The sequence below is a fragment of the Urocitellus parryii genome, chromosome 12 (genome assembly GCF_045843805.1).
Source record: "Urocitellus parryii isolate mUroPar1 chromosome 12, mUroPar1.hap1, whole genome shotgun sequence".
Classification (NCBI taxonomy): Eukaryota; Metazoa; Chordata; class Mammalia; order Rodentia; family Sciuridae; genus Urocitellus; species Urocitellus parryii.
In genome coordinates, this window is record NC_135542.1 from 55,292,841 (window position 1) to 55,353,788 (window position 60,948).

The 60,948-nt window shown below is 45.9% G+C and overlaps 1 protein-coding gene across 1 annotated transcript; it reads left to right on the forward strand.

Moving 5' to 3' along the window:
• Positions 1 to 29,767: 29,767 nt before the first annotated feature.
• Positions 29,768 to 59,630, forward strand: Ehd3 (EH domain containing 3). The gene is made up of 6 exons (XM_026412466.2): positions 29,768 to 30,489; positions 41,224 to 41,400; positions 45,274 to 45,371; positions 55,240 to 55,652; positions 56,193 to 56,357; positions 59,013 to 59,630. The coding sequence occupies exons 1-6, from the start codon at positions 30,263 to 30,265 to the stop codon at positions 59,538 to 59,540; spliced, it is 1,608 nt and encodes a 535-aa protein (XP_026268251.1). The 5' UTR covers positions 29,768 to 30,262; the 3' UTR covers positions 59,541 to 59,630.
• The last annotated feature ends 1,318 nt before the right edge of the window (positions 59,631 to 60,948 follow it).

The window sequence follows — 60,948 nt, forward strand, 5'->3', positions numbered from 1 at the left end:
TCAATAGAGCATCACCAAGCAAGACTTCTGCAGGTATACTCAGCCCGCAGTGCAATTCCTGTCTCCCAGTTCCCGAGTGCAGGAGCGGTTTTCTCATCTCTCTGACAATGCTCTGTCTACTTGACATGTTAGCGTTTATGGTACAGGTAACTGGGGAAAACTCTGGTTACACTTTTTTGTTAAAATTTACCTCTTGGGGTTGAGCTCAGTGGTATTTCAGTTGCTGGTATGTACAGGACCATAAGCCAGTTTTGCATCTCTTTCCAAGGCTGCTTTCAGGGGTGTTATATTAGTAGTTTGTAACTGGCCACAATGAGGGTATTTTTACCCAGAATTGGCAAATTGGAGCTACTTTGCTTTTGAAAAAAAAAATATTTGAGAGCTGTTTGTTACCAATACAACACTGGTGAAGCTTAGGAGAGTAGATGGCCTGCTCCTGTGAGCCTGGCCTCTGAGCATTTCCCTGAGCCCCAGGAACAGAGAGAGTCCACAGCCTTATGGTGAGAATCCTGGAAGGGTTTACTGATGGTGGTGTCTCAATGCTCTTGGGAGGGAGGGGTCAACCTCTGTCAAGGTGGACAGAGGTAATTATATCCCTACTGTGTAATGTTTAGTCAGACTATAGGTCTTTATATATCCATCCTAAAGATTTTAAATACAGAATAACTTCTCACTTTGCAATGAGATTTTTTTCCAAAACACAAATATGTATTGTAGGAACATTAGGAGAAAAATACAAAATAAAATTATCCATATTTCTACTACTCAGAGATAGCCATGACTAACATTTTAACTTTTAGAAAAATGTTTTCTATGCTTAATTATACATTTTTAAAGTGAGATAATATTATACATTTTGTGGTACACCTTTTTTTAAACTTGACACTATCTAATGGACAATTTCTTTTGTCAAGAAATTAAATATATTAAATATATTTCATTCTAGCCAAGTTCTGCATACCATAGGTCAATGAAAATTTACTTTTAAAATCAACTATTTTTGGAATTTCATGTTTTTGCCAGTTTTCAATTGCCCTATACAGTACCAGAATTACTACCTCTTAACTATGTAGTTGAGCATATCTTTAATTATTCTCCTAGGACAAATTAGAAATGCAGTGAAATTTCTTTATCCTTGTTATAGTATGTGCATGTATGTATCATAATATTGACTCTGGATAATGTGACTCCCTGAGGTTTTATTTTTCTCTGTTGTATTTTTAAAATATTTCTGAACTCTGCAATTAGCATGAATTGCTTTTATCATTAGGGGAAAATGGGCTTAACAAAAACACAATAATATAATATAGATGCAGAACTGACTGGGCAGAGGTACAGGGGAACTTTCAGGGTAGTGGAAATGTTCTATATTGTTTGTGGTGAAGGTTGAACAGGGATATACAGGTTAAAATTCATCAAGTCATACACAACATACTTAAAAACCCACAGTACAATTAATTATACATAATTATAAAATAAAGTTAATTGGAATTGAAATTTTTAAAGCTAATATAGAAAAAACAAGGAATCAGTTTTCCATTGTAGAAGAATGAGACTAGATTCTTATGTCTCATCCACATAAACGTCAACTCAAAATAGATCAAAGACCTAAGAATTAGACCAGAAATTATGCAACTCCTTGAAGTACATGTAGAGGTCCACACTCCAACATATAGACACAGGCAATGATTTTCTCAATACAGGACCCCTAAAGCTCAGGAAATAATGCCAAGTGTTATTAAATGGGACAGCATCAAATTAAAAAGCTTCTGCACAGCAAAGAAAACAATTAAAAATGTGAAGAGAGAACCCACAGAATGGGAGAAAAATCTTTGCTAGCTAGTCTTCTGACAGAGGATTAACACCAAGAATATTTAAGAGCTCAAAAAACACAAATAGCCCAACTAATAAATGGGCAAATGAATTAAGCAGACATTTTTCAAGAAAGAGATACAAACAGCCCACCAATATATTTTTTAAAAGTTAAGCATCTTTAGTAATTAGGAAAATGCAAATCAAAACTACACTGAGATTTCATCCCACTTCATTCAGAATGGCAGTCATCAAGAATATAAACAATAATCAATGCTGGAGAAAATGTGGAGAGAAAAAAACACTTTTACCCTGTTGGTGGGATTACAAATTAATATAAGCACTATGGAAATAAGTATAAAGTTTCCTCAAAAGATTAGGCATGGAACCACCATATACCCCAGCTATACTACTCCTCAGTATTTATTAGAAGTGAAGTCATCATACACGCATACCCGTGTTTATAGAGGCACTTTGCACAGTAGTCAAACTGTGGAATCAGCCTATGTGTCCATCAATGGATGAATGGATAGAGAAATGAGGTATATATGCACAATGGAGTTGCATTCAGTTGTAAGGAAAAACGGAATTTTGTTGTTTGCATGAAAATGGATGGAAGTTAAGAAGATGTTATTAAGTGAAATAAGCCAAACTCAGAAAGTCAAGGGTCATATGTTTTCTCTCATTCATATGTAGAAGCTAGGGAGGAATGGGGTGGGAAGGTGGTAGTGATGGGGGGGAGGGGAAAATCTCATAAAAACTGAAGGTAGATCAGTGGAGCAGAGGAAGGGGGTCAGGGGAGAGAGCAGAGGAGGGAAAGAGGAATTACTGGAGAATAACATTGGCCAAATTATATTGTTATATTGTGTGAATGTAGGAATATGTAATAACAAATCCCACCATTAAGGACAACCATAATCCACAAATTTAAAAAATATGGGAAACAAAAAAAAAAAGGAATCATTTTGACACCTGTTCCATCGCCATCATTTTGGTAAACAATTGTCTTAATTTTGATTAAGAACATCTGACATTTGTTTGTGGTGGCTACTTGTACCTCTGAAGCATTTGAGAATTGTGAGCTCCATTTTAAATCTGGGGAAACTGAGACTCAAAGAAATAGAAACAAATTTCCCCAAATCTCAACAGAGTAAAAAAATAAATAAAAGATAAATCCCCGGAATGTAGCCCATGTTTGGAGTCCCTGTGCTGATGATCAATTTATTTGGATGTTAACGAAACACCTACTATGTGCTAGATATTGTGCTCTAGGCTGAGCATCAACATAGGCCCTTGTTTCACCTCTAAGGGTAAAGCTAGGTCACTGGAATGGGAAAAAAAAAGAGATAAGTACCACACCTTTTCCTCCCAGGTACTGTGACCTATAGAGTCCTCCTAGGGGATGATGGATTTCTAAAGAAGTCTGGCATCTTGCCCCAACACACTGCATTGTCGAAGGTGAAATTGGAATAGAAATCCAAGCTCCTTGCACAGTGCCTCTGTCTGCATGATAAAAAGGCTCTAGATTGGAAAAAATGATTAATTCCCTGCTCTTGAGAGTTGGAACAAAAGAACAAGACTAACTATACGCTCCGACTGATTTATCTTGAGTGGGGACTGTGTTTCTTCTGTTATAAGCAGTACACAGCAGTCACAGAGGGCGAGGTTTGGAATTAGAAAACCCAGGAGGCAGCCGGGTTTTCTACTTACTTACCTTGCAAACGTGAGCCCCCCCCCTCTGAGCCTGTGTCCTCACCAGTAATTACGGGGTGCGGCTGACCGCGTCTACTCTGAGAACTCAGAAGAGATAATGTATGAAGGGGCTTAATAAAACTCTGAAGCCGGAGTCGACAAATTGGGCCAAATCTGGCAGCAGTGCGTCTTGTAAATGAAGTTTTGTGAAACAGAGCCACATCTGCCTGTTTAAGATGGTCTGTGGCTGTGTTTGGATAACAACTACAGCAGTGAGTAGATGCCACCAGGATCTTATGGCCAGCAAGATTAAAACCCAGCACTTCGCAAATGTAGCAGATCCCTCCTTTAAAGCACTGTCAACCCCTGGGCCGACTGCACAGGGTGACGCGCAGAGGCAGGCTGCAGGGAGAAGCTCAGGATCAAATGTGGTTGGTAGAATTCATCGCCAAGAATTTATCTTAGTGAAGCAGAATTTTATCTGTCATTGATTCATTGACTTTTTAGACTTTTAACATTTACAGTTACATTCATGTCTCAAAACACTTGAAGGTGTGGCCCGCTATTTCTGTAAAGCTTGTCTTTAACCCATTTTTTTTTTACCTGCAGTGACTACATCTGGGCAGTTTCCAGATGGTTCTGTACTTACTCATTATAAACAGGAAAACTCACATTTCTACATCCACATCATCACCTGTGCATAGAAGGGGAAATGGTTTGAAACGCCTCCATTTTATTTATTTATTTATTTATTTATTTATTTATACTATTTACACATCTGTCAGAGTTTAGACTGAGTTTCTATTTTTTTAAATATTTTTTAGTAGATGGACACAATACCTTTTTTTAAATTTTGATGTGGTGCTGAGGATCGAATCCAGTGTCTCACACGTACTAGGCAAGCGCTCTACTACTGAGCTACAGCCCCAGCCCTAGACTGAGTTTCTAACAGAAGACCCCAAAAGCATTCTTCATTAATTAGAGCAGACATTTGCCTTTCAGGAAACCCTGAAGAATGTGGCCTAGGAACTCCAGAAGGCAAGCATGGTGATTCTTGGGGCGATGCACACAGCCTGGCGTCGTATCATGAACACATAGATGCTTGCCGCTGGCCAGCTGAATGCATGGATGTTTCCTCGTTGGTAAAACATCAAGAGACATCAAGCCTTCCCTGCCCTGCCTGCCCTGCCCTGTGCTGCCCTGCCCGCCCTGCCCTCCTATGGTGAAGCTGAAATGAGACAGAGGATGTGTAAAGTTTTGTGGACTGTTAGCCCTTTGGCTCCTCTTCTCAGAGACCACATCTCTGAGAACTGATCCAGGCCAAGGGCCTCCTTTGCCCTCTAGGTTTACCTTAAGGACTCCTTGTCGTGGGGAGGGGAGATCCAGAGCAAGGCACCCCGAGGAAGTATAATCAAAGTCAACCCGAGTCCAGAGTCATTTCCTATTCTTAGTTCTCCATCATCTCCCACATTTTGGGGTCCAACCCTATCCTTTTCACCCTTCTAACCATGTGAAAATGCAATTGGACAGGAAAGAGTTTTAACAGATGTAAATTAATACTTCTTGTCTGACAGGGGTATTTGTGCCTTAAATGAGTCATGGAATTTGAGCTGCATTATGTGGTCAGATATAATGGGGTAGCTATTCTCCCCACCCTAATCTGGCAGTCTCCACCTGACTGACCTCTCATTACTCCCCTCAGAACCACACAGCCCACGGGGCCAGCCTCCCTTTCTGTGTAAACAGCTTCCAGGAACTCACCCTCTGCCTGTCCAGACACCTGAAAACACATTTGGACAATGAAGAGTTTAACCTATAAAGTGTTTCTTCCTTCTTAGCCTCTGTCCTTGGTCATGCATCCTTCAAAGCTCAGCATATATTTCCGCTCCAGGGAACCTTCTCCGGCTACTTCTTACCTTCTCCTCATGGTGAATTCCTCACGACTACCCAGATGTTTTCACAGAAAAGGTATTGTGAGGACTAGTGAGCTCATGTGATATTTGGGGGTCTGATGTAAAAGGAGCCGCCAGGAAGAAAGAGCCCTGTATCTGCTGTGAGCATGAGCAGGTCCCCTGAGCCAGCTCATGGACTGCAGAGGGGGCTGCCAGGTAAGGGCATGCCCCACTCTGAGGCTCGCTCCTGGGCTGGAGACATCCATGGCCTCTCATTTTAACCTATGATGTATACTACCCCAGAATACCAAGCCATGCGGCTAGAAACGAAGTTAATCAGAAACATCTTTTAGGAGAAATGGCAGTAAAGACTAAAGCTAACCATAGGTATACCCTGTGACACAGGAACTCCATTCCTGGATATTGACCCACAGAAGTGCTTGAATTTATGCACAAAAAGACATGTAGAAGAATATTCAAAATAGAACTATTCAAAATAGCTCTGGCCTGGAAACTACCCAAGTCCTCACGAACAGGAATATACAATTTTGAGGTACATTCACACAATAGAATGATACACTGAATCAAGAATGAACAGACAAGAACTAGACACTACAAAAGCAATCAGATTCACAAAATAATACCGAGTGGGAGGGTGGGGGAAATAGAGACAAACCTATAATTCCATTTACGAAACTTCCAAAAACAGGCTAAACCAATGTATGTGTTACAAATCAGCTTAGTGGTTACCTTTGAAGTAGAGTGATTTATCACCAAACCAATTATACCACTAATTGTTAAATCAGTTCTATAATTTTCTATTGATTGTTTTGATGATCAGGAGAGATATTCATAAGGGAATTTGAAAAATGGTAGATTCTATTGATTTAATCAAAGGTTTATGGGTACCTCCCTCTCCGCAACCAGGGGCTGTCCTAGATGGGAAGGGTGCAGGATGATTTAGACAGAGCTTCTAGACTCAGGGAAGTCACCGTCCAGTGCTGGGCTCCCACATTAGAGATGTCCCTCTTTCTTCACTCTGTATAATGACCAATACCCAACTTACTCAAGAATCTTAAAAATCCAGAAAGCCAAAGATACCCTCATCCTGTCAGACCTGGAAGGTGTCCCCCAGTCTGAAAAGCCTAGGTTCACTTCTCTGGCTCAAGCTAGGATTCACAGCTAGGCTTCTAGCCACGAGCACCTGTAGATGGGATTTGACATTTCTGAAACACAAAGGTCTAACCCAAGCCCAGGCTGCATCCCACACCAGCATCGTTACCTCCTGCCTCCCTAAGAGAGAGAGTCAGAAGCACACCTGAGACCTGGCTGCCATGCTCCATAGTAATATCCAATGTCCAGAGACCAGCAAAGGGCTCAGACAATGGCAATTTCTAGTTGAGGTGAAGGCAGCCCCCAGTACTACACTGAAAACTGTCCTGCCAGGAATACTTCACTCTTACAGAATGTGGTCATCGTCCTCAGCATCTTCATCTTGTCTCATTAAAGAACTCAAGCTAGGCTTGCTTCCCTACAAAATGAACCAGAGAGCAGCCTGTACCCTTGACCTTGGAAATCCTACAAGACCATGGGCAGGAGTTAGCCACCTCCAGATCATTCCCAACTAGGAGCTCACAGAAATCTGCTGGAACGGTCTAGGACTGGAAAATGACGACACCTAGCAGCATCAGCAACTCTACAAAGTAGCATCAACAGAAATCACAGCTCAAGGGACCTCAGAGATAGGCACAAAGATACCCCTACTTTTTTTTTTTACCTTTTAAGAACAGACTGAAACCAAAGGACTGAAGTTTATTCCTTAGGATCATATTAATATATAAGCTGAGCCCAAAATTTGGATCCCCATAATCTGCAGCTCTTTCCATGTACACTCTGACCAGCAAAGTTCAAACCAGGAGAACAAAGACCTTCCCTTCACCTTCTGAACCCAGACTTTGTGGAGGCCCACAGGGGCTCTGGGACCCAATAGACACATACTTGGAACTAAGGAAATTTACCTGCACAAGAGATCTTGCTTCTTTAAGCAACGGCCAGGATACAATCCTGAGGCAGCCAGAAGCCTGCTTCCTGACACCTCCTCTTATATGTGGGTCCTTTCCACGTGGGTGCTTGGCAGAGATCTCACCTAGAGCCTTGGCTCCTCCCACTGGAAGTTCTCTGGAAGGGAGGGGAGCATCAGGGCTTTGTAGAGTTATGATACAAACCCATTTCTTCACAACTCTACAAATAGAATTTCTTTCAGTAATGCCTTGATGAGAGAGACAGAGAATCAGTCATCCTCTCATTTACAATCCTAGGGAGGGCATCAGGAAATGGGACTTAGAGCGTTATTTGGTTGCAGGAGGACATCACCCCACTTGCTCATGTTCTCACTTACAGGCTGCCAAAAAGCAAAGACGGAGATTCCAAAGTATTCCTGTGTTTAGAGTAGACACCGGCAGAAGACAGGCAAGCATCAGCAAGGGGAAACTCTGGGTTTTCTTTTGCGATCTTCCGAGTCTGATGTATCTGTCACTCGGGGAAGTTTCCCTAAGGAGGGTTTTTGTGACTCTTTTGGGCTGTTAAGAGATCTCCTTCTTCCTTCTCTCACCGGCCTCTTCTAAATCCCTCCGTTTGGGCTAATTTTATCTTCATGTCTTTTGGCCACTCAGCTAGAAACAAGGACCCTTCTTGATTGTGTCCTCACATTTCATCCTGAGTTAAGTTGCTTCAATCTGATGATTTTCCCCTCATAACACCTTGCATTCGGGTGCCACTCTAGTGTGACGACCTCTCGATACTTCCAGGATTCTTCTCCTAGTCTCCACCACCACATTATCGTTACGGCAATTAAGTCAGTTCTAGCTTGCCTGCCTCCATGACTACACACTTTGGATCCAGAACTTAGAGCCACCCTTGATCCAGTAGGTGCTCCATCCACATCCGTGGAGTCAGAGTCCTTACCCCTGGAACTCCTCCATTCACTCCCTCCCCACCCGCTCCTCTGCCTTTTCTGTTTCTGATCTCTCTTGCCTTGATCTTTTTGTATGACTGACACTTCACTCATTTTCATAGTACTACCAATAAGTGATATTGATGAAGTAACCAACATCTATTAAACTCTTATAACATGCCAGGTACAGAGTGGAGCATACGTGTGAGAAACAAGCTCACTGCTCAAACCCAAAGACAGGACTAAGAGAGACACAGAAGGTAAAGCAAAAAGCAAGGTTTTTAATGATGGTTTTGCAGGATCAGGTGTGTGAAGAGCAGGCACATTCAGGGCAGTCACAAGCAGCATTTTGTCAGCAGACAGTTCCTCCCTGATTTCTCATTGGCTGAGTACTATGGGGTGTACGATCTTCCCAACATCGCCTAGGTTATTCTGTCTCTGATCGGGTTATTTAAAGAAATGTGCTTTAGTTATCCCCATCTCTCTTCTTTGTTCTCTTGTGGTGGAAAGGCCTTCTTGGGTTGTGGGTGCATTTTTGGCACATACTTTTTATTTCTCTTTCTTACAACATGCATGCTGTATCTCGTTGAATCTTTTCAACTTTGAGAGGTGGTCCCATTATTATCTCCATTTAATAGAAAGGAAACTAAGGTATTGAATATCACTTGCTCAAGATAATCACAGCTAACAAATGGCAGAAATGGGACCAAGCCCCAAGCATATCTTGTTCCATGAATTTTTGGTCAAGAAACTAAGTCTTTCTATCACAAAGTCAAATCCAAAGCATTCCTCCAAAGTCCAAAGCTCTTGGATCCTTGTCCCTACCTCTCCTTGTGTTGTTTTGTTTCGGAAAATTATGGCAATGGAAAGAGACAAATGACACTTAGGGATGCCTAAAAGCAAGGTTTACGCAGCACTGGTGTGGGCTCAGCGGAGTCTTTTCCAAAGACTGAGCACCGCCTTTTGGTCTCAGTGTCTTTTATTTAGTACAGAATTAACCCTGACCCCTTCCCCTTTCCCCAGGCAGCTCTGGTTCCTGCCTCAGCTGCTGAGTAAGCAAGATTACCGAGGCAGAAGCTAGCAGGCTGTAGCTGTTAACAGGGATAAAAAGAAACATCTTAGAAAGGAGTTGCCACTTCATTTTGTCTACAGTGGTGTGGGGATACCATAAGCCAATTTGAGAATCAAGAGACTAAGAGTAAAAATCTGCTTAGTTTAGCAAGTTTCACACTTTCTTTTCTGAAGAACTGGAATAATAATTCACCTCTAACTTGAGGCTCACATCAAGTCACGAATGTGAAAGCATTCTATAAAAACTCGAACAAAGCTGTCTACACCCAGGTAAGGCTCATTGTTGTTATTGATCTCTGTCTCATGGACATAAGGTTCTCATTTTCATCTTCTCATCTTGACATTTCATTATCTTCCTTCTGTTCTTTATTATGTCTGAAACTCTTGGTGGTGGGAAGGGCTGCATCTTGTTCCTTGGGATACCACCCCACACCTAAGGCGGGGCTGGGATGCACTCTGTGTCTGAGTCATTTGCATTGTGGTCATCATTGGGTTTACCCTGGGTTGTCCCAAGGATCCGCAGAGCCCAAGGTTCATTTCCTCCCATGACAACTCTTGGAATGATTGTCCAGGGTGACAGGAAACAGGTGGTTAGGGAGGCTCACTGGCCTCTGACACCAGCCCTGTGAACTTTTAACATTTCAGAAATCATCCAACCCCTCCCCAGGCTTCCATTTCTCACCCAGGACAGACTGGTATTCCTGAGATGAAGTAAGTCCACATGGGAGCAGCCTTCTCTCTCCGTAGACAGAGGCAGTCTCCAACCCACCGGTGGGCTGTGGAACAAAAGTGGATTGAAAGTTTGTGATTTATAACCAAGAATTCACTTCCTGTGGAAACAAGCCAAGAGGAGTGGTGAAGTTCCCAGGAGTGCTGAGGGCCATTGCCAAGTAGGAATGACGCATCGAAATTTCCTGTGCTATAGATATTAAAGATTGGGGTTTTTTTATTCCAATTCATCCCGAGGATAGTCCACGTTTTGCATTTACTATCCCTGCATTAAATCATGAAGGTCCTGATCAGAGATATGAATGGAAAGTACTCCCTCAAGGGATGGCTAACAGTCCAACTATGTGTCAAATCTATGTTAATAAAGCAATCCAGCCACTTAGAAATCAAAATCCTGAACTACAAATATTTCACTATATGGATGATGTATTATTAGCACATAAAGATAAAAACACATTGCTGGAATGTTATGCCACACTTACAAACTTATTAAAAAATTATAATTTAGAGATAGGAATAGATAAAGTACAATTAAATTTTCCAATTAATTATTTAGGAGTTCTATTATCCTCAACCATGGTCCGTCCACCTAAAATTCAAATACGAGTAGATCAACTCAAATCACTTAACGACTTTCAAAAGTTATTGGGAGACATAAATTGGATAAGGCCTTATGTAGGCATACCAACAGGAGAGTTGGGACCTTTATTTGATATTCTAAAAGGTCCATCAGATCCAAATTCACCCCGAATGTTAACTCCTAAAGCTAGAAAGGCATTAAAAATTATTGAAACATATATGGAAAATATGCATCTGGATAGAATTGATATAAGTTTGCCTTTATTATTTATTGTACTACCAACAAAAAATATTCCTACAGGAGTATTTTGGCAAGAAGGTCCATTATTGTGGATACATTTATCTTATTCTCCTAACACTATTCTTACTAGGTATCCTGAGGCTGTAGGACAATTAATACTCAAAGGAATAAGAGCAGCAAAGGGAGTGTTTGGAATTTCTCCCAATAAAATTATTACTCCATATACTATGGATCAAATTGATGAGTTAGCTAATGAGTTAAATACTTGGGCAATAATCATGTGTAAATCTAATGTTTCATTTGATAATCATTTACCATCTAATCCTTTGTTGTCTTTTTGGTCTAAGCATCCTGTAGTTTTTCCTAAAATGACAAGAAAAACACCTATCATGAATGCTCCAAATATATTCACTGATGGGTCTAATAATGATACAGCAGCAGTAGTTACCCCTGATCAAACTTTTACATTTTTAGTACCCAAACAATCAGCTCAAAAGGTAGAGCTTAATGCAGTTTTACAAGCTTTTGTGATGTTCAAAGATTCTGTATTTAATTTATTTTCTGATAGTCAATATATAGTTAATGCTATTACATCCCTTGAAGATGCTGGTAGGATTTCCCCTTCTTCTACTGTTTTCTCTTTGTTTTCCACTATACAAAGTCTAATCTGGGACAGAAAAGATCCATTCTTTATAGGACATATTAGGGCACATACAGGATTGCCTGGAGCCCTTAGTTTGGACAATGATTTAGCAGATAAAACTACACATGATGTACATATTTTCTCTACACTAGAAGAAGCTACAAATTTTCATAAAAGGTTTCATGTTAATGCTAATACTTTACAAAAGTGTTTTAAAATAACTAAGGAACAAGCCAGACATATAATAAAACAATGTCAAAATTGTGTGACCTTTTTACCACAAGTTAATCTTGGAGTCAATCCTAGAGGACTGATACCTAACCATATTTGGCAGATGGACGTCACACACTTGCCAGAATTTGGAAAATTAAAATATTTACATGTTACAGTTGATACTTCTTCTGGATTTTTGATGGGCTCCCTTCATGCCAGAGAAAAAACTAAAGATGTCATAGCTCATTGCTTACAAAATTTTGCCACTGTGGGCGTTCCTAAACAGTTAAAAACAGATAATGGTCCTTGTTATACTTCTACCTCTTTTAAACAATTTTGCTCATCTTTTGGTATTACTCATATAACAGGAATCCCATACAATCCACAGGGACAAGGCATAGTTGAAAGAGCTCATCAAACTATTAAAACATACTTATTAAAGCAAAAAGAGGGAATTGGAAAGGGGTATATATATCCCCCAAAGATAAACTTAAAATAACCCTTTTTACTCTAAACTTTTTAAATTTGGATCCATCAGGACTTAGTGCTGCGGAAAGACATATGTATCCAAAAAATGTACATAAGCCTAAGGTACTTTGGAAAGATATTCTAACAGGACAATGGAACGGTCCTGACCCAGTGATTTTCTGGAGTCGGGGTTGTGTTTTTGTGTTTCCACAGGGAGAACAGCAGCTGATTTGGATTCCAGAGAGATTAACTAAAGCAATTTCTACAGAAAAAGAAGATGATTTGACTCAAATCCATAACAGCTGATATCCAGAGCTCCAGCTTGGCTATTCTTACATCTGCGACAGTGATTAACCAGGGTGCTTTTTTCAATATCTATTTTATTATTGCATTTTTCCCCACATCATAAAGTTCTATTTTATTTTTTGAGCTCATACAAACCTAGGTTAATGTTTTTCTGATCAGTTTTATTTTTTGACTGTGGAGTTTTTAAACATTGCAATGGAGATTTCACCTAGGTAAAGCTACAAGGCCTTTATTGTCTTATGTGTTGTATGTTATGTGTGCACACTTCTGTTTTGTGTTGTATGTCTATATGTGTGTATGTCCATATTTCCTATATGAGGAGCGCTCATGAAAAAATGGATCCAAATTTTTTTTATTCACGTGATTTAAATGGTTTAATTTAAATTAGGTAAACAGCTGTTAAGGATTGGTTAACAGATCTGTTTGTTTACTAATTTAAATTAGGTAAACAAGCTATTAAGGATTGTTTTTAAAGGAGGTTAACAGATCTGTTTGTTTACTTTCACCTTTCCTTTTCATTATATTTAATAATTCTGTTCAGGATAATGTCTCTTTAGCATCATTGCCAGAATTTCCATCTCCATCCCAGTGCTGGTGAAGACAGAGATAAAACCAAACTACAGCTTCTATGATAGCTATCACAGTAAACTGTATAAACTGATGCATCAATGAATATAACTCAACAAGTAATGCTCAATCAAGGACTCGATTTACTTTGGGAGGAAATGGACATATTGATAGACTCCTCCGATTTGAACTGCTTGCAGAACTTGCCTGGACTATACATCAGTTGTATGCATTGTGAACTATCGTCTGGTGCAGTGAATTGTGGTACTGCTGGCATATCTTTGCTGATGGTGTCACCAGTGATGCAATTTCCTTGCCAGCTCACCCCATGTTAATTGTGGTAGTGCTGGCATATCTTTGCTGATGGTGTCACCAGTGATGCAATTTTTCCAAAGGAGCCATCAATTGGCTTGGTGTCGTGGCATTTCTGTATCCTCCTCCCTTCTACTAGTGATGGTCTAAAATTTGGGGGCCAACAGAGGTGAGGCAAGAACCTCACCCCCCCCCCCACTGGTGCATAGGCCTATCCACAAGTATGGCTGAATGCTGGACCGGTAGTCAGTGACGGGTTGATCCGATTGCAGTGGTATCAACCTAAGACAGGAGGCTGACGCCTAGAGGTCAGTTTTCCCATGACGGATAAGAACCATATGTTGAATTGGACAACCTACCAGGCACGGTCCTTAAGCCACATTGCTTGTTGTTTAATTATTCAGAAGGGGGGAGATGCTGAGGGCCATTGCCAAGTAGGAATGACGCACCGAAATTTCCTTGCCAGCGTACCCCATGTTAAATGGACTTGCCTTGGAAATTCGCTGTGACATTGCATGTGTGTTTGAGAAAGGTGACCCTGCTCAAGGACGAGGGTGGATCCAGGTTTAGGGTGTATCCTGCAGGTTTTAGGAAGTATCCCAGTTTAGGGTAATTTGGGTTTAGGCGTTCCTGGTTTAGGACAATCTGGATTTAAGGCAGTTCCAGGTTTAAGGTTATTGCTGCTGGGAATAGGGCGTACCCTGCTGCCTGAGTTCCCGTTGAGTTCTCGTGGAATTGAGAAAGTATTTTGGGACATGAATTGTGCGGCAGAACTCGGATTTCCCCAGAACGTGTTTGTAGAGGCCGGTGTGAGTTCGGGAATAAAGAATTGCTGTTTGAATCTACAAGGTGTGAGTGGCTCGTGATCTTGTGCCCAGCCAGACTGTGGCACAGGAGGGCTCCAGTAGTCTGCATGAGCTCTGGGGAAGCTTGCTGGGCTCTGGATCCTGGGGCAGGGCAGAGGGAGAAAGGATATAACTTCTCAGCAGGGTGGTGCAGCAGAGGTTTGAAGAAAGAGCATTGGATCAGGGTCAAGAAATAGGAATTCGGGTCCACAGACTACAGGAGGTAGGCAAGCCATCCTCTTTCTGGACCTCAATGGAATAGGGAAGTTGTGTTCATCATCTCCGAACTTTCTATTATGACTTTCTGTTTGGGGACCAGTCTTGTGCAAATATTCAAAAAAGGTCATGAGTATCAGGAATTGAGCTCATGAATCCTCAACCACTGAGCCACATCCCCAGCCCTATTTTGTTTTATTCAGAGACAGGGTCTCACTGAGTTGCTTAGTGCCTCACTTTTGCTGAGGCTGACTTTGAACTCTCTAACCTCCTATTTCCCATTTCCAGATACTTCTTCTCCAGGAGAGTCTAAGTGCCCTAAACAACTAGCCCTCCCACCAACTAGGTGCACACTCCCAGGTGTCTCCTTCTGTTCCTCTAATATAAATTCCCGTTCCTTCCAAGCACTGGAAAGCAATCTATTTAAACTCGTTCTCATCGGTGTGTGAGTGGCTCACAAGTGCTTTACCAGAAGTTTGCACTTAAAAATAATCCCTCAGGGGCTGGGGTTGTGGATTAGTGGTAGAGCACTTGCCTGGTATGTGCAAGGCCCTGAGTTTGATCCCCAGCACCAAATAAAAATAAATTAAATAAAGGTAATGTGTCACACTACAACTAAAAAAAAAAAAATTAAAAAAATCCCTGATTGTTGGAATTTCAGCAGTGAAATAAGGAATCAAAACTTCTAGTTGAGGAATAAATTAAAGTATCTGGTATAATAAGTAATAATCACTCAAAGGTATTCATTCATGCTTACATAGTCCTTTATGTCATTTTATTAGATTCATAATAAAAGTCAAGTAAAACACTTATGTGCCCAACACAACTGTAAATGGGAAATCTATTGACATACTTATGCCTGAGCTCTAAACACTAAATCTCCTCGTTTTGCAGAGATAAGAATAAAGCATCAAAGCTGTGGGATATCACTGCTCTACAAAGGGTCACTTTGTGCAGTGCTGTCGGTGGATTTCAGGCTCTGGTGAAATTCCACAGCACCAGAACTTCATAAGATCAACTGACAAGTTTTATTCTTTCTTTTTCTTTTTTTTTTTTTTGTTGGGAAGGAGTATCAGGGATTAAAGTCATGAACCCCCAACCACTGAGCCACATCCCCAGCCCTATTTTGTGTTTTATTTAGAGACAGGGTCTCACTGAGTTGCTTAGTGCCTCACTTTTGCTGAGGCTGACTTTGAACTCTCCATCCTCCTGCCTCAGCCTCCTGAGCCCCTGGGATTATAAGCATGTATCACCACGCTGGGCAAGTTTTACTATTTTTTGATGTTGTTTCTCACTTGATTTTTTTGTTCGTTTGTATACATATATTTTCTACCTGGAATCTGACAAGGAAAAGAGAGGGGCTTTGATTTATGAGTATGAGAAAGGATAATAAGAAGTTTAGAAGACTGAAAGGAATAATTGGTGGTTCCATGTATACCTTTCAAGTGTTACGAATTTATCCACAAACTAAGATAATAAAAAGAGACTTTGTAGGCGAGCTCATAAATTAGAAGTCATCTTCAAGGTTCCAAAATACATTCTAAGACCCAAGTTATTAATTCCTTCATACTCCCAATGTTTTCAGAATGTCAGGAAAATATTTTTTTAAGAAATTCATTGTGAAATTTGGAAAGAAAAACAGATGAGCTATTTTCTCAATCAGAGGAGTGTTTTTCTAAATTATAAGAGAGTTTATTTGAATTTTGAGAACACATTTTTTTATAATCCATAACCTAATTGAAATCAAAATGAGCACATGTATTCTTTATGGGAAGGGTGTAGGACCACACCATGCCCCAGCAAGGCAAGGCAGGCACAGGGTGCCATCTGAGCATCAGCAAAGAGCAAGAGGGTCTGAGGCAGGTTCAGGCAAGAAGATGCAAATACACCAAGGTCAAGCTCTAGACATGCAACAACATCAGATAGCGTCCAAATCAGCTGTGGCAGCTGGCCATGGAACACAGCTGGATTCTTAGAAAGGCAGCTGAGGCAAGACTGACCTCAGTTACTGGAAAAGGGGGCACTAGGCAGAGAGCCCTGAGTAGCATCAGCATGCTAGGCAGCTGCTTGATCATAAGAAATCTAACAAGTAAAGAGCAAAATTATTGAAACAAGGTCTCAAGGAACCTTCAGGATACCTAGATGAGCCTTAGATATTTACCCAGGCTTGGACCAGAATTGGCCACTAAATCTTGAGTAGATAGAGGTTAAATGGAGAAAGGCAGGGGCCTCCCTCTGTCACCCTCTATTTGGGTTATTGTTTTTTCCTACCCTATCTTCTCTGCTCTAACATTGGTCCAGGGAGGCAGGTTTACGCAGCACTCCGAGTTCTACTTGAGATTTATGTATACAACAGGCACATAACATTTCAGTTAGATGGCTGGTGCACTTTGGCACTTGTCCAACATGCTCATGAAACTGGCATTCATCCAGCACTCTGGTCTTTGGTTTTGTTTTGAGCATGCTCTCTTCCATGACCTTTGGAAAGAATCTGATAACTAATTCACCAAAAGATGCTCATAATTCCTAATAGTTTCATTGGCAAAGGCCAATAAAAGACCAAAGTTTTTTTAAAAAATAGACCTGGAACTGTATCCATCAACAATAAGGCACAGAGAGAGATGCTTCCAGAATGATGGACCTTCCTAGTATGGCGGGAAGTCACACAATCGCATGGTGATGGCCTCTTCTCCCAATAAAGGCTGTCCAAAGAGAGAAAACAGAAAACACTTTGCAGTGTGGTCTGTTTTTTCATTTCCTTCTACGTCCTAGTCCAGCTCCCTGCCAGATTCAAGTTTTGTCTAGGCTTGTTTTTTTCAGCCTCCTCTCTTATTTTCGGCCTTGATTCCTAATTGTGAATTTGGCATTGTCAAACATATGCAGATCGATATGCTGCTACAAAGGAACACGTTTCGAACTCTTCTTCCTGTTCCTGACATCATTTTCCCCAAGTGTCTTACAATTCTGCTTCTGCTTACCCTTTCTTTGGTTTGTTGATTTTTTTTTTTTAATACTTATGACCTGGCATATCTTTCTTGGCAGGAGAAGGTAGCTGCGGTTATAACACCCACGACGGGGAAGTTCCATTGCAGGAATGGCTTCTGCATTTCCTCCCATGAGGTGTCGGCGGAATTTCTGGTTCATGTCATTGGAAATACAGTTAGGATAGAAGCCCTGATGATAAATGAAGCGTCACCGTTCTCAAGGGTGCAAGAGTGAGTGGGACACTGTGCATGTTGCCCAGAAGATGCAAGAAAGGAAGCACAAAGAGTCCTGAGATCCACAGCAGCCCAGCCAAAGTGGTGAGTTCAGTGATGAGTGATGAGGCCTTTATGAAACTCTGTGTGCTACAATTTTCAAAAGGGATTTATGGCAGGGATTTATGTTGAAATGTGTTTTCTACCAACGACAGTTCCCTGGAAAGGTTTGGCTTTGCCTTTCATAGCATAAAAGACCAAACACCCCTTTAACTGAAAAGCATAATCTCTGATAATCCTTTGATTCTTGGCTCTCTGGAATGAGGAAGCAGCTCTGAAAACATTAGTCAGCTGGGTGGACTCAGACCTGGACTCCCCAACCCGAGGTGTGTTCCATCTTGATTTGCCCTTTCTAGAATTGTGGAGTCCACACCCTACAAAGAGATTATGGAACCAGATAAACCTGGGATTTGACCCTGATTTAATCTCTTACCAGCTGGACAGCCTCTGGCCACTAATTCACCTCTGAAGTCACCAGTTTTATTATCTAAAAAATGAGAGTAATAGATACTTTGACGTTTTGGTGGAAAAATTCGGTTTTTCATTTTGTAGCGAATATAGAGCATTTGGCCCAAAGGCTGGTACATGATAAAAACTTAATACATTTTTTAAAAATAATTATGATGGGGGGGGCTGGGGTTGTGGCTCAGCGGTAGAGCACTCACCTAGCATGTGCAAGGCCCTGGGTTCGATCCTCAGCACCACATAAAAACAAACAAAAATAATTATGGTCATTCCTTAATGACTGGATTTTGTGCTTACTGAGAGGTTTTGGGGAGCCTTTAACCACTGGGACTGAGTGTGATTTGCTTAAAGGTCTTCCAAGATGCTATGGACTTGTTCCACCCGACTCATCTGCAATATTCATATGTGGAAATCTTAACTCCAATGTGATGGTACTTGGCAATGAGGTAGGCCTTTCAGAAGGTGAGTAGGGTGGAGTACTTATGAACAGAACCCCAGACCACTCTCCTGCCTACTTTCTGCCAGGTGAGGATACAAGAAATCGGCAGTCTGCAATCAGAAAGAGGGCCCTCGCCAGAGCCCAACTCTCAGACTTCCACCCTCCAGAACTGTGAGAAATAAATGTCTCCTTACAGACCACCCAATCTATGGGGCTTTGTGACAGCAGCTCAGGCTGACCAAGACAGAAGAGAAGACAGAGGCTGGAGATGCACAAGAATATTCAAGATTGTCAGCATGCAGACAGTCATTGGAATCTGGCAAGTGGGTGATGTCACCTGGTAGGTGAACTGTTCTTGGCTCACCCTCTACCCAGTATTTGCCCTCCCTGGTGACAGCTCTTCAAAGAGCACTGTTTTAAAATTTTAGCTCCTTCTATTAGTTACAACACAGTTTAGTGACCTGCTCCTTCACTGTCAAACATGCCACCACAGACCCCATCTGCAGCATCTCGGTCAGCTCTGTACCCCATGCTGTGTCCAGAAAACTAGCACCTCCCTGCTCTGCCTTGGTCTAGGTCCCAAGCTTCCATTTCTTTTGGGGGGAAGCATAGTGACATATGTGAGCAAGAAATGAAGTTCTGTGTGAGAACACCTCACACAACGGTTGACATGGAGCAGGCTTTCCATCGGCATCAATAGTTGTTTTTTCAAACTAGGTTTGTGTTCATGCGGCTAGAACCTTATAAACAGTCTGGCAACTACATCTCAGTGTTGATGCATATGGAGTTTTCTGTCAGTTAATCTGATGCCCCTTTAACATGTGACTATCATTTTCATCCTGCAAATGAAAAACCCGTTGAGAAGATGCCAGGACAGAGCTTCAACCCTGAGGCTCTCAGTAGACAACTCCTCAGACCTCCTGCCTCCTTACATTTTCAGGTCCTAGGGATAGAGTCACCAGCTACACTGACTTCCAAGAACACCCCATCACGTGCGTATGTACTGAAGTATGCAGGATTCCACATATACACAAACACATATGGCTGTTAAATTTGAGAAGATGCTATGTGCCAGATGCTTTCTTTTGGTGAAATATTTTTTTACCAACCAAAAGGAAAAAAAAATAATTGTTGGAAGAGATCATAACTCACAAGTCAAGTGGTGCAAAAGAAAAAAAGAATCCAGATAGGCACCAGAAAAATCACTGAAATCAGGAGTAAAACAAGAATGTGCACTTCCCTTTTATTTTCAAACTGTTCTTAAAATTCTAACCAAAATATGAATGTAAATTATAGAGCAAAATGGTGGTAATAAAGAGAAAAAACACAAGCTGATGATCCCATGTAACTGGAAAACTTAAGAGTGAACTAAACAATTATGTAAGATAACAAGTAATGAGTAAAATAACTATATCCAAGATAAATATTTTTTAAATTAGTGGTATTCCTAAATATGATAATAAATGAGTTGCCATAATAGAATATATCTCATTTACAGCCATAATGAAATATAAAATAACTGGGAGTAATCTTAAAAATGTTCTTAATGTATTTGAGGTAAACTACAAAAAGTTTATATGGAATTAAAAGATGTTTTAAAAAATAGAGAGTCATGCCATGTTTCTAGGTGGAAAGATTATTAATAAGATGCCACTCCTCCTAAAATTAATTTATAATTTTAATGAGATTCTGATAAGAAATTCTAATGATAATGCTTTGTGGGGAAGAGAAGACACAAAGGGAAGGTAATTGGCAAAAATTCTTTAAGATTGACCTCGATTAAAAACAGACAAAAGGTCAATGTCCTTATGATAAAAATAAGGAGTTCTTTCAAAACAATAAAGAAAACATTAAATGTTTTTAGAGAAATGAGATCAAAGTAGACAATTGGAAGAAATATAAATTATTAATAAATAAAAATCAACAAACTTTCTGTAATGAAATATATAAAATTTTAAAAATAATCTATCATTTCTTATTTTCCAAAGAGGTAAATATTTTAAAATAATAATGTTTAGATTATTAAATAAAATGAATTAATAAATTTTTATAAAATAAAAATAATTTCAACCAATAATATATAGTGCCAGAATAGGAAAAAAAAAAAAGAAAGAAAGAAAGAAAAGAGAAAACTAAGAGCTCCAATATCATTGTGGTAAAGATATAAACTGATGTACTTCCTCTGGAAAACAATTTGTTGATAAATATGAAAAGCATTAATGTTGTCCCTACTAATTCCCTTTATAAAACATATACCAATAAGGAGAAACTTTAGTGAAATTTATGTACAGAAATGTTTGTCTTTCAATGATGATCACAAAACTGAAAGGAAAACTCTGAAATAGAGCTTTTATTATTGTTAACAATAATTTTTCAAACGATTTAGATGTCCATCATTGAGTGTGCTAAATTAAATTAAGGAATTTCCATATAGTTGATATTAACATTCCCTCCAAATTAATTGTGTAATTTTTTTCAAGATATGTGAAAATATCTTTGGTATGTTGTTGACTGGGAGAAAAAAAGCAGATAGCAAGTAAATATATATGCACAGAATGAAGCAAAATTATCCCCAAATTTTCATAACTACTTTTTTTTTTTCCCTTGGGTACCAGGGATTGAACCCAGGGTCACTTAACCACTAAGCCACCTCCCGTGTGAAGCTCAGGGAAGGGCTGATGCAGGCACCAAACTTGACTCCATTGTTAAGCAAACAGGAAGACTAGAAATGTGAATTGCTTGTGGTTGACCAATGACTATAAAACAATAGGCTGTGACCATTATAAAAATGCTTATGAGCACAGAGAATCTGATAAATGTAGAAGATAGGATCCTGTGGATTATTTAAACATACAAAAGGGGTGGGGTTGGAGTGCTTGCAGCCTGTGGCCTTGAAGCCACCCATATCTTTAAAAAGCCTGCTACTCAGCAGCCACCTCTCACTTTTTTTCTATTAATTTTTACATTATTTTGTCTGTCTTCTCTGGGAGGTCTCTCTAGCTCCCCCTAGCTGGGAGACAGACTCAGTAACCACACACCACCCAAGAAAGAAACATGTTCAGAAATTTGTATTAGTTCTGGATCATTCCACTCCAGATTTTTGTGCCTCTGGTGTTTCTTAAAATCAAGATCTTGCCTGTGGGACAGACTTATACATCTGGGCTTAGGACCAAGAACTTGTTTCTGGTTTTGCTTTGAACAAGAATCTTGCTCCAAGACAAAATGTGAAACTCATCTCTGGGGAGGACACTTGTTCTCTTGTTCTCGTCCCCACCTCCCTCTCTGAACATTGTATGTGCCACCTACCTTTCCATGGCACTCATAGCTGATGGGTCCAGGGTTAACTAATGTATTTATTTATTTTAGAATTCCATGGATTTGAGCACACTGCCTCAGACCTTTCCCAGGTTGAGGGAGGAAGTAGGCAGATGACAGATCGCTTAATAAAGGATGCCTGTGTGGACAAAGTTCTCAGCCTCTTGGGGCTTGAGTTTCCCTCTGAGAAACATCCCTCCCTTTCCCTTCAGCATCACCATGAGAACTGACATTGCAATAACAATGCTATCCTGCAGAAATAACACATGCCACAAACACAGAAACGGACATTAAGGTGATAAGCAGGGAGTTTTCTAATCAGAGATCACATTTTGTAGGATACAAATATCCTCTCTTTGAGAGTTGAGATTCTTGTAAAGAAACATGAACTCATCAAACAGGCATTTTAATAAAACCAGACATACACCCTCTACACAGCCTCCTGTAATGTGGGCCCTTCTCATTGAAATGGAGGGTTTCTCAAGAGAGCACTGCTCTGCTGCACCTGGGGATGAAGGTAGGAGACAGCCATGCCCCTGCAATTAAGTACAGGTGGTAACATGGCATGAATGGAGAATGCTATTCCTGGACAGTTGGACAACTACCCAACCTTTTTTCTTGATCTCTTTTCCACTGTATAAACTTTCTAAGCACAATTTCCCCATGTCCTTGTTTTTATTCCAGATCTTCTTTCCCTTGTGCACATTCAGTATTCATTTATTTGGGAGGGATGTGAATTATTATTTATTGAAGACTGTTTTAGTCAGTGTTTTTGCTGCTGTGACTAAAGGACCCAACCAGAACAACTGTAGAGAAGGAAAAGTTTATTTGAAGGCTCACGGTTTCAGAGGTCTTAGTCTGTAGACAGCAGGCTTCATTCCTTGGGGCTTGAGGTGAGGCTGAACATCATGGTGGAGTGTGTTGTAGAGGGAAGCAACTCATATGGTGATCAGAAAGCAGAGAGAGAGTCTTCACTCGCCAGATACAGTATATAACCCAAAGCCCCAATTCCCATCTTCTCCAGCCACACCCCACCACTTCACTTACCACTCAGTTAATCCCAATTAGGGGATTAATTCGATGATGGGGTTAAGACTATTACAACCCAGTTGTTTCTCCTCTGAACCTTCGTGCACTGTCTCACATGTGAGCTTCTGAGGACACCTCACATTCAAACCATAACAAGGACATACTACATGAAGATACATGAAAATCAGGTCCTTGACCTACTTATTTTATTTTGTCCTCTCTAGCTCTCCCTAGCTGGGAGACAGACTCGGATATCACACACCACCCAAGAAAGATGTTCAGGAATTGGTACTGGTTCTGAATTATTCCACTCCAGACTTCTTGCCTCTGGTGTTTCTCTTACAATCCAGATCTTGTTTGTGGGACAGACTGATACACCTGGGCTTGGGACCAAGAACTTGTTTCTGGTTTTGTTTTGAAGGAGAATTCTGCTCAGAGCCAAATGTGACGCTCACCTCTAAGGAGGTGGTTTCACCTATGAATACATTTTCATGAAAATAGGTTAAATAATTCCTGTGGCTTGAATATGTACCCCCAAAAGTAGGTGTTGAAAACTTAATCTCCAATGTGAAGTGTTTGGGAGGTGAGGCATCATGGGAAGTGTTTAGGGAGTGAGGATTTCACCCTTGTGATGCTGATTATAAAGGGCTGAGGTTGTACGTTTTATCTCCTGCTCTCTCACCTTCTCTTTGCCCTTCTGCCATGAGATGATGCAGCAGGAAGGCCCTTGCCAAATGGCTGCCCCTCAGTCTTGGACTTGCCAGCTCCAGAACTGTAAGTTAATACACTTCTCTTCATTATGAATTATCCAGTCTCCAGTATTCTGTTATGGCAGCACAAAACAGACCAAGACAATAATTCAGCCTGATTCTCAGCAGTAGAAATTGGCCTGGCTGAGGTACCTTCCTCTCCAACTGAGTAAATGAGTCAGAAAATACAGTGTCATACTGAGGACAAGCACTATCTAGTTGGGAGGCAAATAATTTCGCCATATAATTATAGTAAATTCAGTAAGAGGTTTGTTGAGGGGGCGTGTTGGAAGTGGAGAGAAGGGAGCAGCTTACTCAGCTCTTGGGAAGGGAGAGCCACACAGTGAGTCTCAAGGGATAGGTGGGCTCAAGTTTTATTCCAGGTTGCCTCATCCCTTCCTTCTACCCAGGCTTTGATGGTCATAGTGAGAAACGGGTGAAAAGAGGGAAGAGAAGAAAAGTCCCCTGTTTGGTGGTGATATCCCCAAAGAGCTATGGCAAATGCCACAGATCCTACTATTGGCCACTAGATTCAAGTCAGTGAGCCATCCTCAATTAAGATACAAATGAACCAAGAGAAGCTACTCATTAACTTATTAGGCACTGGCTTATTAAGTAGCTTATTAAATATTAAAATTATTAAGTATTAACCTTACTCAATAGCCCACTAAATAGCTTACTAAATAAGATGAAGGCAGCAGCATGTAGTGAACAAAAGTAATAGTGATTTTAATATTAAGAGTCAACAATATATATTGAATACCCTCAGCGGGCCAGGCCCTGTGCTAAGTGCGCTACATACATTGCCTCTTTTAATTTGGAAAAACAAAATTTGTCATCTTACAGAGACCAGGAAGCTGAGGTTTGAGAGTGAAGCTGCTTCCCCGCCAAGTCACAGAGGTGAAGACATGGGGGAACAAGGACTCCATCTACTGTGGGTCGCCTGATTGGAAGCACACACCCGCCCCCCCCACTCCAGCCTGTGCAGTCAGGTGGAAGAGCAGAGGTGCCATGCTGGGTTGGGAGAGGCACCTGGCAGGAACAAGGCTCAGAGGGGGCAAAATGTTGAGTGGGAGAGAAGTGGATTTCCAGGGAACCACATGCCACAGGATATGCTTTTTATAAAATCCCAACACAAACTTCGACAAAATGTTCTTCAGGCTTGCAAATGTATATATATGTGATAACAGAATTTTAAAACAAGACAACAATACACTCTAAATTCAGGGAGGGTTTTCCTCCAGGAATGGAGAATGGGCAGGGAACAGGATAGGAGAGGAACTCATAGATAGATATAAATTGTCACTAATTTTTCTAGTCCTCGGATTGGATGATGGGTTCACCAGTGTTCATTATATCATTTTAGAATTTATTTTTTAAAGAAAAAAAATACAAGAAAAAAAGCCAGGCACATTTTGTCTTAAACCAATAATTATGGGGAAAAAACCCTTGAATTTTGTGCATTTAAGGACCAGATTTGTTTGGGAAATAAAGGATAGGGAGAATAATAAGTGAACAGCCAATTTCCCATTTTCAAATTTTAGGAAAAAAAAACACTGCAACTATAGTCAAATCTGTGGACCCATTTTTAATTCCTTTTACCTTTTTTGTCCCCAAAGGACATTACACTCCTTAATAGCATTTTATATTCCCTTGTTTCTCTTTTAAAAATCTTCCATACATACCTGTGCATCCATGAACAACAGATAGTAAGATGCACATGATTTTCAAATGTAAAGAAATGGCCTTGTGCCGTGTCTAAGAGCCTTCTTCTGACTTTATTCACTTAGGACTGCTTGGCATTGGTAGTTCTAGTTCCCTCAACTTTTTATCTGTATAGTATGTATTTTATTATGTGAATATGTCACAGTTTGTCCACTTGCTCAGTGAGAGACATTTGGTTGTTTATAACATTTTGCTTCTCAGATAATGCTGTCGTCCACATTCTTATGCTTATCTCCCTTTGCACATGTGTGAGAGTTTCTCTAGATAATGCCTTGCAATGGAATTGCAGGACATAGGACGTGTACATCTTCAGCTTCACTAAACAATGCCAAATTCTTTCCCAAAGCAGTTGGGCCAATCTGTGTTTCCACCAGAGTCCAATGAGAGCCACCATTGTTATGCATCCTCACTGACAGTTGGTATGGTCCTGCCTTTTTAGGTTTTTCCATTTTGGTGAGCACAAAGTACTTTTGTGGTTTGGCATTTCTCTAATTATTAATGAGCCCCACCATCTTTTTCTTAATATTTATAGGACATCTGTGTGGCTTCTTTTGTATCTTTTATCAATCTTATTTCTAGTGGATTGTCTACCTTGATGATCAAAGTATAGGTATTTATTATATTTTTTCGGATATGCTTTTGTTAGGTGTGTGTATTGTAAATATCTTTTCACTCTCCTTTGTTATCTATAGTTGAGCAAAAAGTTCTTAATTTTAACATTGCCAAACTTCTGAATGCTTTTCCTTTGCATTTTGTACTTTGGGTATCTTATTTAAGGGTTTCTTCCCAGCCTTGCTGTAATATATGTGTGTTCTCTATTGCAATTTCTGCATCTACCAGTTTCCATGCTTGCTGGCCTTTTTACTGCATCATGTTCTGTTTGTCTACGTCCATACTAAAACCACCCCATCTTAACTTCCGCATCTTTGTAATGATACCCACCAGGGCAAGTTCACTTCCCTGAGTTATTCTATTGCTCTCATTGTTTTCTTCTCCTTCTCTTCCTCCCGCACCTTCCCATCTTTCTTATGATAGCATATATAGGCTATTTGTGAACCATTGTTCTATATACATTTTAGAATCACCTTGTTAATTTCCATAGAAAACACTGTTTGGCTATTGATTTAAATTATACCTATTAATTATTGAATCTATCAATCACAAACAAGACTGACAATATTTGGGGTGATCCTAACTTAATCTTCTTAAAACTCCTAACAATGACTTTGTCTTTGCTTGTATAGTCAGGTAAAATTTTTCTGTATGACTAATTCTAGCCAACACTTTTTCTAAACACCAGTAAATTCCAGAACAGAGTGGCAGATCTAAGAAAACTTTATATGTAGTCCTATCTAATATAGTAATTTTATAAGGTCACCTGAAGAAGCAAGATAGTCATGACAGTAAAAAAGAAGGAATGTACACATTAGGAGAAAAGTGTGTGAAAAATATCAATAATTTATTGACATAAATATAGCAAGCTTATGCCTTAGAAATCAAATATATATATATATATATATATATATATATATATATTGATTTTATGCATATTTGTCTTTTATCCTTTCTTCTTTCTCTATGAGTTTTGTTCTTTCTTTCTTTGTCCATTCTCTTCTATAATACTGATAAAGTAGTCTAAAAAACTAACCTCAAATGTCCAAAAATCAGTATTCTGATATATATCCTAAAATTTAAAGAAATAAAATTCTTTAGGGAGACAACATATAAGAAAACATACATTATTACCTATTCGGAAAATATCCATGTTTATCATGTCTCATAAAATTGTTCCATGATGGAATGTGGCATGTCTCTCCAACTTAGTTAGGACTTCTATAATTTTTTTCCATAAATTTTTATTATCATCCACATATTATGTCTAACACATCTTTTGTTAGATTTATCCCTAGGTTTTTGTTCCTTTGAAAATAGTATCCTTTGTAACATTCTCTATTATAACTCCTTTTTGCTAGTGTTTAGAAACAAGATATTTTTAAAAACAAGATACATTTCTAACTATTCAGAGTTGATGTGTCAGCAGGCTCTGGGTAAATTAGATATTCAGAGCTGGCATTCAGTGGTACACAATAGCAGGGCTGCCTGAACACAATATTGAAACTTTCCCTCATTGGAGTTCCTCACACTCCCTGCTGCCACCCTGAACACATCTGGCACAACACAGGGCTTCTGGCTTTGCTCACCTGGGAAGGCCAGTCTGTTCTGACGGTTCAATTCCCATGCCATGTGAGTTGTTGAATATCTGTAATGTTACCTCCTAGGCTTATATGTTGGGTAGAATATGAATCTGAGTGGCTTCTCGGGGATACAGAGATCAGAAAGAGATGATCAGCTTTGGGATTCAAGGGAGTCAGGAGACCTAAGCTATAATAAGGAAATTCCATTTATCACTTGCCTCTCAAAATCCCCACAGAAGTCCCCACATCTTCAGCACACTCCTCCACCTGTTGTTCGAGCAGGCATTTCAAATGCAACACGCTTCAGCCAGAACCTGTCATCTATCTGCTAAATCTGCTCTCTTCCTAACTTTCCTGATTAGTGGAAGAGCTTCTCCAACTGTTTTGTCCCCTGCAGTAGAAAATTAGGAATCAGCTTAGGCTTTGTTTCATTCTGATTTCCTCTTACTGCTTACCAAGATCTGCCCATTCTATGCCATAAAAAAATCTCTTGAATCTGACCTCTTTCCCATTCCTATTGCTGCTGTCCTCTAGTTGCGATTATTTTCCTGACCTGTCTCTTGGCCTCCAGCCTTTTGCTCCTCTAGTTCCTGTGCTGCTTCCAGTATCATCAATCCCACCTGGTCCATGAGCTCTTTTTTTTTTTTTTTTTTTTTGGTGGGGGGGTACTAGGAATTGAACTCAGCAGTATTAAACCACTAAGCCACATCCCCAGCCCTAATTTTGCATTTTATGTAGAGACAGGGTCTCACTCAGTTGCTTAGTGCCTCACCATTGCTGAGGCTGGTTTTGAATTCACAGTCCTCCTGTCTCAGTATCCCGAGCCGCTGGGATTACAGATGTGCACCACCACTCCCGGCAGTCCAGGAGCTCTTTATCTCCTCTTCTGCTGAAGGGAGGACAGTGGGAACCCTCTGCTTTGTCAGGGAGTAGTGGTTTAGCATCACACAATTTAGGTGGTGATAATATAAAGCAGATGAGACTTTGAGTCGGTTTATTATTGCATTTAAATTCTTTACAAAAAATGCACCCCTTTTTGCCTAACATGGCTGTTGCTCCCACCCACTGTCCTTGGTTAGATGCTAGAGATAATATGCTCTACTGCACAAGAGTTATTATGAAAGTTAGAAGAAGCAATGCTTGCTGTAGATCTTAGCCGAGGGACCTGCACATGGTGAACATTTTGTTAATTTAATGATTATTATTAATAATATTGTTATGGGTTCCCCATTCTTTTCTTGGTTTCTGCCTTGGCATGCACAGCCTCTCTTGCCTGGCCTCACTTACCTCTTCCATCTTCCTGAATCCTACATTCCAGCTATGCCAAACTGTTTACGCTGCCCTGCACACACCAAGTTTTTCCAAATTCCAGGCCTTTGCAAATGCTCTTTACTTGGCTTGGAATGGCTTCCTTTCTTCTTGGTTCAGCATTGAATATCCATCTCTCGATCCTACCTCCTCAAATTATCCACACACAAGTAAGAACTCCCCCCATTGCTTCCATGGCCCTCTGCTCTTCTCTCCTCTGTAAGGTCTGCCTTGATTGCAGTTTCTGGAAGAGAGACTCCATATAGTGTTCACCTTTGTATCCACAGTTGTCAAAATTATGTCTGGCTTAGAATATGGGCTCAATATGCATAGAATTTTGCTTGTTTGCTTGTTTTGTTTTATTGGAAGGAATGAATGGGAACAGTTTTGACTTCACCCCAAACCCAGTAAAAACTTTAATGACAGTTTGGGTATTTTATGCAGCCTAATACTGGACCCTTCTTTCCGTGCCCCAGGAAAAATATTCCCTAATACTAGAGTGCCTGCGTTCTTTGGGAATTAACCTCATGACTAAAGGAACAGGGGATATCAAAGAAGGGAGAGCAAGAGTAGGTCAATGCCATCTTCACAGCAGTCCCTGAGAGGGCGCTGTTCCCAAATCAAACCCCCAGAGGCGGGGACTGAAACGCCAGCGCTTTCCCACGGGACCGGCCAGCATCCTTTCCCAGGCAGTGGCCTCCCGGCCGCAGAGCGCCTGCCCACAGACATGGCGGCGCCCTGCTCGGCTTCGCGTCGCGGGGACCGTGGGTCCGGGCAGGCCGTGCCAGTACTCAGGGACTTCCTCCACGCACCGGCTTCCTGCACCGTTGGCATTTAAACGCGCGCCTGGGGCTGAGGGATGCTGCCACGGATGCGGAGCTGTCCTCCGGCTGTGGCGCGCTGACACCTCCCCCGAGCGGTCTCCACCAGGCAGGAGCAGAACCCAAGCATCCCCTAGCCGAGGGCCGGGCAGAGCAGGCGAGGGCTGGGGGAGATAGGAGACCCCCGCACAGTCCCAGCATCTGGCAGTTCGTCACAAGTCGGGCTCAAGGTTGCAACCCTCTCCCGCAGCCCAGATCATTTTCCGGGGCTGCCGGATGAAGCGGGGGCTGGGCTGGGTCCCAGTCCCCCGGGCCATGGTGCGGCTGAGCCCCGCGCTCCGGTGAGGCGGCGGCGCGGCTCGAGCCCGGCGGGGCGCCTTCCCCAGGAGCCTTCCCCGCGGAGCCTTCCAGGGGGCCGCGATGTTCAGCTGGCTGGGTACCGACGACCGCCGGAGGAAGGACCCCGAGGTCTTCCAGACGGTCAGCGAGGGGCTCAAGAAACTCTACAAGAGCAAGCTGCTGCCGCTGGAAGAGTATTACCGCTTCCACGAGTTCCACTCGCCTGCCCTGGAGGATGCCGATTTTGACAACAAGCCCATGGTCCTGCTGGTGGGCCAGTACTCCACGGGGAAGACCACCTTCATCAGGTGAGCAGCCCCAGGGCCTGGCAGCCCATCCCGTGTCCCTGCGCTGAGTCCTCAGGTCTCTGGCCTGGGGATAAACTGGAAGTCTTCACTTAAGGGCTCTGACTAAAGCCTTGTGTGTGGTCTCAAAGGCGACCCCCACAATTTCCCTACTGGTCCCCCCTCTGCTTACTACACAGGGCTTCTCGACTGTCCTTAGCCCTTGGTTCAGGTGGTGGATTTTAAGTGTTCAAGTTTAGGACCATCCCAGTTCTCCCCATTTTCTCAATGATGAAACCAAGGCCTAGGAAGAAAAAAATGGCAGAGCGCTTGGTCTCACTTTTTAGGGACCTATCCTTCAGGGCCAGGATCACTTTCCTTGCCTTTTAAATGGCTCAGCACTCACTTGGAGGCCTTATGGCTGCAGCGAGGAGTTCTGATGACCGCAGGCCTGGAAATGAAGGTGGTGCCAGGTAGTGCTACTTGTCCTGTTATTTTCTTTCTCTGGGGTAGTGCTCTTAGGTATATCTCTTGGTGACAAAACAGATGCAGAGTTGAGAAGCGGGATGCTTTTAATCTCTTTTCTTCTTTGACCTTAATGGCTCAATAATGATTTTAAAGACTTTTGGAAGTGGTAGGGATACTACAGCATCTCATCCGGTCCCCTGACTTTGCAAGTAAGATAACTGAGGCAATAGAGAAATTAAATGAATTGTCCAAAGTCATTTAATGGGCGGCCGCAAACCTGGGATACAAATCTTGAGGAGATGGTTGGCTAAATGCCTATAACTTTGAGGGTGAGTCATCCATTCCCTTGAATGACAGAATCCTTGGGCTGGAAGTTTGTCCAGTCTGCATTGATAGAGGTCTGTATGTTGTCGACCAGAGTAATGAGCATCCTTCCTGTCTTCAGAGAACAAGCTCTGCTTCAGTGGTAAATGCAGCCTATAAAGTCAGGCTGCTTTTCCTGGCCTCATTTGAAGACATGCCAAACTGTTGAGGAGTTAAGAGTCAGTGTGGGGATGGGGTTTGGTTGGTACCCCTCCCAGGTCAAGCGTACTTATCTTCTGCAGAGGGTTTGAAGCAGGAGTCCTCTCATTTCCATTCATTGGCTATTTGAGTATCTGAAGAAAGCAAAGCCTTGCTTGTTTGGTGATGAAAGCAGAAAAACTGACAGTCTAGTTACTAATTTTCTAGGTACTAATTTTCTCTAATGCTTAGCTTATACTAGGCTTATAACACACCTCCTGAGAGCAGGATGTGCACCAAGCTAGCATGTCATGTCTGAACAGAACACCAGATCAAGTTTGTTTTTAAGCCGTGGACAGCCTTGAGCTCAGGAGCTTTGAGAGTTCAAATGATTTCTGAATCATTTGGGGTCTAGGGCTGATGTTTTGTTGACTCTTACATATGTTATATTGTTAGAACTTCAGGATCCCTGAGAGATTAATCCAATCATTGCTTCTTAACTTTTTAAAAGGTCAGAACTTCCTTTGAAAATCTAATAAAAGCTGTGGGCCTACTCTTTAGAAAAATGCACATGTATCCTAAATTTACATTTAATGCTGGGGGTCTAAGAGCCACCCTTGGACCTTAAGGTAAGAACCCTGATCCATTCCCAGTCCCTCATTTTATTAAAATCGCTGCCGAGGCACTGCAGAGATACTTGGATTGTGCACAAGGTTTCCTTTGTGATTTCTGCCCACCTGTCCTGGACTCACCTCACAGGAAGCACAGGCCATTTGCAGGCTGCTCCTGTGCGGCACAGCCTTCCCTGGCTCTCTGGACATTATTGGAACTTCTCCGCCCAAGGCACAAGTTCTTACAAGGCAGAATCAGTGTCTTAGCCTCTCCCAGGTCTCAGCTACAGGAGATGTGCAGTACTTGTTTTGAATAGGAGGGAAGATGAAGAAGGTGAGAGTCCCTAGGGTCTCTGAGTAGCAGACAGGTTTAAGTGCTTTTGTCTGAGAGGCCCTCTTGGCTTTGTCTGAGTCATCGCTGGCTGTTATGGGTCTGAGAAAGTGACAGAGTGCATTGCCCCAGATTATTCCTTATCTGAGGGAGACAGAAGACAGGGAGAGGCAGACCTCTTTTCTTTTTTATCCTCCAAAGTCCAAGAGTTCCCCTCCCAACTCAGACCAGTAACTGAATTTAGCCCATTCATCAAAAGCTGTTTCCCCTTAAGGGAGAGTCAACCAACAGACTAGGCCATTTGTAGCCCAAGGAGCCCTCTTGAACCAAATTATGTATTTTTCTTTCTTCTCATTAAATCCAGCAGTTTATTTCTAATGGAAAAATGCAGACATGAATAAATTTGAAGAAATAAAATCATCCCTAATCCCATAACTCGGGGGAAAACATTTTAAATAACATGCATATTTTTCTTTCTAGTATTTTTAACTATTTTATACCACAGTTGAGATTATGCCATATATATACAAATATATTATATATAATATATTTATATATAATTATATATGTACAAATATATATATATATATATATATATATATATATATATATATATATATATATAATTTTGTAGGCTGGAATTTTTTTTTACTTATAAGCATTCCCATGAAATTATTATTCTTAACAGCTATATAATATTTTACTTCACATGGATGCAATCATTCTCCTAACCAGCTACTTCTTTGGAATGTTTCAGGTTTCTTCTCATTTGTTTGTCATTGTAGGATCACCCTGAAGGTCCCTGCTCATAACATTTTCCCACATATTGGGCTCTTTCCCCACAGATTCCCAGAATACAACTATCAGGCCAAAGGTTACACAGCATTTTTTTCATTTTTTAATATCTTTATTTTTTTTTTTTTGTATTGAGTCCTATTTCACAGTTGTTTTCCAAAAGGGCAAGTGGGCACATTACCCCTTCCCCACAGTGAGCAAAGGTCCCCGGGGTGGGCAAGCCCACCCCTGCCTGGCTCTCTGCACTTCTTGCCTTGATTCTCCTCTCTGGCTCAGGCCTGAACCTGCAAGGGACCTTTCCCTCCAAAACAAAGGCTTGCCTCCTCATTCCCCCAGTGCTTGGCTCTTTGCCTCCAGACTGTGCATCTACTTTCAGTTCTATGTGCCTGCCACGGGGCCTATTCCTTGTCTCAGGAAGAACACACAGAAAGGACATTCTTCTAATAACTAATTAATGCTCTATGATCTTTGCCTGAAATAACTTCCCTGGCCTGAGGCCCAGCAACCCAGAGTAATAAAATAAACAATAAACGGGGCAGGCGGCCGCTCTCTCCAACACAGCCTGCCTCTTTGGAGTACAGTAGCTCTGTGTCCCCCCAGCCCTGGCAACCTTTTCTCCTGCCTCTGCTATTTTTCTCTCTTTGCAGCCTCAAACTCCTCTTCCTCTGGGCCAGTTGGCCCCCTGGCCACCCCTCTTGCTGCCCACTTTCTGTGGCTCCTCTGTTTGTGGGTAGTGAAGGTGATCAGAGGAAGGCCGGTGTGCTCCTGTGGGTTGTAAGGGAGGCCCTCTGGACTGCAGTTGGGCTGAAGTAGAGGACCCTGGGGACTGGGGAGGGGCTTGAGATGGCAGAGCCAATCTGCCTGAGCCCCTGCAGGAAGGTCTGGGCTGGTCTCCAGGCTGGCATGGCCCTTCTTTAGTGTGACTTGGCCTCTGAGGCCTGAGCACAAGGCAGGCCAGCTGAGGCAAGGCCTAGTCAGCTGGCCAGTTCCACCTTCTGCACTTCTGGGACTCTGCATCCTTCCCCAAAGGTGTCTACCTCCATTTGCCCAAAGCTGTTCCATCTCGTATCGCCCACCCCAGGCCTCACTCTGGGATTTACAGCATTACTACCTGGAAAGATGACTCTCTGGGAAGCCAAAGGGTTAGAGAAAGGAGGCCGCCATCCTAGGGAGACCCACTGACTTCTGCAGAGCCTGTCCTACCAGCCGTGGTCCCTGTGCTGCTCAGCCCCCTCCCACCCTCTGAGATCAGGGGATGCCCTTTTATTGCTAGGGATCCCATCTGCTGGTGCCAAAGCAGGACCACGTGAAAATTAACCTGCTTCTTCCAAGGTCTGACTGTTATTCGAGGAAGCAGAAGACCCTAGGCCAGAGAAACTGTATCTGTCTGCCTCAGGTCCAGCTTAGGATCTGCCTTGAAAGTCAGGTGTTTGGAAACCATTGCAAAAGGCATATACTGGAAGAAAGATACCTCTGGAGAAGGTCTGCATCCCGTTCCCGTTGAACCTGGACTAGGTCAGCAGAACCCAGGCTCCATCACTTCCTAGCCAAGAGACCAAATTAGGAAGACTACCAAAGGCCAGGCCTCCCAGCCTTTCCGACCCAGCCCTCAGTTTCTTTATCTATTCAATGTGTGTAGACCATCTCAAAGGGTCACTATCAGGTTTAGAAGAGAACAGACCCAAGTTAGTACCTTGAGTTTCAGGCACTATACTTGGGGCTTGATCATTCCCTTCCTCTTTGTACCTTGATTTGCTACCAGGAGATTTAGAGGCAGACCCTCAGGAGGGGGAGGCAGCCTCTCTTTGGCACCACCACAGTCAAGATGGAGAGAGACCCTGCCTCTCCACACCTCTGACGCTTGAAGGAGGAGCATGGTGCCAGGCTGTGTGGACAGACAGTAGTGCCCTAGGCAGGCTGGCCTGTTGCAAAGTGAGGCCAGGCAAGGGGAGCTAGATAGTTAGCCACTAACTTCTCCTTCATGCTGGAATAGCTTCTTCCCATGGATAAGGGTACTGTGTCCCAGAGACTATGGCAGGTGCTATAGGGAACACTGAGCCAACTCATCCCATCTTGTCCAAGAGTCTCCCACCTCACTTTGTGTCTGTGGGCCACATTACAGTCTCCCTAAAGCCCTGTGAGGTTGATGAGGCAAATACTGTTACCCTGACCTCATATTAAAGCTGACGAACCTATGTCTTAGGGACCCAAAGTTACTGATATATAACATGAATACCTATGATATAGGCAGAGAGTGACATGCACTTTTAGAGTGTACCTAAAAAATATGCAAAGTAAGAACTGTGAGACTCTCAGGGAAGAATGAACACATCAGGCTTAGGTGAGGGGGTAATGAATCAGTTGAAGCTGCACGGGGAGGCATTAGAACTGGGTTTGGACACTGGGTAGGAATGTGCTGAGCACCCACTGGCAACATGGAGGGCTTCATTTTCTCTAATTATTGTCTCCGCCAATGTGGGCCAATGTCAGCAGTAGCATTTGCTTTTCCTGAACCCTTGTATATTACCTCAAAAACTTTCACTTTCTGAGTTTGTTAGAAACCAAGTATTTTCTCCATTTTAAAAAACAGGGAGACCAGTATTGTTGGGCTTTTGGGCCGTTGTCCACAGTTATGTTGGTGATGGAAGTATCCTCCCTAGAGGGTGTATTCTTTCTTCATCTGAGCTGGGGCACCTGTCTCAGCCCAAAGCCTCCAGAAGCAGATCCCCAACCTCTGTTTCTCTCCCCTGCACTTGGTTCCAGCAGCAACCCAAAGTCTGGGCTCCCCTATTACAGAAATGGGTAGTTAGAAACAGCTAGGTTAAGATCCTTGGCTCCACACCTTACCCTGGGTACTTAGGTCACAGTAAAATAGGCCACATACTAAGATCGCCATCTAAGCAGTGCATAAAAAATGAAAACAATGTGGAGCTGGGCGTGGTAGTGCACACCCCAGCAGCTCAGAAGGCTGAGGCAGGAAGATCAAGAGTTCAAAGCCAGCCTCAGCAAAAGCGAGGTGCTAAGCAACTCAGTGAGACCCTGTCTCTGAATAAAATACAAAATAGGGCTTGGGGATGTGGCTTATGGTTGAGTGTCCTGAGTACCCTACTCCAACAAAAAAAAAAAAAAAAAAAAAAAAAGAAAGAAAGAAAAAGAAAAAGAAAAGAAAAAAAGAAATGTAGAGAAAAGTAATCTCATGAGAAAAATCAGAATTGCGTTGGCCTTTCCCACACCTATTTTATGATTTAGCATTTATTTATTTTGCATTAGATGGCAAGGGAAAAGGGCCCACGCTTATCTTTTTAGCTCTTAAGACCTCTAAATATGTTAACTTGGCTCTGAACTTGGGTACTTCATACCTCAAGTACTCAATGGTAAAACTGAGATGATGCTACCTTGCCACAGAGCCCACGGGGCTGATTAGTAGAGTAATACAGTGCTGGCGGCACAGGGGAAGCTTAGCCCAATCTGTTCCTCCTTATCCTGTGTGTCCCCATCTCAGCTGATCCCACCCAGGCTTGAATTAACTTTTCTTTTTTTACACTGCTGTGGGAATGTTTTCACCCGGGAACAGAGGCCATCTGTCTTGCCTCCCATAAAGAGGCAGTGCATGAGATTCCTCAATAGATTTTCCTTTCTGGACACAGTGGTAGCTTTGTTAGAGGGGCACTGGATGCCTCAAGCCATACCCAAATGTCTCTGAGAATTTACCCAGCCCCAGGCTCTCTGCATGACCTGACTGTGCCCCGTGGACTTGCTGTTGGCCTCCTTAGACTCTGTGCTTCCCCAGGTCCACAGCGGTCAGCAAGTTTGGGGTCATGTGAGCTCCGCACGACAGCAGATCCTACCCAAGGCCCTTTTTTTGTGGCCATCTCAGGTAGCACTCTGTGACTTCCCAGGAAGCCATCCTGTTAAACCAGGCAGCGTAGCCCTTTGTCTGCTGGGTACATCCTACCTCTCAGGGAGGAATTTGAGAAGCCTGTGTAAGAAGGATCCCTCTTCACTGTTGATTGGCCCTGTTCATTTCAGACATTTTGGAAGCTGCCTCAGAATGGTTCTTCCCACCCCTCTCTATTTCGGCTGTTCCTGCAGCCTTTTTGACTCCCTCCCACCCCGACAACCCATTCTTGCAGCAAGAAACTTCTCAAACAAGCACATTCCCAAATCACAGAGTGGTGCTCCTGGATAATCTGGCCCTACCGTGAGCCCGTGGACCTGTGTCCTGCTTTGGTCACCTAATAGAAACTGCTTTTGCATGTCTCTGGAGCTAAGCTGCATACCCAAGGGCTGATGTTTATGGATATGAGCACACACCCAGGGTTGTAGCCCCCAAGCCCCACCTTTCCCCCAAGTCCTCACCCTGAACCACCTGTCACCAAACCATATATATTTTTTTTGTGGCCTTTTATGTCCCATTCCTTGATCTGGTTCCAGATTGAGCGCTGTCCTTTTAGCCTGCCCCTAGAAGTGACCGTATGTCCTGTCCAAAGGGTTGCCTAGGGCAGGAAAGAAAACAGTAGGTATAGTCACTATGAGCATGAATTCTCAAACCCACGTGCCAGGTTCAAATCCTAGGCCTGCCGTGACTGATGCATAACCTGGGGCAAATTGTTTAACTCTTATCTCTTCCTCCTTAAAATGGGGATAATCCAGGTGTCAGGTACTGGTTAAATGCTTAATCTCAGAACCCCCTATGAGGTGGAATTTTTTATTAGGCCCATTTAATGAGGAGGATCCTAGTGCTCACATCAGAGTCAACATGAAGATGAAGTGAAATAATCCACAGAGCATCTGGAACAGTGCCTTGCACCTCGAAGGGGTAAAGTCTGAACCATTATCTCCCTATTTCAAGAGGGAGGTACTGAGGTTCACGGGGTTAAGTACCTTCTGGAGGCTGCAGAATCCCAATGGCTGGCCCCAAGCCACTGAGATTCCCAGCCTCTCCCTCGAGGCCTGGTGAAGGCACACAAGAAAGCAGGAAGCACCGTGCACGTGGGTAACTGTGTGCTTATTCTCATCCCAGGCTGGTGCCAGCTCCAACCTGACCCTCTGACCAGAGGAAATCCTGCCTTCACACCCTGATTGTTGGGCTGGAATTCTGGAGGAATGAGGGGCTCCCCACCCAGTACCCAGGGTGCAGCCTCCCAGGCAGCAGGGCTGGAGGCTCTGAGTAGATCAACAACTTCCTTGCAGCTGCCACGGCTCTTCCCCAGGCTCCTTGGGGAGGCAGTGCATAGCAACCCAGTTTACACTGCTATGGAACCACGGGGTCAAGTGCAGCTCCAATTGCCTTTCACTTTTCCAAGGCACAAGTAGTATGTTGAGAATCCAGAGGACAGCCAGCATGCCTCCCTGGCTCCACCCGACCTTGGGGAGGCACAGGATGGCAGAGAGCTGCAGCTTGGGTCCCTGGAGACTTGGCCTCTGTCCTTAGCTCTGCCATGCCTGCCTGAGGGCCTTGGTCAGCTCTCTCAGCAATTATTTCCCCAGGAGTAGAAGACAGTTGAAGAATGAAGGATTTGGTGTCAGACTGATAGGGGTTTGGGTTCCAGCTCTGTGACTGGCTGTTTAACTTTGCAAAACCATGTAAGATCCTTCTTGGTTTCCTCAGTACCTATGTATAGGACAGAAGGAAGTCATATTGTGAAAGTATTCAGAATAAGAAGACCTGGTGTGCAGAAATGCTATTGGATATCAGCGTGTAGTCTCAGGACAATGAAAGGGTGGATGGGGAGCAAATTAGAAATCCTGGCTGCATGGTGGAGCCATCTGGGGAACTTCTAAAAGGTAGCAATTGCTAGGACCCTGCCCCTGACTGAACAGGTTAGAAGCTCTGGGTCAGCCCAGTACCATCACCTAATGCTTCATAGAGCTCTTGAATTGCAGCCAGGGCCAAGGACCACAGAGCAGGAGACCTCCCCAGTTCTCTTCTCAACCAAATAGTCTCCAACTTGACATCTCTTCTGAGGACTCCCTGAGCATGAATGCCGACCCCAGGCCTCAGGTTATAAAGAGGTTCCCAGGGCTCCTAAGGGCTCACCCCATGGATGTGGGTTTCTTGGGTGCTGTCCTTTAGATCCTGTCCATCAGCACCTTGGAAGATGCTCCTGGGACTCTACTGCAGCCACTCCCACTCCAAGGCAGTTCCAGGCTTCTTCCTTCAGTGCAGCCTCCTGCTGTCTGTGCTCAAAGCTTTCCTGGGCTCCCAAAGGGCTCCCTTGTCCTTAGAGGCAGTTTTCTTGGTTTCCTGGCTCACAGTGCCATTGCTCTTGGTCTCTAGAAGGAGGCTGCAGAGAGAGGCAGGTGGCCTCGGGTTCTCACTGCCTGGGCCCAGCTAACTCAGGGCACAGTAGAAGCTCAGGGGCAGGCAGCTCACCACCTCTCTCCCCTTTCCAGAGGGGCTTGGGTAGCACAGACTTTTTGAACAGGAGAAACCCTGGAGATCACATGGCCCAGTCTCCTAATGCACAGGTAGCAATGTCCAGAGAGGAGAGGGACCTGCCTGAGGAATGGTGAGCCAGTGGGATGAGCTCTTTGGTATTTCCCACCACCTCCTGGCTCACATTCAGGTTCAGGAAGGGGATATGTTACAAATTCATCCCATAACAAATACTCTCCTTCTCCTCTATGTGTTACAAATTCATCCCATAACAAATCCTCTACCACCATTTTCTTCCATCTAGGCAATGGAAAGTGTTAAAAGGTAGTAAAATTTTCACTAAAAACAACTTGTGATATCTATATAATGGAATTCTACATTGTTACCAAGAGGAATAAAGTAGGTCTTGGCTACTCTCTGCCAAACACATTAAGCATGAAAAGAAATATATACATGGATATTATCTGCAAAATCATTGCAGGCCCTTAGTTCCCACCCTTGCTCATATCCTTTGTGGTTACAAATTGCATTTGTTGGGGGGAGGGCTTGTGGGGGGATGTCATGTACAATCAAAAAGCATCGGTAGATAAAAGATAAGGTTTGACACCTCTCTCAGTGGAGCAGATAAAAAATAAAAGCATTTTAAAACAAAGCACAGGGGCTGGGGTTGTAGCTTAGCAGTAGAGTGCTTGCTTAGCACATGTGAGGCACTGGGTTCCATCCTCAGCACCATGTAAAAATAAAATAAAAGATATATTTTAAAAGATGGGATGCTGCTGGGGATGTGACTGAATGGGTGAACACCCCTAGGTTCAATCCTTGGTTTAAAAAAAAAAAACCTACACACACAATTAAAATCTCCATCAGGGAATCCCAACATGGTCTATAATATTGAAAATCAAACTTCTTGATGCCCAAGGGCAAAAAGAATCTGTGTTGTGCCAGGTACCGTGCATGGCATTTTGAATATAGTTTCGTGCTTGAAAGTTCGAGTTAAATGCATGTGGCAAGAAAGACAAAGAGAAGGAAAGATGTGCAGTCTGTTCTGTGTTTAAAAAATTCAGTCCTCTCTGTGTCTGTTTCTGTGCATAACACGTGTGCACATGAGACAGTTCTAGAAGGATATAGAATGCAAAGTCTAGAGAGTGGGACCAGAAGTCTAGGTTGGGGATGTAGATTTGCTTTTCATAGTTGACCCTTCACACTGTTTTTATTTCACATTATATACAAGCTAATTTTATATTGAATAACTATCCAGACATAAGAATAATAACCTATGAAAAGCCAGCATTGTCTATGACTGGTCTGATTCTTACTACGCCTTTGTGTAGAAATGTCAGCAGGTTACCTACCTTTCAGCTGGGAAGTCTACACTACTCTAGGTAGGATTCAGTTTCAATGCAGTCTTTATTCCTGAGTTCAAACCTGGCTTTCCTTCACCTTCCCCCCCCCCCCCCCCCGCCTACTAATTCAAGGAGGGAAAAGGACCAAGAAGTACAGGATATCTGAAGTTAAGCTGTATTCCACCTCCTCTGCAAAGTCCTTGGGATTCGTGAAATCTCATTGCTCTGGATCCCGCCCTACTGTGACTTGCATATTGTCAGCCCTGTGGTAGATACACGGTGGTGATCTGCAAGCAGAATCCCTGCGTCATGACTGCTCCTTTTTGCCAGGTACCTGCTGGAACAGGATTTTCCAGGCATGAGGATTGGACCCGAGCCAACCACTGACTCCTTCATTGCGGTGATGCAAGGAGACACGGAGGGGATCATCCCTGGGAACGCCCTGGTAGTGGATCCTAAGAAACCCTTCAGGAAACTCAACGTCTTTGGCAACGCCTTCTTGAACAGGTGAGTGCGGAGGGGAACCCACACCTTGGGGTGTTTTCCTTGCCACCTCTTGGAATATGGGAGGTGAATGGACAGGCGGCACAGTCTTGGGAGGCCCACTGCTTTTTCCATACCAGAATCTCTTGATCATCCCAACCTTCCTAGAACTGTAACGGAGACAGTCGCCATCGCACATGTGGGAACTGCAAATGCTGGACTGATACCTTCTGATGGGGGGAGCTGGTGAGGGTATAATGATTTAGATCACATTCCCAACTAACCTGCCTCGACCTCCAATAAAAAAGGAGGGTACTGTGTATTTCTTGGCATTTGCCTATATCATGGCTGCCATTTGCACCCAGTTGAAAGGGTCTCTTTTCTGTTTCTGGAGGTTGCTTTACTTGGAGGAAGGACCTGAACTTAGGGGGAGGCTTGGATTTGAACACACACTCTCCTACTACTACCTGGGACAAGTTCAGCCTGTAGACACCAAGGTCATCATGAGGATTAAAGTGGAGAAAGCTCTGAGGAGTGCTTGACAAGACAATCTGGGCATTCTGGTCACTATCCTGCTTAACTAGAGTGCAGGCCCACCCCCCATCACATTAGTTAGACTTACAAGTCCCGTTTTACACATGCATTGCACTTAATTTTAAAATGACCCTTTCTAATTGGAGGGGTATAAAGGCTTTGACTTCAGATAGATGTGGGTTCAATTCCTGCCTTTTACTGTGGATCTTGAACAGGCCACCAAATTCCTTTGTATCTGACTTTCCCATCTGTAAAGGAGATAGTAGTAATATCTTTTTTCAAGGAGTTAAAGGAGAGAGAAGTGAAATAATGAACAGAAAACATTTTGTATCCCGCACACAGGAGCCACCAAAACTGTTGTAGTAGTAGTATTATCATTTTGTGGGGAAGGGGTGTTACCTGGGATTGAACTCAGGGGCACCCAACCACTGAGCTACATCCCCAGCTCTATTTTGTATTTTATTTAGGGACAGTATCTCACTGAGTTGCTCAGCACCTCATTTTTGCTGAGGCTGGCTTTCAACTCTTGATCCTCCTGCCTCAGCCTCCTAAACTGCTGGGATTACAGGCATGCACCACCACACCTGGAATTACCATGTATTTTTAAAATTTGATTCCTCAATTATTCACTGAGGGAAATGGGCAGCCGCAGTTGTAGAAGTTGAGACTCATTGGCCAAAGAATTTTCAACATCTCTTGTGTGAGATTTTCTATAAGACAGTTTCTGGCCTTTCGTATAGTGACGTGGAGTCAATGGAGACAGGGATGGGCAGGGGATCCTGTGGGTAATGTGGCATTGCAGGCTGGCAGGTGTGCTCCCAAAGCAGGGATGTAGAGGGACGGTCGTGTTGAGAAACGGAGGGGATTGGCCTGGCAGAGAGCATGGCACAGGAGGCTGGCTGTGTTTACATAGGGCAGGAAGCTTGGGCCAGTGTAATATTGGGACACTAGTGGGATTCAGGTGAGTTGGGACAGGTGTCCTGGAGTTCAAGAGTGTCTCTGATTCTGGAGCTGGGTGAGGAGGTTCTGGTCCAGGGTAGAGGGGAGGGTGAACACCCAGGATGCTGAGACACAGAAATGGGTGGAGGCAGGGCGAGCCTGATGGAGAGGAACGTGGCAGCAGTGGTGAACCGAGGTGGGGACATCTGGGAAGGGCTTGAGGAATTTGAGTTTGCAGTGATTGACTCTGAGTGAGCTGAGGGCATCATCCATCTGAAGGCTAGAGCCCAGGCCAGAGGGGAGTAAAGCCCGGGCATGTAAGAGGCAGCTGGGATCATGGGAAGGATGAGTGTAGGGTTAGTGGATAACCCCCTTCTGAGCAATTGTGCTCATAACGATGATAACATATGGTGTAATATGATAGAGCATAGAGTCTATTATGGGTGCCAGATGTTGGGTGCCCTCTGAGAGCAAAGGGCTCTTTGTGTCATTAATCAAACCAGCTGGTGTCACCAACCCTGTTGTTTTAGTCTGCTTTTTTGACGCTGTGACTAAAAGACCCAACCAACACAACTACAGAGGAGGAAAAGTTTATTTGAGGGCTCACAGTTTCAGAGGTCTCAATCCGCAGACAGCAGGCTCTATTCCTTGGGGCTCGAGGTGAAGCAGAACATCATGGCAGAAGAGCGTAGTGGAGGGAAGCAGCTCATGTGATGATCGGGAAGCACAGAGAGAGACTCCATTTGCCAGATACAAATACACACCCCAAAGCCACACCCCCCAATGCCCACACCCTACCTGCCTTCATTTACCACTCAATCTCATCAGGTAATTAATTCACTGATTGGGTTAAGGCTCTTGCAACCCAATCCTTTCTTTTCTGAACCCTCTCACATTGTCTCACATGTGAGCTTTTGAGCGACATCTCACATCCAAACCACAACACCTGTGGTTAGACATATGGAAACCGGGAGGTTGGGTGGGGGCGAAGACATTTAACTTCTTTCAGTCTTACTGTCTGCATCTATAAAAGGATAGAATGCATAGTGCAAATTCCCTGTGCTTCTATCTCTTCCTGCAAATGTTGTATAAAGAAAATCCAAGAGAAAAACAAAAACCACTATAGAGTAGTTCCTATGATTGTTGACATTTAGGTAGTAGAACAGACAGGGGAGAAGGATGGGGGAGAGAGATACCTTTATATTTCATTGTATGCCTTGCTAAAAAAAATTTTGACCATAAAAGTATAATTTAAAATATTATTAAAAACCATTTAGAGAGAATATATGTGAAGGTTCATGAAAAGAATAGCCTGATCTTCTAGGGGAACACTGTTAAGGGATGTGGAATTTCTCTTTAAATCTGGGGTTTCCTTGATTAGACTGTTGAGCCTCAGGAAACAGAGTCAGGCAGATCCCGCTTGGCCAAAGAGGCTGGGCACCGCCTGCAAGAAGGCACACGAGCAAGGTGGCCATACAGAGGGCTGCACCCTGTCTCCCTCCTGGATACTTTCATGCAGGATGAAATTCAGGGTTTATTTCAACAGATACCAGGCCCCGCTCTAGGAGCCAGGAGTCCACTCTGCCGGACACGGTGGGCCTGGGCAGGCAGATGCAGCGGATCAGGTGTGCAGAGGGCCAGGGGTCACACGGGCAGGGGGTAATCCAGTTGAGGGGCCTTTGAGGGAAAGTTAGCATTTGGCCTGAGCATTAACAAGACAGATAAAATGACACTGAAAGGGGAAAAGAAAGGACATTCCAGGCAGGGGAAGCTAAAGAGAGAAGAAACTACAAGCAGGAAGGAATGAAAGGCCCGGCTCCGTGATTGCATGCTAGATGGCTTTATAAGTTCTGGGATTTTCTCCAGGAGCACTCACCACTGAGGTGGTGGCTGACCAGGCTGACACAGGATCTCAGCCGCTGAAAGGACATCTTCATTTGTTGAAAGGACAGCAGGGAACAGGGAAGCCTTCTTCCATTTGCTGCCAGCTTCACTGCGTCCTGCACCAAGTGCTGCGCCGGAGACTTCTAGTTGCTTCTCCGAGCTGCTTCATGCCAGAGGCTCCCCTGCCCCTCCAGAGTAAGGCCCAACTGTTGCCCTAGAGCAATGCTTGGCAGTTGAGTCGAATTTTAGCTGCCCAGATCAATGTTCCTGGGTGTTGTGACCCATCCTTCCAGGCTAGTCCCAGTGCCTCCCCTAGAGAAGCCTCCCTATTGGCCAGGCAGCGTTTGACACAAACCGGAGGTGAACAGACAAGAGAACTGGGGCCCAGCCTCTAGATCAGCTGTCACCCACACCCTGTACTGGCAGGCCCACGCTGGGGAATTGAAACCCCTGGGCACACAGCTGTGGTTCCTGTCGGGGAGGCAGGTGAGTCCTGGGAAGTGCCTGAGTGTCTCTCTGGCCTTGCCCTCCCCCACGCAGGTTCGTGTGTGCCCAGCTGCCCAATGCCGTGCTGGAGAGCATCAGCGTCATCGACACGCCCGGGATCCTCTCTGGGGAGAAGCAGAGGATCAGCAGAGGTAAGTGAGAGGCCAGGCGGGTGTTGACTCCGGGCTGTGTGGCACATTCGGATATGTTCTGGAATGTTCACTCTTCCCTGTCAGAAGGAAAGCACCCAGGGTCTTGCTGTCCCTTAGTAGGCCAGTACTGATATGCTGCACAGGGCCGTTTTACATGGGGCAGCCCTGGGCAGGAGCCAGCAGATGAGTTCAGGTCCCATGGAGCCGAGGAGACCGTCAGCCTCAGTCTTTTCATCTGTAAAATGGAAAGTCAGCATCTGCCTTCCTTAGGGAGTTTTCGACTCCTCCACCAGGCACTTAGCCCGGCTTCTCCAGCGCCTGTAGCTCTGAGGGAAGGGCTTCAGCCCAGCTGGCCTGGATGAATGCAGTGGCAGGTTGTGACAGCGTGCTAGAGTCATTAGAGGAGGGAACCGGTGTGTGAAAATGCGTGGAAAACTGTTCCCTGCAGACAGATACGGGGTCATTGCTTGTGAAGGAAGGTCACCAGCACAGTAGGCAGGGGACAGAAGGCCAGGGCCAACTGGCAAGTCCTAAACCTGCCTCTGTCCTTTCGTGGCAGAGTGGCCTGGTTTCTTTATCTTTACTTCTGTCGAAATTTGTCTTGTTTGAGGATTAAAACATAACAGTGTAGGTAAAAATGACTCTGCCTGGCACACAGCCAGTGTCCAGGAAACACAAGGTTCTGTAGCTCATCATTGTCACTGTCACCACCGTCTCGACTTTTCTAGCCCTAAAATGCTAGGCCAATCATGTAGAAAGAAAAAAAAACCCTGCTCTGGGGTCCCCACCCCAGTCTCTCCTGCCACATTTGCTGTGTGCCCTGGGGGGTCCCTATCCTCTCTGGGTCACATGTTGTTTCCTGGCAAGAAAGTCATAGGAGCCACACCCATCCCATATGAGCTGGGAGCCGGGAGTGGAAACCAAATCAGCACTCGGAAATCAGCTGTGTAATGGATGACTTTGGACCGGCAGCTCTCTTTGGGAAGCGGCCAGAATGCTCCTCCGGTCACATCTGCCTCCGGGTGACATGTGCCTTGCCCTCTGTGCCTCATGGCTCTGCCGAGAGCAGGTACCGCTCTGTCCTGTCTTACGTCCGCGCCACCATTGTGGGGGCCCAGAAACCCCTTCATGGCCTGCCTAGGCCAGCATGTGATCACCCCAGGACCCTGAAAGTCACAGGGTGACAGGCAAGTACTCCTGAGGCTGTGTATCAGTGAAACCCAGTGGTGCAGGCCCTGGGCCAGGTCAGGCCTCTGGTGCCAGAACTGGGCTTCTGTCTAGCATTCCTGGGGGCCGCCTGGGCTTCCTCTCTGAGGAAAGCAGCTCTCTCCAGGTGAAGGCAGGTGCGGGCAGGCTCAGCCCCTTGGAGGTACACCGTGGCGTGTGAATGGGCAAAGCCAGCCCTGGCTGGAGTGAAGAGGAGAGCAGAGAGGCCGCCTAGTAGTAGCCTCCATGTAGTAGCTAGGCCAGTAACCCCGTAGGTCCTTAAGGGGCACTTCATCCTGGAGGGAGCAGGGGGAGGGTGCTGAGAGTCCTGAGCAGGAAAGCCCCAGCACGCACGGGTGTGCACACACACACACTCTGGGAAGCAGAGGGGAAGGAAGGAGCTGAGTCAGGAGGGTCTTTGTTCCCTGTAAGTTCCTGTAAGTTCCTGGCCTTTGAACCCTGGGACTTCATGATGTCCCTTGTGAAAGGGTCGGGGCAGCCCTGGGAAGAGTGGGCACCTCCACCTCCTCCCTCCTGCCTAGATGCACCTGGCTCCCTGCCCAGTGCCCTGTGGAGGGGCAGCTGGTGTGGTTCTCTGTCCTTCCCTCCTACCCCATCCCTGCCCCCAAGTGGCTCATCTGAGTGTAGGCCTAGAGGGGCTCTGCTGTTTCCCAGGCAGCCCATGTCCTCTCGCCAAAGACTGTGAGAACCAACACCTCTCAATACCAGGTGTGGCTGGTGCAGGCTCCTGCAGCCTGACAGCCCAGGTGGGGCCAGAGTGGACCCCAAGGACACTGAACTAGGGGCTCAGAATTCTGTGCTTTAGAACGCTGTGGGTCTCAAGAGGTCACATTTTCTCCCTGAGCCTCAGGGTCCTCATGAGTAGTGGGGGAAATAACATGTATTACATGGCCTTCTTGTGAGGTCCGCAGACCATAATGGAAACACAGACCTCAGACCTCTGCATCATGGCGAGCTCCCTCCTTCCCTCCTTGCCTGCCATCCAGGGCCCCCCATTCTACAACCCTGTGTGAACCATCTCCTTTGCCCTTGTACAGTACACAGACTGTGCAACTGGAGGCAGCAGCCCTGCTCCCAGGGACTCCCACCTTCTTCAGTCCCTATTCCATTCTGGTTTTCTCCTGTTCTTCCACCTTCTCTCCTGCCTTTGTCTCTGGACCCCAGTGGCTCTCCTTCATAAACTGGGTATTGATGTTCTTGTCTGCGCTTCCTTGCCACCTCCCCTCCATGCTGATTAAGCACCAGGCAGCTCACCGCTGGGAGAAGCAACGGCCCTAGGCCTGGCTGTGCGGGCCAGTGTGCTCTCTGCCCTCCTGAGCCCAGGCTGCAAAGGCAGCTGCTGGCAAAAGCAGGCTGTGGTGGAAACAAGAGCTGGCAGTGGCCGCAGCACCACGTTGCCAGCCTGGGGCAGCCTCAGCACCCTGAGGCTGGAGTCAAGGGCAGGTCTCGGACACCCTCAGTTATCAGGGGCAGTCCAGAGGGGGAAAGTTTCCAGTGTGCAGAGCCCCTCCCATCCTTCCTCACTATGGGCCACAGAGTTCCCGGTGCAAACCTACACACGCAGCCCTCCCCCTGCCTCCCTGCACCCACCCACAAGCTCATATGCAGAGCTGAATCCCCATTCTCCCCACCCAGGTACCCTTCCTCCCCACCCCGGCTCACAGTGTGTCCTCAGGACTGATCTGGCCCTGTCAGGGCCTTTGCCTGGGCCTTCCGGATCTCTGAGTTTGACCTCAGAGCGGATCTGGTGCTTTTTCCCTTTCTTTGACCAGCACAGCGCAGGCCGGAGCCCTGTGGATTGTCCCACAGACCAGGCCCTGCAAGAGGAGTGCATAGAACCTGAAATTCAGCCCATGTTGCACTCGCCAAGCCTCAAGCTGGCACAGGGCTGGTCTCACCAGCAAGGAACATCAGTGTCACTTCAGCACAAAGGCACTTTCTGGAAAGTGAGCTGCTCCCAAGGGATCCCGAGACCTAGGCTCCATGCTGAGGAGCACTGGGGCCCCAGGGAAAGTGTGGTCCCTGCTCAGGGTGTGGCCCCTTTGTCAGGGGCTGGGGAAATGCATGAGTCTTATTCAGGGAGGCCAGTCTGGAAGGTTCCAGGCCAGTTCTTATCTCTGGATGAAGATGCACTGGGGTGGGCAGGAGAGGCAGGCAGGGTGGCAGTTCCTGGAAGTGAACGGATGTGCCCTGTCCGGGAACATTACTGGGAAGAAGCGAGGATGCAGCAGAAAGGGGAGGGCTCCAGGAGGCTGCCAGTTCTCACACTTAGGAACCACAGTTCTTGGCTGCTTCTGGGCAAGAAATGCCCTCCAGCCCAGAGCTTTGAGCTCACATCCCCCACTGCACAGCTGGATGCCTCCTCCCAGCAGGTGCCTTCTTGTGCCCAATAAGCTCAGCAAACCCAGAGCAGGTACCAGTGTGCCAAGGTCACACAACTAGAGTGGGAACCCTGGTCTCCCTGATTCCCAGCCCAGTGGCTTTTCAGCTCGTTATCATCACCTGCCCAGGAAGAGTGCAGGGGGAGGAGTGAGAGCAAACTTCTCATCCAGGAGTTGCGTCTGGAGATCTGACTCAGACCATGGGGTATCTTGGGTGGCTACTCACAGCCTCATACAGGCCAGTCCCTGGTGCCCCACTGGAGCTGGATCTGCACCTAGGGCCCCCTGGAGCTCCCTGACTGTGTGCTGGCAAATCCATGCCTGGGTGGTATTCACATGCCCGGGCAGAGCAGCAGAGCCCTGACACCCTTCAAGAGGCCTGGGGAAGGCTTTGTGGTTGTCTGGAGGCCTATGACACATCTACTTAGGCCACTCTTTGTGGTCACATCCAGGAGACATCCTGGGTGGCATTTATTCCCTGATGTCAGCCAAACTCTGCCCACATTTTGGAGACGGCTGACTTTTTATTTCATTTTTTCTATAATATCTCAAATCTGACAGATGTGGGGGGGAGTGGTGTCTGGTTGGCGAACTCGGTCCTCTGAGCTCTAGGGCCCGTGAGCTAACACCACGTGGATCTGGGTTCTAGGCTGGACTTGGCCACTGCCAACTTCGTGAGTTTCAGCAAGCCCCTTAACTGCCTGCCCCAGTCCCTCCCCTGTAAGAAGGGACGATCTGTTCACCTCCTGGCACACAGAGTTTCGAGGGTCACATGAGGTCTGTTGTGTGGCTGAAAGTGTAGAGAAGTGCCGCCTGGTCTGCGCCCCGCCCTGCGTTTCAGACTGTAAAGGAAGCACCAGGTGATCCAGGAGCTGCCTTGCCTGTTGGGTCTGTCTCATTGATTTCCTCCTTCCTGGCATTACTTAGAAAGCTTTCCAGTCCTCCAGAGCCTGGCCAGTGAGCCAGGGTCCCTGTAGGCTGCCCAGTCTCCAGCGTAGAGCCTGCCCCCCAAATCTCCTGGAGCCAGCAGACCCACGAGGAGGAATTCCAAGCAGGGCAGCTTGTGTCCTCTGTGTCCCCATCCCATGAACCTGGGCTACCACAGGTGCTCAAGAGCAGCTATGACAAGACTCAGAGCCATTCATGGGACCAAGGAGGAGAAGGGGGCCTGTCACCGGGCATATCATTCACCCTGGACAGTAGGGCCGTCTCCAGACAAAGTCCACGCCTATGTCCACTGTTGGATCTTATTTCCACGGCTCCTCCACAAACTCCTTATTCAGCCAATCATTGTTATCCTCATTTTACAACTAAGAAAATGAAGGCTCAGGCTTCCCTAAGACCACACAGAAAGTCAATGGGGGAGCTAATCCTGTGCCCCTTTCCTTACTGGGTCCAGTCTGTGCCTTTGAGATGCCTCCATTTCTAGTTATGCACATAAATCTAGGCCATGGGAGCAACTAAATATCTTCTCAGAGGTCCCACAGGCTCAGGAGCAGTCAGGGCACACTTCAGAGGGGACCTCAAGAGCCCATACAAAGGCATCTTTGTGCCTGATCGTCATCCACCCCACTGTGCTCTCCATCTGCACTCCTGTAATCTTAGAAGCAAAAAAGAATTTTGAACCAAGAAAGGAAGTCAGAGATCATCCAACTTAGTCCTCTGTTTTGACAAACAAAGAGATCAGGGATCAGAGAGGGGGAAGCTGTTTGCCCAGGATACACAGCAAGTTAATGGCCAAGCAGAAACTAGAGGTCACTCACCCAGGCCAGTGCTCCTCTGATGACTCGTTTAGAGCACATCCCCTCTCATGGGGACTGGTGTATAGGAGTTCTTAATAAAGGGAGCAAGGCGACATGAATTACCTGGTCACAGCTAAATAGTTTCTCCAGCATCTTCTTCTTTGACTTGATCCTCACGACAACCCTATGACCAAAGCACTCGTGGATTCTAATTTAGAAACCAGAAAAACAAAGTGCAGAGATGACTTGTTCACTGTCTCCCAGATGTGAAATGCAGAACAGGGCTCCCATTTCAGGTCTGACCAGCAAACACTGATGGAGCACCTGCTATGTGCCAGGCTCTGCACTGGGTATAGGGGAAACCAAGGAGGGGGCTTCCCCTGCGCTGCCCAGCTTCCAGGGCAGTGGGGGACAATTCCATGGAGTGAGCAGAGGACAGGCAGGCACATGAGTGCCAAGAGACCACAGGGGCACCTGGCCCAGCTGGTTTAGGTGCTACTCCCCCCCCCCCGCCCCGTCCCAGAGCAGGGGGTAGCCAGGTGGCAGGGATCCCCCTCCCCCAGAGACACAACCTCCTCCTGTGTGCCTGTGTCATGGGGACCAGAGCCAGGTTGGAGGGGCGGAGCCTCTCTCCTCTCTGCGGCTTCTCTGATGTCTTTGCTGTCCCCAGGCCCCTGAAGGGGTGGCTACAGTGCTGGGCTTGAGGTTGGACGCCTGAGGTCCTGGCTCTGACCCCTGCTGCTGCGTGGCCTTGGGTCTCTGCCTTCTCTAAGCCTGCATTCCTTGTCATTTAAGGGCCCAGGCTGGCTGCCTTGGCTGGTTATGAGCAGCAGAGCCAAGGTGTGCCCCTGAGGCCCTGAGGGTGAGATCTGCTGACGGGCGGGAGGAAACAGCAGCAAGCTCTTCCTGGGGCCCCTCCCTGCGTCCTGCCCTGCCACTGCCACCACTAAAATCCATGTCAGGGTTGGGGAACAGGTGTCGGCAGAATGCAGAGGCTCTGAACCCACAGCCCTTCCCTCCTGCAATGCAGGGCCGAGCTGACAGGCTCTAGGCACCGGTGCCCCGAGGCTGGGACCTGTTTTCAGGGGGTGGGGGTTGGAACAGGGGGATCCAGTGGCCCTGCTTTTCTTTGCCCTCTGACCCTCTTTCCAGCAGCGGCTGTGAGGAGACCACCTTGGGAGGAGAGATAAAAAGAGGCTGGTGCCTCTTGCAGAGGGAGAGAGGGAGCAGCTGCAGCCCACCTGGAACCCGAGGGCTTGGCTGGGTCTTTGTTCAGGGGAGAGGGTGACCGGTATGGAAATGCTGCCTCGAGGTCCTGTGTGCCCTGAGCTCAGGTCCAGCCCAGCCACCACTCTCCAGCTGTTTGACCCCCTCCTCTCCAATCTCAGCCCTCCCCTCTGGAAGCAAGAATGCTGTTCCTCTCACTGTCTTCCTTAGAAGAGTGTAGGGAAGGTGAAGTGAGGTCAAGCAGGAACCTGCCAGCTGGAGCTAGCATTGAACTTAGAGGTCTGAGGTCCTCGTCCCTGAGCTGCTTCCCACAGAGCGTGGTCTTGACTGACTCACTGAACCTTGCAGAGCTGGCGCGGCCATCTCTGAAGAGGGACTGATAATGGCCCTGCCTGGCTACCAGGTGCAGTCGGCCCTGAGGCATTTTCCTGGGCCTTGTTCCTAGGCAATGAGATACCTCTCCTTGGAGGAGAAGGCGAAGTCTAGTTTGCACCAGGCCTGCACTGGACAGGAGCCTTCCTGGGGTGGTACATAGGCCTGCTCTTCCCTTCTCTGAGTCTCAGTTCCCTGATTTTTAAATCGGGGAGTTGGACCATTGTTCCCGAAGCTTCCCCAGGCTTTGTGGATTTACCCTACATGAGCAGGGAGAGAGAAAGCCTGAGTTAACTGAGCCGAGGCAGAGAAAGTCCGCTAAGATGGGTATGCCTGGAGGCAGTTCATCCACCCAAGACTGGAGAGTTGAAGACAGAGGGGAGTGTCCAAAGGAACCAACATTCCTTTGTTGGTTCCGTTTCCCTTATGGCACCGGGGAAGCATTAAGGGGTCCTCTGGGACCCCTTAATGGGAAGTATCTGGGCAGCAGGCTATCCTGTCCACACTAAGTCTATCCCCAACCCCAAGATAGTGCTTTAACATGCCCTAAGTATGTCTCAGGGCATTCAGAAGATGTCACAAGTAGAAAATGCCTCTAAAACCCAGCCCACCTCCCCAGCCTGCCCCATGCATCCTCATCCCCTGACCCCTGCCATCGAAGTCTGTGGCTTAGTCTGAAATGGCGGCCTCCAGAAGCCAGGTCAGGGTAGCAGCTGATGGCACTGTCTGCAGCCATACCTCCTGGATTTGGATCCCAGCCCCACCACCTGTTAGCCCGGTGACCTTAGACAGGTTACTTCACCTTCTTGTGTCTCTGGGTACTCATTTTAAAACTGGGTCTCATATTAGTTATCGGTTATTAATGACCTCATAGGGTCATTTTGAAGCTTAAGGAGTTACTGATTATAAAGTACTTAGAGCAGTGCTGGGCGCCTAGTGAATGCTGAATAAGCAGTAGCTATTATTGTTATGGACCAGTGGTTCTCAAAGTGCGATCCTTGACGAGCTGCAGCCGCATCTCCTGGGAACTTATTAGAAATGCCCACTCCAGGCCCAGTGCAGTGGCACATGCCTGTAATCCCAGCCACTTTGGAGGCTGAGGAAGAAGGATCCCAAGTTCAAAGCCAGCTTCAGCAACTTAGCAAAGCCCTAGCAACTCAGTGAGACTCTGTTTCTAAATAAAATACCAAAAAAGGGCTGTGGATGTGGCTCAGTGGTTAAGGGCCTCTGAGTTCAATCTCCAGTGCCAAAAAAAAAAAAAGAAAAAGAAAAAGAAATGCCCCCCCTAGATCACTGGTGTGGGGGTAGGATTAGGCCACCTGGGTTTTAACAAGCCCTGCAGGGGATTCTGATTGGGCTCCAGTTGGGGATCCCTGTTACAGACAGACCGTCAGAGCTTCCTACATCTGATTCAATCACAAGGCAGTTGCATAATGACCTTGCCTGGTCTTTGGCCTCCCTCTGTGAGGCAGGGCCGGGACTAATGGCATTTCCCGTAATAGCTTGATTTCCTGCACAATAGTGGCAAAGAGTTTTTGGTCCCAAGGTGTAATCCCTGATAACCCTGTGCAGACAAGAGCCAGGACTGTTAGTTACACAGAACCCAAGGAAAGGCCCCTGCCTTGGAGCCAGAGGCTGCCATGGGGAAGTGGCAGAAGGAGGCCCTGGAGCCCTGCTCAGACTTCCACAGGAAAGCCCGGCACTTCCATTCTCATCAAGAGCTGTGGACGTTTGAACACGTCATTTAACTCCTTAGCCTGTCTTCTTCATCTGTCATCCCTGTTTCATGGAGTAGGGTTATGAGGCACGGGGAGCTAAGGCTTCTTCCAGCTCTGTGTGTCTGTACAGCAAATGTATGAACTTAGGACATCTTCCCCCTCTGCTTCCCCAGATCCATGATGACTTGGAGTTGAGCAAAGCAAGGCCTCTGGGGTTCCAGGATCAGGCAGGACATGAAGCAGCTCAGCGCTGGGTAATCCAGGAGCCTGAGCTGAGTCACACACTGTTGTAATGAGAACTCAGATTTCTTCCAGGCCAGCAATGGGTGTGGTCTGAACCATGCATCAGTGACTTACACATTCTGCCTTGTTTTGGGGGGACTTTGTAAAGAATTTCTGAGTCTTTATTCAAATTAGGTATCTAGAGTTCCTTTTCCAGCAGGGCCTCTGGCTGCCAATTGCAATAAGTGAGAATAGGAGAGCTAGATGATCAGTGTTCTTCATGGGAATAGTGGTGTTCACAATAATATCACAGTAATATCTGCTAAGTGCTGGGCTCAGAGGAGATTTAATCCTCATCATTCTATCAATCAGGTACTACATTCTGTTAGTCAGCTTTTTGTTGCTATGACCAAAACACCTGACAAGAACAACTTGGAGAAAGATATATTTTGGCTCTCTATTCTAAAGGTCCCAGTCCATGGCTCCAAGGCAGAAATATGGAGGAAGGGCATGGCAGCGCAAACCCGCTCAGCTCATGGCAGCCAGGGAGCAGAGAGAAAGAGAGGAGCCAGGGATAAAATTTAATCCCCAAGAGTATGACCCCAGATAACCCAGTATTTCATTCATATTATCAGTCCATCAAATGGATTAATCCACTGTGGAAGGTGCAGCTCTCAGGATCCAATCACGGCCTAAAAGCCCACCTGTCAACCTTGCTATACGGGGGACGATGTTTCAACCTGTGAGCTTTCAAGGGACATTGCAGGCCCAAACCCTAACACATATTCTGCCCATTTTTTAGATGAAAAGACATTGGCCCACCGAGTAACTTACTCAAAGCCAAACAGTCACCATGTGGAGGAGCCAGGATCTGAACTCAGATCGATTCCCAAGACCATGTTTTTTCCTGCTGTTCCTGATGCCTCTCCCCACTGCCATGCCCCCAACGCCCCTCACCTGACTCTTCCTCTGCTCGCAGGGTATGACTTTGCCGCGGTCCTGGAGTGGTTTGCTGAGCGGGTGGACCGCATCATCCTACTCTTTGATGCCCACAAACTGGACATCTCGGATGAGTTCTCGGAAGTCATCAAGGCCCTCAAGAACCACGAGGACAAGATGCGGGTGGTGCTGAACAAGGCCGACCAGATCGAGACGCAGCAGCTGATGCGGGTGTACGGGGCCCTCATGTGGTCCCTGGGGAAGATCGTGAACACCCCGGAGGTGATCCGGGTCTACATCGGCTCCTTCTGGTCCCATCCCCTCCTCATCCCTGACAATCGGAAGCTCTTTGAGGCCGAGGAGCAGGACCTGTTCAGGGACATCCAGAGTTTGCCCCGAAATGCTGCCCTACGCAAACTCAACGACCTCATCAAGAGAGCCAGGCTGGCCAAGGTGAGCCTGACCCTGGGGAGCTGACAGCATGGGCAGGGCCATGAGTCTGGGGGGTCAGCTGCAAGAGCTGAAGCTTGTTGCCTGCAACAACTGGGCTACTTCCTGCCATAGCCATGGCACCAGGAGCTTCAGCTGAACCACTGCACCCTGGGGGTGGGAAACTGGGGTGGTGGTGGCTGTAGGCTCTGGGTCAGAGGCCAGGCTGGAGCTCGGCCCTACCACCTGTGTGATCCCCAGGCATGGCCAGGCCTTTGGTCTCTCCTCCTCTTTCCACATCTATTAAATGAAAGTCTTTGGAGGACAAAGTAGAACAAAGAATGTAAAGGCCCCATCCCAGCACCTGGTCCACAGCATTCCCACCCCCTGGCTGCCTTGACCTTGGCTTCCCCACATCCTCACCTTGCCCAGCCTAGCCCTGCAAGAGGGTCAGGGGAGAAATGATCTCAGAAGCAGGAGAGGAGGAGGGGAGGGCTCTTGGGAAGGGGCAGAGTGAGAGACACCCCAAGAGGGGTCCTGATGCCCTGTGGCCCTGTGTGTCAGGTTCACGCCTACATCATCAGCTCTCTGAAGAAGGAGATGCCCTCAGTGTTTGGGAAGGACAACAAGAAGAAGGAGCTGGTGAACAACCTGGCTGAGATTTATGGCCGCATCGAGCGGGAGCACCAGATCTCACCTGGGGATTTCCCTAACCTGAAAAGGATGCAGGTAACTAGGCTCAGGGGCTCTAAGACAAGGGGTCACCTGAGCTGGTGGTGGAGTGTGGAGGAGCTACCCTCAGAGCTCCCAGGGGGACTCAAGTCAGAACCAGAGGCACGGAGGAGGCCCCAGGCCTGTCCTCACTGCCACACCTACCGCACAGCAGGTGCCACATTTGAAACTGAGCCCAGTCCCCGCCCCAGGGGACAGGTGTATCACCTCAAGTTTAAGACCTTCCCCAGTTGTGCCACCACAGGCTTGACATCACCACCATCTCCTGTGTAATGGGACATGTCACCTGACTTATGTTCTCCAGGTCCTTAGGTGCTCTCCCTTGGGAGCAATTCAGGACTCACACCATGGAGAGGCAGGGAGCCTGCCATCTTTGTGACACACTGCAGGCCCCTATCCTGGACCAGGGGCTGTTGTTCATGATTCCTCAGATTTTTCACCAGGGTAGTCCTCAGAGGGAGGCATTTTTGTCTGTCTTTAACCAAAGAGGAAGCTGAGGTCTCAGGGTTTCCCAAGGTCAGTATTCACATTGGGTTCAGGTACCAAGGCCAAGAGCTGCTCCAAAGTCAAAGCAGAAAGCTACAGCATCATACTGGCAGGATCCTCTGAGCCTCCATCTCTTCCTCTATAAACAGAAGCCACAAATGCCCCCTGTCCACAGGTGTGGGGAACATCAGGGAGGTCACTGCAAGGCCCCTGGCAGAGAGCCCTTACACTCCCATCCGTCACTGGGCAGGATGTCACAGTAGGTAGCACTGTGGGGTGAGCCCAGAACACCCTCTATATGATTCTTGCAACTTCTTATGAGTCTATGATTATTTTGCAATTAAAGAGCTGAGTTTTTTTTTAATTATCTGAATTAAAAAGGCAAAAATATAGCAGCCATGGATGTATCACAAATAGACCTTGCCATTCTTGTTTTGATCTTCAGGCTGAGAACCAGTGTCTCATTTTAAGGCTAGGATTATTCAAAATACCACTAGTCCCAAATAGGCAATTTTAGTTTCCTATCTAATAAAAATAATACTAGGGCAGGGATTGTTGCTCAGCGGTAGAACACTTGCCTAGCATGTGTGAGGCAGCGGGTTCCATCCCCAGCACCACATAAAAGTAAACAAATAAAATAAAGGTATTGGGTCCATCTATAACTTAAAACAAAATATTTTTTAAAATAAATAAGATGAACAAAAGTAAATACCCGTTCCAAGTTTGCATATGTCCTTGGATCCATTCCTTCAGATAGCCACCTACCATGAGCCTTCATGATCCAGAATTGCTTTAGTGGAATCCGGGGTTCTCACTCAGTCATGTCCTAGGACCCTTCAGCCTTCAGTTCCTCCTGTTGAGAATGTGATGACCTGAGAGCTAACATTTGGAAAGGTGACACTTGAACCAGACCATGCGACCCTTTTTTAACATGAAGAATCCTTGTAACAAATGATTTTCACTTTCTCATTTGTTTGCCAGCCTGATATTCTGTTCTATAGGTCTGCTGGCCATTCCCCACTGGGAGACATGGGGACCCCTACATGGGAGCCCACCAGATCCATCTTGGGCTGAACAGGAGAGACAGAAGGAACTAGAGGTGGGAGGGACCTGGAAAGTTGTGTTCTAAGGCAAGAGAAAGGCCATCCTCTGCTCTGCCCTCCACACCCCCTTCCTCATCATGTCCCTGGCTCAGCCCTAGAAGGGAGGCGAGAAGCGTCCATCTCACACTTGCTCTTGAAATGTAACTATGGGTGTTCTCTGAATTTTTCTACAGTGAACTCGATGTGCTTGTGCCTGTGCTCTGGCCTTTTCCTAGCATGCCGAGACAGCTGTGGGCAGGCCAGGGCAGGAGGACAGCACTTCCTTGCCACCCTCTAGAGGCCAAGGAGGAGGCAGAGTTCGAGACTCAGGTCCTGTCAAAATTGCAAACATGAAAAGTGGAGCATCTTTCTTTGCTGACGTGGGTGGGTGGCATGAGACGGCGAAGGGGGACACCTTTACGAAATATGAGGACCTGCCTGTGCCTACTGTGTCCAAATCCCCCAAGGTGGGGGTAATCTTTAAAAAACTCTCCAGGCAATTCCAGTGAGTGCCCTGATTAAGAACTGTGGATTTGAGGTTGGTCTTGGCTTTTATTATGATTTGTTTTTTAGTTGCCTTAATTTTTCTTCAGTAAATGTGGGTGGACTATGATTCCCTACCTCGGAGCACAACGGTGGGGAAGGTGGGGGCAGGGGTAGGTCACGGGAGCACTTTCCCCATTGTTCAAGGGTAACCCATGTTACAGGTCCACATGACTCAGTCTCAGTTGCCACTGAGAGTCGTTGCCACTCAATAGCCAAAACCAACTTAAGGAGAAACATAATGATTCATTCTCTGGAATAACATTAAAAGGGGTCTAAATAGATAGACCAATGTTTGTTAAAATCCCTTTCTTCCCCAGCCTCTACTGCCTCCTGAAAAACCTTATCCTCAGCCCCAGTGGCCGGTCTCTCTTCCTCCCCTCTCACATTGGTGATATTTTTTTGTGATGTAGCTCAGCTTAGCCTCTTGGCCAAACTCTCTTCATTGGAAAGGAGCAGGGCTGTCAACGTTCCAGCAGGACAAATGGAGGATCACCCTTGCTTGCATTCTATCTCTACCTTTCCTCCTCTCTCTTCCCAGGACCAGCTGCAGGCCCAGGACTTTAGCAAGTTCCAGCCACTGAAGAGCAAGCTGCTGGAGGTGGTGGATGACATGCTAGCGCACGACATTGCCAAGCTCATGGTGCTGGTGCGCCAGGAGGAGACCCAGCATCCTGTCCAGATGGTGAAGGGCGGAGCATTCGAGGGCACCCTGCATGGCCCCTTCGGGCATGGCTATGGGGAGGGGGCCGAGGAGGGGATTGATGATGTTGAGTGGGTGGTCGCCCGGGACAAGCCCATGTACGACGAGATCTTCTACACCCTGTCCCCGGTGGACGGCAAGATCACAGGCGCTAATGCCAAGAAGGAAATGGTGCGCTCCAAGCTGCCCAACAGCGTGCTGGGCAAGATCTGGAAGCTCGCCGACATTGACAAGGATGGCATGTTGGATGACGAGGAGTTCGCACTGGCCAATCACCTCATCAAGGTCAAGCTGGAGGGGCACGAGCTGCCCAATGAGCTACCCGCCCACCTGGTGCCCCCATCCAAGAGGAAAGTTGCCGAGTGATGGGGGAAAGGGGCTTCACATGGGCAGTGTTAGAGAAGGGATGGGAGCAGAAACCACACACACACACACACACACACACACACACACACACACACACACACATCTTGACAACTGCACTGTAGATGGAGAGGGACCAAGATCCCTAGGTTTCAAGCTGAGCCTCATTTGGGCACATCTCCAAGTTCTCAGGATTGGTAGAAAGACAGACAGCAGCACCTCCAGGTCCCAGGGTGCAAACCTGTGTCTCTGCATCTCTTTCCCATCCTTTTTCCCTTCCCCAGAGACCTGAAGCAATTCACTGGCCCACAGATGGCCCAAGATGGCCCACCCGCCCTGATTCCCCAGTGCCTCTGTGCCCGAGCTCTGAGCAGATGGAAAAGGCTTTACATTTAATAGGCAATTTGCTTTATTTTCTATGCTTTTATTTTTCCCTCTTTGGCTTCCTAATAAGAAAGCTACCCAGGGGCTAGGGAGGGGATAGCTGTGGGAGGAGAGGTAAGTGGAGAAGCATCCTCCAGGGCACCGTATGGCAGACTGTTAGAGATGTTGGCCTGTTCACTCTTCTCTCCAAACCTGAGGTTTGTCCTCCTCAGCAAGCCTGGCTTTGAACTCTGCCTGCAGTTCATCTCAAAGAATCCCAGAGTAAGAGAAAAGAAAAAAAAATTGGTAGAAAAAAGCAAGGAAACTATCTTATAGTCGTCTACTCAAAATCAGTCAGGGTGATGCTAGTCCATGGATTTTGCCCGATTCGTGTTCTTTCTACCTGGCCTAGGATATTTGGGTGTTCCGACTTGCCTCAGTTAATCCAGCCCCTCCTGTGTGTGCCAGGAGCTGTGTTAGGCACTTTATATATTCTCTGTGGGCCTCATTAATGTCTCAGGTAGGTGTGCATTTTGAAAAGATAAAAACCTGAGACTCAGAAGAGATGAGGTGACCTTCCCAAACTTGCAGAGGTTGCACCTGATGGAGTGAGGATTCAAAGACAGGGTCTTTGAAGACCCACAGACCTGTCCCTGTGCTATGACGTATGTAAATCCCAGCACTGCTGCCCAGTGACAAACCACAGAGAGCCACCCAGGCATGCAGGCCCCCTTGCAGCATCCCAGAGCAGGCTGTCAAGGCAGGAGGGCTAGCCAGCTTTTTATGAGCCATCAGTCTGGCCATCTGTCCCCTCACAGAAGCAAACCGTGCCTTCTGGCTGTGTGCCCCATGTTCCCAACATCAGAGAAGCCCAACGCCGCCAGCAGGGGAGTGGGATGGCCTGCTGGGTGCTGGCAGTGCTGATCCTTGCTTACCTCCCCCACACACACCCTGAGTCATCCCAGCTTAAATGCAGCCACTAGCTCTTATCAGGCAGTTCCTCGGGCTGACTCTCAGAAGGCTGATTCAAGAGGATTGGGGTCTTGTG

Excerpts from the sequence above, each read along its gene's own strand:
- Ehd3 (XM_026412466.2), top strand. The coding sequence starts at position 30,263 with ATGTTCAGCTGGCTGGGTACCGACGACCGCCGGAGGAAGGACCCCGAG. Across the intron at positions 30,490-41,223 it reads GGGAAGACCACCTTCATCAG|GTACCTGCTGGAACAGGATT; the intron begins GTGAGCAGCCCC and ends CCTTTTTGCCAG. Across the intron at positions 41,401-45,273 it reads GGCAACGCCTTCTTGAACAG|GTTCGTGTGTGCCCAGCTGC; the intron begins GTGAGTGCGGAG and ends TCCCCCACGCAG.